This window comes from Myripristis murdjan, chromosome 22 (assembly GCF_902150065.1).
Source record: "Myripristis murdjan chromosome 22, fMyrMur1.1, whole genome shotgun sequence".
NCBI classification, from domain to species: domain Eukaryota; kingdom Metazoa; phylum Chordata; class Actinopteri; order Holocentriformes; family Holocentridae; genus Myripristis; species Myripristis murdjan.
The window spans coordinates 6,356,054-6,427,939 of NC_044001.1; the positions used below are offsets into that span (position 1 = coordinate 6,356,054).

A 71,886-nucleotide genomic window follows, 5' to 3' on the forward strand; every position below is an offset into this window, starting at 1 on the left:
GAGCCTTTGATTATTCAGACTGCTGGTGTGAAGTTCTTGCATTGTGATGTCTCGGTTAGGTAATCCCAAAACGTAGAGAGGTTGGACACAGCTGCTGTGTTACCAAGCCAGAGATAAGCAACAGGATGGATGGGGAGTATTGGGAAGCGGCAACAGGAAATGTAAAAGTAAGTAGACGGGATGGGAGGGAGTTGGAGTAAGGCACAGAGGCATCAAAGTAAGTTTTTCTGACAAATCTGACGTCCATCACAAAGTCAGTGACGATGAGATGCACGATAACACCAGGTGTGAATCGTGATCTGTGTCTGAGCTGGCACTCTTTAAAAGGATGCAAATCTCAAGTCACCCCAATCTATTCTATACTATACCATGCTATACTATACTATACAGGACGAAGTACCTCCATTTCCTTGGATGTCCATTTTTACCGGATCGAGAGAATTTTCCGCCTCCTATTCTGCTTCTGTCTGCCCTGTGAAATATATTTCTCCATGAAAAGGAAGGAGTGGTGCCAGCGAACGAGTGGATGGTGAAATATGGAGCTGCTGGAGGGCAATATTCAGCCACGCTAATGAAGAGCCCTGTACAGATCACTGGGAAGATTAACAACTCGCTTTTCCTGTTCAAATCCGGATGGACAACTTAAGAGACCAGTGAGAGAATCGGGGCGACAGGAGAGTCTGGTTTGGTCCCTCCTTTCGGTAATAATTGGGAAGCTTTTTTTTTTTTTTTCAGGCTTGGAGGGAGCCCGGGAGCACGTACACAGGGCACAAAAACAGAGCAAAAAGTTGCACCTTGTTGAAAAATGATGCTCCTCTCCTCTGACTGGCTTTGGGTCCTTTGGGTGTGATGGTGCCTTTTCTTTCTTAGGTCCTGTGATACCTGGAAAGATGCAAAGACACAGCCTGTTTGAATGTAACCGGTACGATTCTCCGTTTGCTGTTCATTGTCTCTATTTAATGTGTCTTGCATGGCTGTGTTTTACTAACCACAGTCAGGCACAGGTGCAGCGTTGCGTTCCTTGTTACGAGCTTAGTTACCCGTCTTGAACTTGAACTTTGCAGAGACACTCTAATCTCTGCACTTATCAGCTTCCAAACACCCACTAATCTGTTTTAAACACCTCGCAGTGCCGCCTCACAACAAAAGCGCCTCGCCGCACTCTTTCGAGCTCAGGATGCGACGTTCTGCTAGTTTCCGCGGCACCTCGGCACGTGAGCTTTTCACATTCAAAACACAGCCGTTGCTCTCATTATCCGTTTCGCACTTTTTCTGAAGCGCTTTGAGAGTGCGTTTTGTAGATGATGCATGCGTTGGGTTGGTTTTATGTGCGTGTGCATGTTTGTGCCTGGCCTATCTTCCTGTTGTTCATGTTGGTGAATGGTAATATGAATGAATAATTAATTTGGCTGTGAACCAGTTATAAATGAGAGGTTTGGGTTGTTTTTTTTTTTTGTTTTTTTTTTTGCCACGCTACAAATGTGCTTTGATGTTTTGCACCAAGGCTGACTAAGAGCAAAACTGAATAAAAATAGAAGAGAGCTCCGTTACAGCAGGTTCAATGTCTGCACTCCCTACAGAGGATTTTAGAGAAGGAGAGGATTTGAAGCTAATCCCACCAACAGAGTACAGTATGAATGAGGGCAATGCAATGATCCCTGCTGCATTAGGGAAAAGTTGCTCAATGACACTGCTGTCAGAGCTCTTGTACTGATCAAACTAGCAAATTGGTATTTAACACCAGCACTATTTAGGAGCCATAAGCCTGATATACAGATAGATAGGAACAAGCTTGCATTACAATGGGGCTACGACTTCTCCAAATCTCTCACGGAGGGCGCATATCCACCCTGAATCACAATAGATGACAACGCGCTTGAATGCCACGTTTCTCCGATGGCACCCGCGCAACGCTAATTCTGATTATGTCAAAAAGCAAGAGTGTTTATCATGCACCCCGCGAAACGTCTCTAAAACATCACACTTTCCTGATGTTATGAGAGAAAGCCTCATATCTCCAGTTTTTGGTGATTTTCATCTCCACTTTGCTCGGGGGATTACATGCTCTCTTTATGGGCTGAAAAGTCTATGATGTCTGAGCTTATGGAAATCTTTTAAAGCCCCCTTAGACCATAGGTGGAATGTAATTGCGTACATTCACTCAAGTACAGTACTTCGTGACAGTTTTAAGGTTCTGGCGCTTCGCTCGAGTATTACCTTTATACTTTTTTACCGCTCTGCATTCATCTGACGGCTGGAGTCGCCGGTTCCTTCGCAGAGGAAGCTTTTCGGCGCGGAGCATCAGACGTGCTGCGTTGTTCGAGTGTAAACAACGCCAACGGGATACGGAGCCGTTAGAGCTACAACATTAAAATACGTCTCACAGGTTAATGCATCAATAATTTACCTCTCTGAAAGGAGCCGTTCCTCACAATGACTACTTAATACTGAACTACACTACTACCTGAATGAAGACGTTTAATTGAATTTATCCCATGATTTCTGACTTAAGGAAAGGATTTGAGAACGGCTGCTGGATAAACTCAAAAATTCATGGCGGGCAAACTGGAAACAAGTTTTTTTTTCCCCTATTAGCTCCTAAGAAATTGATATTTTGCAGATGTAAAGTTGACAGTGGACATGTTAGAATAAAAATAATTTCCTCGTCTTCATTAATGACTTCAGTGACAGTATAAATGACGGCACCGTGACTGGATGGTGGCTGTGTGCAGAGCAACAGAGCGATTCAGACACGTCTTATTCTTTTCTCTCTCGCTTTTTTTTTCTTTTTGTTTCGCTTTTCTCCCCCCCGCTATTAACGTCAACGTCTATTATGACTTCTTATTTTTAGTACCCTTTAATCTTTTTTCTGTCTTTCCCTACTCTTTCTTCCCTTTTAATTGTTGCCAATATTAACACCTAATCTTGCTGTCGTAATGAAGAAAATTGAATTTACCCAATGTTCTGATCATTATGTCAAAATCCTGCTCGCCTCCTGCCTGTTACCTGTCACTGTGTCATTACCTACAGTGTTGCTTGACTGCTTATTGTCTGTCAATATATATGTAACAACTGTGCAGCAGAAATATGTATATGTGTAAAAGATTATGTACAGTAGTTATTGTTATTATTATTGTTGTTGTTGTTGTTATAGTTACACAAAATCTGTGTACCTTTTAAATTTATTTTATTTTTATTTATTTAATACCTGACAGGTTGGGCCTCCGAGTCAGTACATAGGAACAGGAACATAAATTTGAGTCTGTACCCCGACGTTCTTATATAGTGTGACACCGCCCCTATATCTTCTGTTTTCGCGCCCTTACCTTCCCTTTTATTGTTGATCTCTGTGGGAGAGGTAAGCGGCCTTGTAGTTGGGGAAAATTCATGTGTTTTGGCCTTTGCTGATTGCATTGCATCGTTTATGTGCCATTTAATTTGTAGGGGCGCAGTGTTTGGAGGAAGCTGACCGGGGGAATTTGTTTTTATGCTGTTTTGTCAGAATTAAATGGAGACTGCCTCCAGAGAAATCCTCGCCTGAGTCTCTTCTTCATACAACACAGAGTACTATCACAACCGGTTACATATATACTTATATAAAAAAAAAAAAAATGAAATAACAGAATGATCGATGGTAATACCTCTACTTTGCCGCATATTTTTGTCCGAACCTGAACCGAGCCTGAGATTTTGCTCGTCCCCCATCGCTCGGTTACATTTACCGCCTGGAACAGCCTACGTGTTGCCTTCAGTGTCGTCACGTAAACACCAGCTCTACACAGGAACAGTAGGTGCATCATTTTTCACTGATGGTCAAACCCGACCCAAACCCGAACATAATTTTCAAATATTTGCCTGAACCCGGCTCGATCAGGATCAGGTGTCCACACTCCACCGTCAACCGGCTGTAATCAAAAAAGCTGTTGTGCACAAGTTGCCTGTTATATCAGGAATATGCATGCAAATACAAATACAGCTTCACAAAACCAACCAAATGTGGTCACTTTAGACTTCTGTGCTTGGATTATGAGTTTAAAAATCAGGTTGGAGAATCAAGTCCGATTTTCCCTGCTGAATGAGCACGACCTAACTGTCCTTGAACGCGACGCCGAAGCCCCACCTGTTCGCTCCTTGACAGTCACTCTGGGTGAAAATGTCAGCTTAATGGTTTAATTGAAAGATACACTGGACTGTTGAACGTGACACCTTCTGTTTAAGAGTGTGCAGAGTCCAGAGTGAAGTGATGACCGGCCGCAGAGAGAGGCGAGGGAGATGACTGACGGGCGGACTCAATTATGATGAGGACTCTGTTACCGACCCGACATCGCCTCCTCCTCCTCCTCCTCAGCGCCGATCGTGCCCTTGACACCCATCACCTTGACTTGCTAGCACAGTCTCACCCTGACGATGCGTTCCCAGGCCAGGGGATCCTGGGAATAGATCTTATCCATCATCCTGCCCTCCTCCCATAAAAGCATTAGCCGCAAAACCACCACAACAAGGGGTGCAGCGGGAGAAAAGAGTGATTTACCACCCTTGATTCAAGGCTAACTAGTCCTCCGAGGCCAAGCGTGCTGCTCGGGGCATGTTCAAATCATCAAGAGTGAAAAATCCCTCACAAACTGTCGGTAAGGCAACAGCGGTACGGCGCAAAGAGAAGAAAGACAGGCGAGAGACGAGGGTAAAGACGCCGCTTTGAGCAACTATGTGCAAATACGGGGGGAAACGCACAGTCGACTTTAAAGCGCGCTCCTTTCAGTCACATTACTACTATGAATCCCTGGTGGGAAATTCTCTTTTCGTCCACAGGGAGGTCAGAGCAAAGGATCAGTCACCGAAAAGCCGCACAGCATCCGTCTGCGCGGTGTGAGTGCTGCTGATGAGCGCGGCTTTGATGAGACACACACATTTACTAACTGCAGAAACCGCGGTTGTTGCTGAATGCTCGCTGAACTGCTGCTGCACTTTTTCTCAGTTCCCCCCAAGAGGAATGTTTCGTTCTTTCTTTTTTTTTTTTTTTTAAATGCAGTTTTGCTATTTTCAGCTGTCAGAGGTCATGAGGAATGGTATGCTAACTAGCTGGCTGCGAGACATTAGTTTTCTTTGAAAATAGTCTAATTTGGGCCTGCTGCATAATATTTATGAAAGAAATTGTCTGCAGCCCTAATGTGCTGTTTAAGGAAGTCATAATAATTTAGACCTTTAAACTTTTGCAGATAAGAGCGCCTTGGCCAGACTGTACCCATAACTTTGCTGTGTTTTTTTAGGCACTTTTTAGAGCGGCGGTCCATGAGATTGTTGGTTTTGTGTATTCGGCTGACATCCTTGTGGCTTCGTGCTCACTGCCGTGGTGTTTTTCACGCTGCATGTCCCAAAGATCATTTGTAAATCAAACAGTGTGGATGATACTGAGAGTTTTGCTTCCTGCTCATTTTCTGCGTTCTTTTTGACAGTCATGGTGGCTATCACCGCTTATGCAAACTGCTTATTAGTGGTATATATATAAAAAAAAAGGAAAAAAAATTAAAAATGCTGTTGAAGCTCCCCATAAGAAAAACACTTCCTGTGTACACATTCAGGAAAGACTTAGCAGACAGTAAAAAAAAACAAACAGAAAATTTAAAAGCTTTCTCATGACAAAATTCCTGTCTGTATTTTTGCAGAAGCTCATACAGGAAGTGAAGTTGGTGATCTGGTTCATTCCCCACATGCATATTCACTCACCAACATACACTACAGCCATGTAGTCACATAAATAAAGCCAGGTCTGCACTAATTCAGAGAAATCTTCATTACTTATTTCTTCATTTGCCATTTTGTGCACATTAAAATATTATCATCCACCAAAAAAAATGAAGGTTTTCGAAAACACTCCCTAGTGTATTTGAGAAAGCTGGTTTCATGTTGTAATGTAGCAGAGAAAACGGGGAAAAAATTGGGCTTTTGTGAAGAATGATGTACATGCGTGATTGTCATTGTTCTCCTGGCCGGCACCAAAACATACAATATGGTGGGCAAAGTAGCACAAGAGTTGTTCTGCACATGCTCATGAAATAAATGTAAGCTTTTTCAGTGTTTTATGGTGGAAACTGTGAAAATGCTAATGTGGACGGGAAACAATTTGACACAAAAATGTCATTTCCACAAGTCCCGTATTCAAATTTTACCAGGCTGGAGAATTTGAAGATTGTGAAAGAGCTCGAGGCTGGCTTGAGAGCGATGGTTTGAATCACTAATGTGCTACAGTATATCAATTAACAACAACAAATTGGGAAAAAAAAAAAAATATATATATATATATATATATATATATATTAAAATCTCACAGGTTATTTTTTCTAAATATAATTACTGAGACATAATGCACGCACACACACACACACACAAAAGCTGGAAAAGCGCCGTGTTGCATGCAAAGTCGCTGGAGCTGGAGCTGGAGTTGGTGTAGAAATGTAACTTGCATGTATTCAAGCAGCGGGCCAGCTTGAGGCTGAGCTCCAGCGCTCTGAGGTCCATCCCAGTTTAAAAGGTAATTAGATCTCATTCTAACAGCAGTTTCAGAGGTGTGTTGAGATGGATTAGGGGTACTCTCGTCCATTAGAGGCCACAGAGATGTTTAAAATGATCTTTTAATAATGACGACTGTGTATAATTAAGGAGGCCGGGAGCTAATGGCTGAGGTGTTAACATGAATTTCCAAGCTGTATTTAAGTCCTAATAAGTATTTCAATCTTTCAACGCCCGAAACACAGCGCACGCCGGCTAATGCAGGTTGTTAATCCTTTGCGGACACATTTTCAAATGCGTAAACATCACTGTCAGCGAGCGGTGACTTACAATGCCGTGACCTTTAACCCCGTGATAAAGGCCTATATAAATAAGCGTAACTCGTCTTGCTGATGTCTTACTGTACGGTCAACAGAATCATGAGCGGCCAGGAGGAATGTCACACGTCACAGTTTTGGCATCTGGTGCAGTAAACAGTCCAGCTTTTGCACATCTGATGAAGTGCCCAGGAGGAGAAAAAGAGTAGAGGTAAACAAATACTAAAAAGAAAAAAGCACGCCGTCTGCTGAATTTCGCTGTTGGAGCATCTTTATCAGGAACAATGCTGCGGTGCTGAGACTTTCAGCAGGTTATTTCTTGATGTTGTTGCCATTCTTTCAGCATTTAGCCCACAAAAATCACTAAGAGTAATGGTATACTAACAATAACAGGGTTGGAGGCCCCATTCCCTGTGTAGCTCAGTGATATTATTACTAATGATAACAAAGAATATGGTGAAAAATAAATAGAGCGGAAGATTACTTTCATATTAATATTTTGGTTTTTGTATTCCTTCTTTTTCAACAGTAACAATAAAGTCAACTAATTTGGAATTAGCCTTAATTTTTGCAAAGGGCATGCCACTATCAGTGATAAAGTTTTATTTTATTCATCTTGGAGTTCCAATATCATGATATTTGACAACAGGCCAATGGAGCCACACCAAAACTTAGGGACTTTCTGTAAAAGCATCTGCTAAACATTTGCTAAATCATTATTTGGTTGGAGTCCAATGGCATATTATCAAAGTAAAATGTATGCTCTCCTGCTATGCTGAGGTGTTTTCCATAAAAGCATCCACTGAACATCAGATCCAGAACAGAAGAGTGCACTCAGCGGAGCGCAGGTCTCGGCCGGGTGTGTCATGTGGGTGGTGAACAGGAGCTGCAGGCCAGGCTGCGTGTCCGGTGTGTGTGTGTGTATTCAGATGCACACACACACACACACACACACACACTGCAATGAAGAGAAGACAATATACAGAGTACATTATGTTGTTGACGTTTAACTGAAGAAATGCAAGCCACATTGTCTTAGCAGCGATGTAAAATGTCCATTTAAAAGTGAAAATTCCAACAACATGGCACATAAGTTAACCCTATAAAGCCGCACGTGTCATATTTAAGACATGATTGTTTCTGCCTTGTACATCAACTGTACAGCATTTGTACAGCAAATTTTTACTGAAACATCGATAGGAAAAATTACTGAGTTGATGCAATGTGAAATTACTGAACATTTCATAAAGTTTTTGTTTCTAAAACCGTGTTGAAAATGGCTGTCTTAAATTTAACACAGCAGGTATATTGAGGTCATTTTCACCAAATTGGTCAAAATAATAAAAAGATAATACTAAATAATGGAAAAAGTGTTATTTTCTGTGTTTGGAAGGAAAGGTGTTCTTTTATATGTTTGGAATTACCAATGTGTTAAAGAATTTTTGTGTTTTATGATGTTTTTGTTTGTTTAAAAAAAAAAAAAATCAAGCACAATTGCCTGATGTGCCAAATATGACACAAATTCAAACTCATAGTTGGGAATTGATATTTGAATTTTTTTTTTTTTTTTTTTTTTTTTTTTGGCTGTTTAGTTGGACCAATAATGGCTGCAGTTTCAAAGAATTGGAATTTTCGGTCAATTATTTGATGGTTCAGGCTTTACAGTGTTAAGTTTCGAATCCCTGGCGAGAAAACACAACTGTGCCCATGTTTGAATCTATGGCAACACGACATGATTGGCTGCTCCTTGAGGAAAGAAATGGAAAAAAAAAAGATCCCAAGATAACAAACTGAGGCAGCCGTTGATCACTTGCGCCCCCCTCCAGCTGGTTTAGAGGAGTGAGGAGTTTGTGCAATTGTGTTATAAAACCAATTTCCAAAAGGTTTTCATCATCATACAGTCATGATTGTGCACAACAAATATTAGGCTGATAGACCCTGTAGTATGTGAGATTAGGTGCAGACAGATACACACACACTCAAATACACATGACTAAACACATGATACCCTCCAGGCTGTCGTTATTTGATTGGAGTCCAATAGCACGTTGTCAAAATAATAATAAAAAAATGATGCTCTACTGGTGCAATAAGGTTCTTGCAATAAAGGCTTCCACTAAACATAAGTTCTGAAAAGGCATCGTTTGATTGGAGTCCAGTGGCATGTTATCAAGAATCCTTTCGCTCCGGAGAGACTCCTGCAGAGCTGGGAATTCAGCTGGGGTTTGACAAGGCAATTTCATCAGTAAAACCTATGACAGGACAATTCCTTTGAAAGGGTTTCACACATTTTCCAGCTTTATTGTAGACTGGTAATATTTGAGCTCGTTGCCAACTTGTTGGCTTGCCAGCAGACAGGTGTCAGTGATTACAAGAGGGCTGCAATCTGGAGGCAATCCCAAATATCTGGATTAATAAGGCTTGATTAAAGCAGTCCTATAATCATATGGCCCGAGTGTTGTATCATTGCAGCTGCTCCAAAATACCCAGGTGTTTCCCAGCATATCTGATTCTATTTGATAAGTTATATGTTACTGGAGCAGTTACAGTACAGAGCACTTTGACTGAGGCCCACAAAAAGGCGGGATTTGCAATCTAACCCTGCCAATTTCACAACTATACCGACAAAGGCCGCCAAACGCCAGAGCCAGCCAGCCAGCCGCTGCTCAGTGCTACATATAATGATGCAGATAAATGGCGAGTTCAGAGAAACTCATGCCAAGCTTCATTTAAAAATCCAACAGTTTCAAGCTTATGGTGATATATTGTCAAAATAAACATCCCCCAAAAAAATGCCTCCAAAAATTGCAAATCAAAATTTGGCTTAGATGCTACCCACCAAACTGCATGTATTATTTATCTGTTTGTTTATTTATTTATTTTGTTTTGTTTTGTTTGGCTATTCCCACAGTGTTCCTCCACCGAAACATGCTGTTATGCCCGTGAGCATGAAATGAATGTTAAAGTAAAGATTTTATTGAAGAAATACATCCTGTTTGGTGGATTTCATACATTCATTCATACAATTTAGAAAAATACTCTCCCAGATAGCTAAAAAAAAAAAAAAAAAAAAGTGTGAAGTTATATTTTCCCAGATAAGTTAAAAAAAAAAAAAAAAACACACACACACACACAGCCTGGCTTGCTCCTGTGTTTTTCTGTGCAGGAATCTCTGCAGCAGCTCTGTCACGAGCCATTTACTTTTTTCACTCACAACCACTCAGCACCCGCTGCCGACTGTTACTTAGCATATATCATTATTATATTGCCATTGCACCGGTATGAAGGCTTTGTGTGAGTGTGCCTGTCTTCCTCGCAGGTATACCACACCAGCCCCCCCTCCTTCCCCCCCGTCCTCTTCATCCCTTCCTGCCTTCCTCCTCGTCACCATCGTCCCGGCTGCAGCAGCTGCTCCGTGGCCCCCTGCTGCTTCTGTTGTCACATCGTCTGCCGGTGTCTTTTCCTTTGCCTCATGACTTTTATTGTTTGTAATTTCCTCACTGGGTCGGCACCTATTGCACACCTGTCTGGCCATGAATTGGTAAATAGTGATATTAGGCTTTAAATAAGCCTGATCTTGAACTTGAAACCACCAACTTATTACTCACGTAAAATAAAAACTGAACATCGTGAGGCAAAGAAACAAGTCAAATCTCTGCAAAATGAAAGATACGTAAAAACATATCCTGTGCCAGCAAGAGTTATAATAGTGGCACTTTATGGTTCTCTCAGTGGGAAATTCCTTTGCTGAAATACCACAAGTGGTACATTACAGAGAGCAAAGAACAATCACGACTCCACTCACACTGGCAGAGCAGAATACACCAGAGACGCACGGAGACGTACAGTAAATAAGTCAGTGTCTGTGCTGCAGGGGAGCCTCTCTAACAGGATGCAAAAGCCTCATCACACTACAACTAAATGTGCCCCTGTTTCATGTTTTCAGACGGCACGCCATCCTTCCAGCGGGATTCACTGTCCCGATCTTGAAGTTGCAGTGTGTGTCGCGATGGAAAACTGGCACCAAATGATGACCGGCCCTCGTGCACAGATTTTGAGCTGTTAATGATGTTAAACCCGCCCAGTGTGGTTTCAGAAATTATTGAATGCTAAAAGTAATGTGTGCTTTGTGGAGATGTTATGAGACCGAGTGTTACTGATGACCGGCCATGTTGCTGCTGTCAACCCTTTTTCTCAGCCTGTGCAAAGTTTGTTGTTGAACTCCACTCTGGACTCCAGCACCTATTTAAAGCTATTTAAAGGACTTACAGTGATTTTGACTGTTTGACCCATTTACTACAATTTACCCACTTTTTATACCGCAACAAACCATAAGCATATAACCAAAATCCCTCAATTTTTTTCCTTGAAATAGTCGCCTTATTAATGAACGTTCATAAACCTTGGGGAGGAAAATGTCACCCTGGGGACTATTTTCCCTGGCGGAGGGAGCGCTTCACTTGCCTAACTTCTAGTCCTGAAAAAACAACAGTGCTGCTGCTTTTAGGAAAATCATGTGGACGACTTTATTACCGTGATGAGATGCTGGTGTTTGAAGTCTCTGAAGGTTCATTTTCATATCGTAGTGAATGAATGGAATCCAACGGCTGGATAAGAGCTAGGACTAAATGATATCACAGCTCTGAAATATGAGTGCCTCCTTTGAAGCAGTCATATTGAGTATACAGCCTATATTGTATAGATACTAAACATGCAAAATGACAGGAATGAAAGAAGCACCTCCCCTCCCATCCCTGAAAATTCACAATGGGGAATCAATGGAGCAGGTGAGAACAAAAACTGAGACAAGAGGTGATAAGCTGAGAGGGTGTGACAAGACACAACAATCCATGCCACATATGGTTAAAATAAGCGATTAGGCTGCAGGTACAGAGCCTGATGAAGTTTGTCCTACGCTGGCCTCCATAGTGCCATGGTGTTTTTGGAAGTTTTGGAGGGAGCGAGAGAGGAGTGGCTTTATGAAGATTTTACATAAATTCTTGCTGCTGCTCTTGATGTCATCCGGTCACATAAAATCACACAGCGAACATTTAATTTTTGTTGTGTTACAGCAACAGCTCTGCACATCGGTGCTCCCAAATACAAGCGAGAGGAAACTGACTGAAAAAGCCGGAAACCCCGTCGTGTGATGTCAAGTAAACTGCACAAAGCACGCTCCTGTTTTAGCAGCGATGGAAGCTGAAGCTAATGTCAGTGATTCCAGTTTTCTCCGGAGAGCCTGCTTGATGCTGTTAGTCGACAGTTTGGATGATTCATCAGTTCCTGAGGGTGTTTAAGCAGCTACACCTGACATCAGAATTTCATTTGGGCAAACAGGGTGAACCTACAGCATCTCAATTAAGGGATGGGAAGCTCCTGTCTTTGCAGCCGCTCTCTTATTCAGGCTGACAACTCTTCCTCATGAACTAGGCTCCGTCAAAATCCCTTTAATCATCAAGTACGTTACAGTAAATGTAGAGGAGTTTGCTGGTAGTTATTGTGCTGGAAGCTGGAGTGGTGAATTTTGAATCCAGTGCAGAAGTGGCAATAGAGACAACTTCTCACCAAAAATAAAATAATGCACAAAGATATATCTTACTTTGTCTCACTAAAGGTGCAATAGCACTGATTCTTGGGAATTTGGATAAAACAGGTTTTAATTTTGAAAAAAAAAAAAGTGCGTTAAATTACAAAATCTGAAGGTATATCATTATAGGTCTTGGCTGTTCAGCAATGTACCGGTGCAACCTCCTCATTTTGCTTTTTTTTTTTTCATAAAACAGGCGTTTTTCCAGTTATTAGGCTACTTTGTTTTTGTCAACACCATCACCGTAATGTTTTTTTTTATTTGAAAAACATATTTTTGTATTAAAAGAGACTATTACTTCAATAACTCAACAGCACCAAAGAAACATATTGTAAGCATATTCATTTAAAACCAATATAACTGCCTCTGACGGTGGTGACACTAATCTGACGGTGGTGACAGTCGCCTCATTAAAACATACATTTCCAAAATTTATACCACTCAAGTCAATGGCTTCTTGCTTAACAACTTTATTTAACTATTTGGTACAAAAAATAAGAATCCTGAGCACTGTTATAAGCATTTTTCAGACTTCAGTCATCACCGTCACACAGAAAACCTGACGGTGGTGACGTCTGACGGTGGAGACAAAAACCTGCTCTTTCACATGATAAGCATGAGTTGTTCACATTAGCCATCTTGTTGTCACCCTGTTGCTACCTACATCAGACCTCTTCTTAAAAAGTATACATTTATTCCATAATCTAATCTAATATTTTTTATACAAAAGTGATGATGTTGACATGTTATGGTTGTGACAGTAGCAGTGTCCAAAAATATGAAGAGATTTAAGAGAAAATAGAAAACTTCCAGGAGCCTGAGTGGTCTTGAAGCATGCAGTAGAGCTGAAGGTTTGAAAAGGGCTCCTCAGGAATGTAACTGACCTTGTCGTTTTTTTATTATTATTTTTTAAATAAATATCTGACGGTGGTGACGAATATGTGGGACACATTTTGAGCAACCACAAAATAGTAAATATTTTTCAAAACTCATCGTTTGTAGTTTTTAATACATATTATGATGTACTCTTTCATGTGGTAAATATATAATTCAGTGAAATTATTACTTTTTGTTGTTTTAATCAAGTTGAAACGATTATCTCCTATCTGAGGACAACTGGTTTTGTAGGCCATGGGCCAACATATAATCATTAAATTAATACAAATTAAAAAATAAACCTATAAAAGAACCTTACAAATGTGTAAAGGACCCCCTGATTATGCCCTTGATTCTTTTTATTCATTAAAATGTTGTAAATTTCCAACAGAAATAGCATTTTTCTTAGTGTGACATGATTTATCCAAATTCCCAAGAATCAGTGATAGACAGAATGTACACAGCAGATTATATGTAGCACTGTAACTATACATGCACCCTTCAGCCACTTCACTCTAGTAATGAATTTTGTAAGATGGAGCCCAGTAACACAATGCATCCACAAATCCTCAGCTGCACTGAAATCCCATGCAGCCCCTCCCTCCCTCCCTTCTGTCACACAGCGTACTGTCACTTCGCACGATGCCATTTTTCCGGCACCCCACGGGTGTCACCTTGCACTTGAATTAAAAAGCGACAACAGAAGAGCCTCATCGACTGCTGCGAGGCCCTCCTGTGACGGGGAGTCGTCTGTCTTGCCTTTTTGTTTTCAGGCGAGTGACAGAAGTGTGATCTCTGCAGGTACACCCTGCGCCGCAGACGTGCGCGCTCAATTCTAAATCGCTGCTCAAATTCCAGTATAAATGTTCGGTTAAACCTTCGCCACTTTGTGCATCTTGACACGCCGGGGTTTGAATCATGTCAGATCTCTCACACCGCCTTGCCTTTGTTGTCACAGTCTGGTCAATTGTGAGTGCATCTGACTACACAAGCCGCATGCATGCATCATCATCATCACGCTCCACCTGGGATGTTACGTCTCGACCTGCATCACCATGACAGGCAGAGGAGAAACCCAGCAGCTGAGAAACCTCCATTTCACGTGGAAGAGTGAGCGCTCTCAGCTCTCACTTTGGTGCTTTGTGCTCGGTCCCTCTGTGATAAACCTGCCGGGCTCGTCCTCTTTCCCAAGCAGGGTAAGTGAGATTTCAGGAGATTTCGGTGTTTAAATAACCGAGGTGCACTTGGCATACAAATAGAGCGTCCCCCGGAGTCACCGCCTAAGCACACGTGCAGGCACTGCTGTCCGTCACGCACAATCATCTCCATTGCGCGCATTCAAGTGCAAGCGGATCGCTATCTGTCCACCGAAGATGCATCGATGTGGCCGAGTTAATGAAATGTGGATAAATATTGTGGATATTATCCGGATGAGAGATGCATGTGGGCTGCACGCCTCACGTCAGATTTGCACCACATGCGGCTCAGATTTAAATTGGAGGAGACTGCATGCATCCTTTTTGCCCCTGACACTGATTAGGAAAACTTAGACGTCACGTGATGTTACAAACACACACACACACACACACACACACACATACACACTTCCAGCTGCAGTGTGAATGTAGCCTGTCTTTCTCCATCTATCGTCTCATATCGGTATAGAGAGGGAAGTAGTGAAGTAGATCGAGAGATAAGAAACCAATTGAAGATCAAGTCGCCAACCGTGACGGCAAAATCTGCCGAGATCAGCAAAACATGATATATTAACATCTCCCTCCAGAGGTGTCCTCTGTTCCTCCGCTCTGATGTAGCCGTAGCTGGAGAGAGAAGTGTTTCTATATAGATATAAAGATATATATCGCCGATCATGGCTTATTTTACAGTCTGTAAACTTAAATTGTGTTGGAATTCATTATCGGGCTCAGTGATTCTCGGTCTTTTGGGGTAATGTGAAAATAGTCGGTTGCGCGACAATTTCCGCGCTACCTTGCTTCGCGGCGTTCATCATATTGGGACCTGCAGCACCAGCGATGTGATGTAACACAGAGAGACACCTGAATAACAAACTAGACAAAAAAAAAAAAATACCCATCAACTCCCATTTATCTTTTTTTCGCTGACAGCAGAGTGATATATAAGATCACTTTGCGAGGGAGAAACCACACTCAGCACAGTGACAGTGAAGTCCTCAGCGGCTGGATCTCCGCGTACTGTGTAGAAACTTCCACATGTACTAATGCTCGCAAAACAGCGGCGGCGTGCACTGCAGCCGTAATGAAATGTGGCACTTCGGCGCATTAGAATACATTAGGGATAATGAATTCCCCCTCTCCCGTTTCCCCCTTCCGGCGAGGCCGGCCGATGTGAGGCGGCGGAGTGACAGGGCTCGCCGTTTCCTGCATTCATACATTTCATATTCACGCGGGGGAGAGGCACTGTCACGCCTCTGCCTCTCTGGCAAATGAAAAATATAAGGTTGATGACTACTCTTTCGTTTGTCTCCTCCCCCCCCACCTCGTGGCTTCCTCCCGCAGGTTGGAGATGTCTATCCGGGACCGGTGCATTTTTTCGTCGGCACCTGCTCATAATTATGCGTGTCACATATCCCCGCAAGATTACAGGTTTTCCGAGGCGAACGGCGAACGAGGCAGTGACACGGGAGCGAGAGACAGGCTAAAAAGAAACCCGAAGGTAACGGATCGCATTTTAAAGGGAGAAAGCCGCGAACGCCCGCCGCTCGCCGCTCCCCGCTCGGGCCGCACGCACGCCCGCGCGGAGTTTACAGTCTAATTGCTTCCTTTCCTCCCTCACACACACTGACAGAAAATCATCAATTAATCACAGCAGGTGAGCCGCAGAAGAGGTCTGCTCGTGTCCCGGCGTCAACCCTGCAAACGGAGAGGGCGACGGTTCGCCGTCTTGTCCTCTGCACGACCTTCCAAAGTGTGAAAAAAAAAAATGCCTAAAGTGATTTCCCGATGAGTTTGCTCGTGTCTGAAAAAGCCGTATACATGGGTGCATTGTGTACATTTGAGGATTCCTATGTTTTGTCTGTGTAGGTGTGTGTGTGTGTGTGTGTGTGTCTCCGAGACAAGGCCATCCATCTCCACACATTCCCATCTGCGAGGAACAGCCTTGTTTACTTATCCCCCGACCAGAGAGCAACAGCGGCAGCCATCCATAGGTAAGTAAGCAGCCGGCAGTCGGGACAAGCTGGGCGGAGCCGGGGGAGGAGAGGGATGAGGGGGGGGGGGGGGGGGGGGGGGGGGGGGGGCGTATTCTGTCTTCATCCAGAATAAATCATCCTTCGCGCCGACACCGAAGTCCCACACCTCACTCTCCCCTTGCACCGTCTCCTCGCCTTTTCAAAGCAATCCCTTTCCCCCTCCCTCTTTTCCCACATCCTTCCTGATGTTCTCACTTCTGTTTAATTTAGTCACTTTTCACTCATCTGCTGCGAGCCAAGACTAATAAAATCGACACTTTTACTCAAAGGTGCGCTACGCTGAAATGCCAAAGGTTGATCTAAGTGAGAACCTTTTACTTTTTAAAAAAAAAAAAAAAAAAAATGCAATAAGCGTATGATTAGAGTCAAGCAACGGTGAGAGCCATGTAGACCGGCCAATGAAATTTCATTCTTACACTGCAAAAAGTCCAAATCTTACCAAGATTATTTGTCTTATTTCTAGTCAAAATATCTCATTACACTTAAAATAAGACATGATCAGCTCAGAAATAACTTGTTTTTAGACAATTTTCACTTGTTTCAAGTGAAAATCTACTTGAAACAAGTGAAAATTAGCTTGAAACAAGAAACAAATTTTGCCAATGGAACAAGCAAATTTTTACCTGTGACACAAGTGAACAAGTAAAAATTTGCTTGTTCCATTGGCAAAATTTGTTTCTTGTTTCAAGTAAATTTTCACTTGAAACAGGTGAAAATTGTCTAAAAACAAGTAATTTCTGAGCTGATCATGTCTTATTTTAAGTGTAATGAGATATTTTGACTAGAAATAAGACATTTTGACTTGAAATAAGACAAATAATAAGATTTGGACTTTTTGCCGTGTATTCCACAGTTTTTGTCAGAAGAGTCCAAAAGGAACAGAACAGGGAGGCCACACATGCACATTCATTGTTTTTTTTCTAAGTTTTTTAGAAAAGTGCACAGATTTAAGAGGAAAATCTGTATGTCAACTACTAAGGGCAGCAGAAAACATCCCACAAAAGTATCTGCACTCCTAGAGGAACCGTTTGTGAAGCGTTCTGATCGTAAAGACAAGAGCGGCCTAAAATCTCGAGGAAGACAAAAAACACTGCTTAAACCCTTCAAACAGCTGGGTGTGTCCTGGTCAATTTAGATGACGCAGTGAAATACGAAATGAAAACATACAAGCGCAAGAAAGAATCCATTACCTGAAGTTTTTTCTCCAATAATGTCGCTTCGCATTGATTTCTCTCATCTCAAGATACCATTTTCCTCTGCTTTTGCGTCTGCTCTGACTGTCTTTGCTTGTGCGTCATGTTTCATCAAGCCTTGCAGTGTCTGTGTCCGAGAGACTCTAAATTAAGAAATTATCATTAATTTTTTGGACACTGTGAGCGTAGGTTTATTGTGAGTCGGGAATTTAAAAACCAGAGATCCACGTTCCCTTGAATGCAGCATTAAGCCGAGTTATCAAGCACCATTTGGGCTCATTTTTTGGACGGACAGTTTCAAGACGTATTTGACTCTCCAAGAACATTTATGATGCATTTAGACGTTTTTTCTGAGGCTGAAAATGACTTGCTCTGATCAAATGCTGCAGCCGAGTGCTTTAATCTATAGCGGTGAGGTTATGCTGTGTGCGGTTATAAACGATGGGTGGTAACATTTTAATATGGCCGAGGTTGAAAAATGCCAAACCCCGTCCTTTAATTTAGTCGTTTTTTTAGTCTTCGTCTCTTCTCGTGCTCGCTCTCCTCCCAGCGCCTCAGACATCTACACCTCTCCTTCCTCCGTCGCTGTCTAGTTATCTTCCCGAAGCCATCCCTTTTCCCTCCTTCACTCTTCCTCTCTTCCTGCATTCTCATCCCAATTTTTCTCCCCGTCGCACCTTTCCCACACTGTCTCTCCGATGTAGTCCACGCGTCTTTCAGAACTAAGCCTTCTCCCTCATTAGCGTCCTTCTCCTCCTTCTCATTCCTGACCCTCGTCTCCTTTTTTTTTTTTTTTTTCCCCTCTGCACGTTCCCTTTTCCCATCCTCCCTCTCTGTGACTGTTGGAGGACAAGAAACAGCCGGCATGGGGCCGATGGGGTGAAGCACCGCCGTGATGAATATTCATGCCGTCCCGCCAGCCGCTGTCCCCGGCCGCCATGCTGCACAGGCATGCAGCCCACAGATGCCACCATCTATTTGTCACGGGCGAGACGGGACCCACAACGAGACTTCATATGCCAAGGCAGAGCGGGAAGCGAGCGAGCCGGCCCCGCCCACTTGGACTTAACCATCCTAATACATCTGAGCCGCATCAGAGGGGTGTAAAGACGGCGAGACGGCGACACCCCTGTCTTCATCTGTTTTCCCTGCCGCCCATCACGGGGTACGTGCGTGACCCCGGGAGCAGCGGATTGAGATGCGCCGCGCGTTGAGAAAACATCCGAGATACGCCTGTCTTAACAGTGGTGTGAATCTGTAAACACTTTGACAAGAGGCTTTGCTTCAGCGCCGGGCCTGATGCTCTCGGAAGGCGGGCCCGGGCGGCGCGGAACAGGAACACCGCTAATGGATAGAAAGAGAGCGGGGTCAGCTGGGGGGAAAAGCACAGACATGATTGAGGTTCCTGCCCAATTAATTGGAGATCGTTTAAATGGTTGGCGGACTGAAGAGGTCATTATCCTGAAGAGCGCTGGAGAAGGCCCATTAGGGCTTTCTGTACAGCCGGACTCATGACTCCTCCACTTCGGTTTTATGTTTCTCCAATAAAAAGCCACATGGCTGCCTCTGCTCCGTAGAGGATACTTGCCTATTTGTTAAGTGGAAACATTTTACCTTCATTGAATCTGAAGGCCATGGGCAGCCATGCATGTGTCTGTGTGTGTGTGTGTGTGTGAAAGACAGAGCGCAAGAGACGACATCCATACGCACAAGCACACATACACTTCAAAATCCTGCATGTGGTAAATGCCACAGAGAAACTTTTTTCCCCTCAACCACAAAAGCCGAACGCACGACGCCGGAGAACAAATCAATGTTTTCCACAAACTGAGCACTGCACACAAAACAAATTCAAGAAATATTGACTTTCACATTAGTTCTCCAAAAGAGACAGCAAACTAAACAATGTGCAAACGTTTCCCAGAGCAGGCAGTGAAACATCAATTGTGGCATCGATATATATATATATATATATTTATATATATATATTTATATACACACTGCCGTATAGGGAGTCGGTGTATAAAGTCTTCATTGTGGACACAACGTGTGCTGGCATGCTCTGTTCATGCTCTGTTGCTCTGCATTGTTATGCCTCTCTGACCATTACCATGACGGTGTGTGCTGTCATAGTCATGACGTCCTGACAGCTAAGCACGATGTTGGACCTGACACAACCCACCGCCATGCCAACCCTCACCCCTCACCCCTCCACCCCCCAAGCCCTCAAGCCCTCCACCCCGTCCCATCCTTAACCTCTGAGTCAATAAAACCAGAAAGACCATGAATGCAGATAAAAACTAGATAAACACTTTTAGATATCAAACCCGTGTGTGTGCATGTGTGCACGTGTGTGTGTGTGTGTGTGTGTGAATAATTGGTCTCTCCACCTCTCCTGAAAGAGGGCTTCAATTCCTGGAGAGCGTGCAGTGGAGGGTTAACCCACCTCAATTGATTTTACCCACCTTTTTATTTGTGAGAGAGCCGATCTCATCTTAAGAAGCAACATTCAGGTAAAGTGCTGGTTAACTCATTATTGATGAGCATTCAATTTTAATGGATGGAGTTACACTGCAAAAGCAATTTGCTCTCATATTCAGTCTTAAAACGTCTTCTTTTTTTTTTTTTTTTTTGTATTTTATTATGTTCATTTTTTTAAACAAGTGCCAGTGGGATGAGATAGTCCCATTTGTTTCCAAAGCAGTTTCTCTTATTTATGAAAATTTTCTGGGAATAAGTATAAATATAGTTAAACAAGGTGGAATGAGGCAGATCAGCCCACTAGGATTAGGAAAATGACACTTCACATGTTGATTAGCACTGGAGACAAGTGGGATTATCTCATCCCTCTGGCATTTTTTTTTCCACTTGTTTTTCATAAAAAAAAATATTTTAACACAGAATAAGAGACTATATGATTTTTCAAGATGCAGTTTATTTGCAAAGTTACACAAATGTGTGTCGTCCCAACCAAAAGATAAATGCTGAAAATGTCAAATTCTAGCAGCGGTCTTAAGAGGTAATCTTCCGTTCTGTCACTCAAAGGCGGCACAAAAATGAAGTCCTTTCGAGATCCTAAAAAGTGCTATCATTACTGCATAATTGCTCATTTGTACCTGTGCTTGTTTGCCAGGTGGTGATCACCATCAGAGAGTTCATAGTTTGCCCACCTTTTTATTTCTAACTGCAGCACTGGTGGTAAAGCCCCGGCAGAGACATTGCCATATGACCTAATTATCTCTCATTAGTGGCCTCGGTAATTACCGGGCCTTTTACAGCTCCATCTCCTCTGTCTCACCTAGGAGAGTTTTTCAATTAGGCCTGCCTCACAGCTCTGCCTGCCTCGCTTTCACAGCTAAGCCATACTGTCACCCGTGTAGCCATGCATGGCCAAGCGGACGGCATGGAAAGCTCCCGCATTAGAAAGAAGTGCTTCTCTACGGGGGTTTTTATTCCATCCATATCATTCGCCCATCAATTGGATATGACGCCGAGACAGCCTGAAGAGGTATCTTCTTCTAGTGGGGAAAAAAAACACTGAATGCTTGAGCATGGAGCAGATCATGAAAAACATACACACACACACACACACACACACAAAAAACAAACTATATATGTACTGAGGCACGTCTTCCATGTCTTAAACTGTGCTTGATATGCAAAATCTCAGACAGGATTTGAATGACAGAGCATGCCCCTACAACAACCGGTTTGTGAAACATGACTCGAAGCGGGGGGAAAAAAAATATAAAAAATACACCGAAGCAGTGGCCCCTGCATTATTCAGGTCAAGACACACTCAGATTCACGTTTATGTTCATGTGTCTTAAGGAGGAAGGAGCAGAGGAGGGAGCAGAGTGGCTGGAGGAGAGGAGGCTCCATGTTGTCGAGGAGGGGGCCGCGCAAATCACTCCACGCTCCCCTCCCCTCCACCTTATCATTTATCTCTCACTCCAAACCCCGGTGACAAATCACTCACCCTAATTAACGGGCCAGCGAGAAACACCAATCAATACTCTGGAGGGATAATTAACCCCTTATGTTCTCGATCCTCTCTGCAGAGGTGAAATTGAAATTGATTGCGATTACCTTTTGTTGGCTAATTGTGGCCCTCAGTCAGGTGAAGGAGGGTCGACTAATGGCATGCGCGCCTGTTATCGGGTGTCGGTGGGAGCGACGCCGGCCTGGTGAAGTGCAGCACTCCGCCGCAGAATGCTTTAAAGTGACACCTGCCAATTGACAGATGCTTTTATTTTTAAAGCCACACAAGACAAATTCGTACTCTGGCTGCTCCAAATGGCTGCTAGAGGTAGCTGTTTGAAAAATATATATATATATACACACATACACACACGTACCACAGCCAGATCCATGCTTGCATTTTGATTGGCTGAGAGGCATTGTGATGAGTGCCAATATCTCCTGGTAATGGCACTCCAACTGCATTTCTGCGCGTGTAGCATCACTCCCCGCTGTTTATACCTTCGATACCTGCGACTCAGCTGATACGAAGCACAAACAGTCTGCCAAACCGACTGCAGCAGCCACAAAGTACAACAAGCCCATAAAATTAGAAGGCTTTCAAAAAAATATGACTCTTGATTTAGTGTTGGGGAAAAACTTGAAGAACTTCTGGCCATACCCAAGTGCAACACGCCTGCAAGTTTCAGCCTCTAGAGGGCAGTGCAGCACAAGTTGTCTGGCGTTTGTGATTTAAAAATTGCAGTTTAACGAGGTCACCAATGAGGATCCGGCTTTATAAAAGTTGCAGACCTCTTGGACTCCCCACGAGCTTCTGTTGCACGATGCCACTTAGCTACAAAGCCAACATCTACACTGTGCAGCTATTTTTCTTTGCCGAATCATTTTCTCAGCAGCTAATCACAAAAAAACAAAAACAAAACAAAAAAAAAAAACGCCAGTAATGAATAAATAATGAAACTGGGGTGTAATCGCAGCAACACAGCTGAGATCGTGCTATGCCGTGCGATATCGGCGCTGATGTGCTGATCTACAGCTGACAATATCGCACGGCACAGCACAGCACAGCACTCCCTCTCTGTGTTATTTAATTATCTTCAGTCCTCATAAAACTTATAACATGTCAGTGAACTGCACACAGCACGCTCATGTTTACCCACCCAGCTGATCTGTGATCACTTTATATCGAAGGATGCTAAAAGAGAGACGAGAGAGGCAAAAGATCTGACAGTTTGTGATTTGCTCCTGTGTTTTGATTATTTTCTGTGGATGGAGATGAGCAGATACATGACTGGAATTTAACATGAGCTGGCAGGGAAAATCTATTGGGTCTCAATTAGGATGGGTAAGGCTTCTTCTTCTTCTTCTTTTTTTTTTTTTTTTTATACAAAACCTTGGTCTGTGCTGCTTTATTTACCAAAAATGTCTACATTTTAATCTGGGCTATCCCAGTGGGAATCTAACCCCTAACCCCTGGCAGTGTTAATATCACGCTCCACCAGCAGAGCTGTACAAGACCAAATGAGGGCTAACCAAAGCAAATGAAAGATGAGGCTTAAATTACTGCCCTACATTATCGAGCTGTAACAGCTACATATATTTGCATCATAGTTCCTATCAGAGAATCATGTCCCTTTCTGGAGGGGGTTGGATTTTTTTTGTTCCATTAATTCCTTCTTTTCCAGTCATGTTTTCCGACAATGAACGCTAATCACTACAGATTTCACAACATATAATCGATAAATATCCTAAGATGGTGTACAAGGGTCACTGTAGGGCAAGACAAAAAAATTACAGGGCCGGAAAGAAGAAAAAAAAATGAGAAAAGAACTTTCAAGATTAAAAAAGCATTTTTTTTCTCGTAAATTTGTTTTTTCTCGTAGATTTACCACTTTACCCTCGGAAATTCTGAGTTTTCTTCCTCTGAATATTACCCCTCATCCCCTGGCTCCTTCATTTTCTTTTTTCTCTCTAAAGGGACCCTTGTGCGCCATCATAACATCCCTCCATTTTCCAATTTGCATTATTACAGTGATGCAACACTGGTGTGAAGGAGGTTTGAAGTCTCTGAAAGTTCATTTTCATGTCACGGTGGAAAGAACGGAATCCAGTGGCCGGATAAAAAAAAAAATAGGAAAAGTGATACGGGAGTTGTTTGGGAAAAGATGAGCAGAAACGTGATGTTTATGTGTTAGACACGGAAAAATCACTCGTACGGTCCTTCAAACCAATCAGCCCATAACCACAGAAACATATTTAAGCAATGGGAGCTCTCATGGTTACATTCTCAGCATATCATTTGCATAACCGGCTTTTCTCTCTGAGTTAGTTAGCAAACTGAAATGTCTGATCTTGAGGCAGGTACAGCTTTGAAAGCCGCTGTGATAAACTATGACAGCTGGAGAGCTTTGGACAGAAATGTCTCTCACTGGCAGCTCGCAGATTAAAGAGTAATTAGCTATTGCACACTGCTGTTCAGAGCTGGCCGGTGAAAGGTGAGTCGGGGTTGATGAATGTGGATGCTCTCCCCTTATTAGCACAAATTATTAACACTTCGCCTTTGTTAGGAGAACGGTTTAACTGGCCATCAACCCGGGGGCCAACCTGGTGAGAACGGCCTCTACTGAGGGACGGCCCCCGAGGCGTCACGACTAAAATGCTTTCCGTGGTCCTCAAAAGTGCATTTTTTAATATTTGATGTGTTTATTTCACACCGTTGTGGTTTGTAAACAAGGTTCGCTTGAAATCTGAAAAACTGCAAACAAGGAAGACTTTCTCCAAAAATTTAACACAGCAGCTGTTGTGCTGACTCTAACTGGAAGAGGCAAGACGACGAGGAGCCGCTGCTGACTGAAACAAAAACTCGCCTCCCGAAACAGATTTCGAACACAAATTATCTGGCGAGAGTCGACAGGCAGTTGCGCTAAACTGGGTACAGCATCTAAAACCAAAGATTACAGTTTGGGATCAGACTGATAACCGACTGAGAGAGATTGAGTTGTGGATTAGCAGAAACAGACTTGGTTGTCACACTTGAGATTAATGGTGATGCGACAGAAAAGCAGAGGGGGCCCTTCTGTGCATGGGGCCCTAAATTTGTAGCTACACCCCTGTATCACCCCCACCCTCCAATCAATCAACCAATTACACATTTAAATCCAGTCAGCTACTTCATTATATCTATTTTTTACTCTAATAAAATAGCTTTGATTAACAAATTGTGATTAGACAGACACTTTTTTGAGCTGGTAGCGGACTGGGACGATGAAGACTAGAAGCTGATTCAGTAAATTCACACGATTTGAGTCAAGTGATGCATACATTTTGTTATTTTAGAGCTGTTTTTGGCATAGGTTTATTTTAGAAATAGTTGAATGTAAAAAACAGATGCACAGGCTAGATAAGCCAAGGGATTAAAATCACTTCCCCCTCTTAAATAACCTTGTTTATAGAGTGCATTTACATTTTGAGTAAAACAATACGGTTCTGATCAGTCAGGAATAAGCATGGTTTTAAATATTAATGGAGACTGTGTGGACTAAAACGCACAAGAGGCCTAATTCGCCTTTACAATAATTCACTATATGTTTACAATCAGGCAAAAATGATTAAAATATGCAATAATTAAGATCAGTGGGCAAAAACTTCCTCCCAAGGGGGATGACGAAGCTGGCTACTCCGTACCCTTGTGGCAAGCCGGTACAATAAGGTAATAAAAACGTTAAATGCTGTATGTCGGCTTTACAAAGTGTTGCCCGTTGCTCTGAGGAGGATTCCTATCGCACATGAGGCTTGGACAGAGTTTTAATCCTCTTAAACGTATGCAGTCATTGGGCAGCATGAGACATGACAGCTGTCATCCAACATATCAGAGGCTCTCGCTGTGAAAGGTAATGGCCAGTCAGGAGAGGATTGGACAAGCTTGCTTTCAGAGTGGATTCAACCTGCCCAAACTGACACGGCCGACACCGGGGGCCTGTCCTGAGTGACTGCAGCTTAGTGGGAGATGACATGACAAGCGCACACTGCTTTCTGCTGCACTCCCTCGCTGCCGCAAGTGACCCACTTTCCCCCTAATTGCAATTCCCTCTTTATAGCTGCAGTGCTGTGTACAAAGAAAATACCTTGAGAAAGGAGGATTCGGTGTGCAAGTAGACTGCGACAGCCGAGGAACAATGCAAGGGAAGTGCGTCTTCCTCCTGCAGGTTGCGGTTTCTCCATTAGCTTGAAAACATCATAATACACACGCTGCTGTATGGTATGTTACCAGTGCAACCTCTCTCGCTCCAGCATTTCAATCAGGTGGAGTTATTTCTTACGACACGCCTGTGGAAGAGTTAAGCAAAGGCCAAATGTGTCATGTTCTGTTTTCCCAAGGAGCCATAATGAACGGCGGTGCAAAAAAATATTGCCACGTCTGCTCAGCTGAATCCGAATTTTGGAATTATCATATTAAAACAGCGCACTCCAATTTTTATAGACTTCCCCCCATTGCGTGATCTGTGTTGTCGCGGGGGTAGTCGTGATGGAAGCATCGGTGAGTGGACGCAGGAGAGGCGATATTACTCATGCAGGAAGGGAGAGGATCACATGCAAAAGGGCCTCCTGGACACGCTGTCATTGACACAACAGAGCGCGCCGCACACGTCCTCCTGGGCCCTAGCTGCAGAACTGGGTCTATCAACCAATTATGACAGGCTGCCTGGTGGAGAGAAAACCTCACGTACTTCCTGTTTTCCTGCTGGGCCCCAGTGGCGGGGGATTCTCCACAAATGAATAATGCATCCTCTCCATTTAATTTGGAAAGCAGCCATAATGAGGCACTTTTGCACAGCACTTCCCGACTCTGGGCTCTCGCGTGCCACGAGCGCCGTGTGGCTGAATTAGACGACGTTTAAGGGCGAGATGCCGAAGACTTAATGGGCTGTGGTAAACTGGAAAAGCTGGAGACATACATAAAATTCATATTTTAACGGTGGTGCAAATTGACTGATTTTATTATCCAAATTAAATCAGAGTGGCAGCGGCCTGAAGAACAGAGAAATGAGCCTGTGCCGGAAGACTGCCGGTCTGAAGCTAAGCACTGATGGGGAAAACCTACATGGTGCAAGTAGATGAATAATTCTCCTCCCTCCCGAAATGGCGACAAAGTGCCATTGGGCAACAAAATTGAACACCCTTTCTCAGCAGCCGACAGTAAAACACTGTGGTACTGTTGATAAGTTCTCACTCAGTGTGCGCCCCTTTTTCCCAAGCTGCTGCTGTAAATGAAAACATATTTTAGTCAATTTCCCTGATCAAAAGGGTGATCCATTTTTTTTTTATGTTTGGTTTGTTTTTGTTTTTATGGGTTTTCTTCTTTTTGGCATATTTTACCTTCATTCCAGTTTAAAGTGGAAACGGACAGGATGAGAGGACGGATGGCGTGCAGTAAAAGTCCCAGGATGTCATGTTCATATGACGCACGCCTCATCCCTTTGGACCAGCAGGATGCCACGAAATGTATATGTGTTGCATTTAAATATCAATTAATCATTACCACATTCATTTTGAGACATTACTATTAATACCACAGTATCCATGGGGGGGATTTGTACTTTCCAGTGCAAACAGAGCTCGAAAATTCCTGTATTTCTTGCAACAAGTGAAAAATCAGTGGAAAAATCAGGACCAACATGTTTAGTCTACAGTTTCACCCTGAAACTGGCACTTTGGGAAGATGAAAAGAGCAGAACAAGGAGGTGGAGTGATGACCTACCACAGATCTCACTCCTGGCCTAGGTTAAATGGAGGGACATAGAACCATGGCCATATAGCAATATTTTCATTTATTCATTTATTTACTTGTTTCAATGGAAAATCAAACTTTTTGGCCTCCTGTCTGCATGAACAAAGTGTCTGTGGTCCTTATGTTTCACACCATTTTCCTCTTGTACAGCTTAGTCACACTGACGTTCCTGCTGCCTCTTTGCTCTTTTGTAGTGTGTCATTATTGGGACATTTTTAACCATAATTGTACTTGTAACTCTGCAGTCCCCTCTTAATCTGGATGCGCTGCCGTGTACAGCTGTGAATACTCTTCTGTGTCTTTGTCTCAGGCTCATATAGCAGAGACTTGTGCATTTTTGCATTCTCATGGGTACAGACAGTTTTGAAAATGCTCCAGTGTAAACAGATTTTTTTTTTTCTCTAAAAACTGCGAAATCAAGTTGCACTTTTAAAAATATCTGTATCCGTGCAGACGGGCCAGAGTCTAAATGTTCTTTTGCTATAAATGGGTCAGCAACTCTCTCGTACATTTGCTGAGGAGGAAGTAACATTTTGCAGCTTGTACTCAGAGCGAGACTCTGGTCAAAGAGGTCAACAATTAGGGAGAAGAAAGAGATAATGAGCTGGATTTATATCCGGTAATAGGCCTGGTGATATTATCACATTTGCTCAGAGTTGCTGAGATTATAGGAATGATGCATCTCAGCAGAGGCGGGTGATCCAGCTTCCTAGTATATAATTAAGATCTGAATATTTTATGTGTTGTTTGGTTTTAATTTTCAAAAACACAAAATTGTGCAATCCGTCCTGTGTGGCACAATACCTGTTAAGAAATCCAAAAGTTTGTGGTTAAAGATGGCGCTGTGTGAGCGGTAGCCTGTCGCAGTGTGTGTGAGAGGGCCCATGCATGTTATCCGCCTCTCTATCTTCGCTTTAAATAATGGTTTTAAGGAAAAATAAGATTGCCATCAGTGCAGAGGCAGATGGCATCCTGTTTGCCGTATAATCCCCTCTGAGTCGCTATCGGAGCATCAGGAGCATGTGGCCTTTTTCAGTCTAGACTAGTTTATCACTTAGCTTATTCACAGATCAACAAATCAATTTGTGGGGAAAAACAAAAAAGAGCCAAAAAGGCAGAAAACTGGAGATATGAAAGACCTTGTTTTCTGTTTTTTCATAAAGTTGTTATTTATTCGACTGTTTCCCCACAGACAGCACTGCACTGCCTTTCACTGATAATAAGCCCGACCGCAAACCTGCAGAGGAATCGCTCTGCAGAGAGAGCTTAATTAAGCCATAATTGACTTATATTTTCAATTAATTGGGTTGTTTGAAGTGGCGTGATAGTCGTCAGATTGACAAGCTATACCTTAAGATGCCAAGTGCCTGGCGCGTATTGGTTGAAATGTGAAAAAGATTGTCATTTTTCAACGGTGACAAAAAAAAAAGAGAAATAAATGGCTTGAAATTGGAAATCTAACGCGATTTGAGATGCTAAGAGAGAACATCTCTCTTCTGATGCCTCAGACTGGATGAGTCTGGGAGGGGAAGGGAGCTGCGTGTGTGTGTGTGTGTGTGTGTGTGTGTGTGTGTGTGTGTGTGTGTGTGTGTGTGTGTGTGTGTGTGTGTGTGTGTGTGTGCGTGCATGCATGTGTGAGACAGAGAGAGAGAGAAAGGCTTTGGGTTTGAGAGAAACCCAGGTAATTGGTGCTCACAGCATTATGGCAAAGCACCAACATCAGAAATTATCATTACTACATTCAAGCCATTAATTCAAGCTTAGCGGGTCAACACCCACATGTTTCAAACAAACATAATCTCTCTCCTGCATGATCTGAAGAATGCTGAAATACACAGATCACACAGATCTGTTGTGGCACTGTGAGTGGCATTTAGCTGTTATTGCTGCCTTCAATAAGGGGAGAGTTCCTCTTCCTCCTCTCCAACAGAAACTCCACTTAGCTTCGCCTGTGTGAGGAATGTTTGAAATTCAAGGCCAGCGCGCATGAAAGGGAATAGAAATGATGCCTAATGTATATGAATGGGAGCCGTGGCGTTCAGGTATTTCACACTGCATGCCCTGACAGAGGATAAAGTGAATAAGTCGTCAACTCACATTGAAATTCATATTGTATCCTTGGCTAGAGCCGAGCCCATTTTCTCCACCGTGCTCTCGCTATGAGCCATACAATAGTCGGAGAGACATCTAATGAGGCAGGAGAAAAATATTTAACAGGAAAATCCGTAAAGTCGAGAGCCGGCGTATTCAATGGCCAGTGTCTAAATTCAATGAGAAAATCTTTTGTTGAACCTCCGGGGGGGTTGGCGGTGGAACAAAAAGCAGGTAAAGGAGAGATTGAGCGAGTGACTCAGATGGGTTGTGACAATGTCAGCTTGGGTCCACTCAGCTTACGCAGTGAGGATCATGAGTGAAAATAAGGGCTGCTGGAGAGAAGGAAGGCAGGGGGAAAGGTTTATAACACACACACACAGAACGTTAGGTGGCAGACAAATCGTTAGACGAGGCGGTTTATGGCCCGGAGGTTGCTCGTTCTCCAATCACGGCTGGGAAAATCCGACCGGGACAAGTGAGGACGACACCGAGGTTGCAGGTGCTGGGAACGACGCTCGGCTGGATGTTGCCCCCTCGACTCGACAACCATTTTCAAACTGACACTGTCCTGGAAACACTATAGCTCAGGACAGTCCTATGGAAAAATCTGCTCCGGCAATATTCCTGCTCAGGACATGGTGAAATTCGTGGGAATGTTTCTTTGGCGTGAACCAATCACAGCATCTGAGTATCTTTTTTGGTGCACTTGTACTTTTTGGAGTATTTTTTTGAAGGCCAGTGTTTTTGCTTGTGCTTCAGTCCATTTTGTCCTTCACTACATTTGAAATCAGGTCCATTACAGAGAACAAATGATCATTGGAAGATTGTGGAGCCTTTCACAATAAAAGCTCAGTCAGCAAAGATAAGAAGAGAAATGCACATTTTGTCGTTTCCAAATTGCCAAAATAAGGTGCTCTATGAAAATTTGCAGCTGGTAAATGGGTGGAATAAGTGTGGGGAAAAAAGGCGATGAGGACAATGTAGACTCAGCCATCATATTATGTGCTTATTCCACATTTATCAGTTGAGTCTACATTGTCCTCAATTCAATCAACCCTCGGCAGTTTTGCGTAATGCACCTTTAAAAGAATGCAGTTTGCAGCACGCTCTCTCCTCCTTTTCTGGAAAAAAAAATCCCAGCTAACACAGTTACTGTTTGGAAAAAGTAACTCAGTCACTTTCACTCCCTTTTTCATTTTACTTATGTAGATTTTTACAGCAGAATTTCGACTTAAGTGAAACATCAGCAGAGCTCGTCCTCGCGTCGTCGGGCGTTCCTGCCCCAAGCAAAAGCCTCACGAGATGAAACAGCTGTTAAATGTTAGTGCACAACAAACGTCAAAGCTTTTAGTCATCAATCGAGTCGCTACTTGACTTGATTTTTAGTGTTATGCTTGTTAACTTTGGCTAATGGAAAATGAGATGGTGAAGACTTTATCTCCAAGGTTACAGACTTGTATTTGCATTTGTATGTGAAGACTTTACTTTCCCCTTTTGCCTACGATCACGGTCCAACATCGCAGCTGCACCAAACCCATTTTACGATACACAACCTTGTCACTCAAATTCAGCTAAAGGACGGCTGCATATCTCGGCCTTATTGAGAGGGCACTTTGGGTTTGGACAGCACTGTTGAGCTCGATTTGTGGCTTTTGGTGAGGTGGCCTCTGAAGATGATTGCACAAGCTTTTCTTTTACCTTTTCTTATAAAATCTGCAAGTTTGACGGTGAAAATGTCTGGAAAATGGTAAGATTTGCACAGACTATGGCTTGTGTGAATGACAAAATGTTCCTGAAATTTATTGTGTGTGCGTGCATAAGATTCCCTTGCATTTCCAGAAACGTAGATCCTTTAATGTGCCGGGATGTGTGTTTGAAAGTGGCTGATGGCTACGACAGGTTTTTCACTTTGGCCCACTTGCAGCTCTGCCTCCTGCCGGGTGACCTGCCGTCCTACAGAGAGTAAGATGATGTGGAACGGGATACAAATTAAGTTTGTTTTGCTGCTATTCTTGGAACTTTATGGACTCGCATTACCATTCACCCTCCTTACCGCAGCTGTTCTCCATCCGGTGCCGTCGAAGCCTAAAAGTCATCCCAATAACCACAGTGGCCGATTTCCCAGATTAACACACCTTCAGTCAGATTAACCAGTGATATTCGATGCTTTAGACTCCTCTCTTCATCTTAACCTTAATCCCAGCTCTAACCTATAACCCTGAAGTGGCCTCTTTTCAAAGCAGGCTACAGGCTAGCCGTGTGACTGCATCACGCAATGAGAAAATTTGCACATGAAAGTCACACATGCCTGCGTAAAAACTTCTACACAGCCATTTCACTTTTTCTTAGTTGACTTTCTCTTTTTTGCTAATCCGCTGTTTATGATGTGGAGATCGGTGACAAGTTTGTATTGATAACCCTGTGTACAAAACAAACTGAATTTCGAACCGAACTCTCGCAGGCATAGAGGCAAAACATGCAGCACACACAGACCTAGAGAAAACTGCTTCGAAATCCTGTGTATTTCATCTGCACTTGACACGAGCGCGGGGCAGCCTTCAAACAGCTGTTTGCAAGCAAAGATGGAGCTCCTGTGCCTGCGTGTCACTAATTAGATGCAATTACAGACGGGCTGCACACACATGAAAACAATCTCTGCAAACTGTTTGTTTGATGTCTCGCTGCTCATTTAAAACAGTTTCAAAGCAACAACTATCCTGATTTCTTAGTTTTGCTGAGTTTCTGCTGTGCTGTCGCCATTTATCTTCTCTGGGGCGCAGACTTGAAACACTCACGATGCCCGGATCCAGACTGCCCCCTAGTGGCAGCACTGGCCACTCCAATCTGACACTACATTGGGTTGTGAGTGTGTGATTCATCATGGAAGTGAGTGTAACTGGGAACACTGGGTGCTTGAGCGCTCTGTGTCCACGTTAACTGAGAGGTTTTATTCCAAGATGACAAATCCACAAAGCAGTTTCTTCCCGGAGTTAATAAGTGCTGATTTTTTTTTTGTCGTTGGCAATGATTTGGAGCTGTCAGGTGTTGACAGGAGAGCTGTTTGTCCACTCAGAGAGCTGATACGGCGGTGAGGCGGCTGTTCAAACTCAAGTGTTAAATTAAATGTGACGGGTGCGGACTTATATAAAGACTGGCACCGCGCTGATTTTTACACTCTCCGAGGTAAATTAAAACTGATGCTTTTTGCTGTCGACTCATGCAAAAATGACTCCGCTGCTAAGTGAGCTGAATAATAAACTAGGAAAATAGTGTACTTATTCACAAAAAAAAAAAAAAAATGCAGATGGCGTGCACTTTTGATGTATAATACACCTGGAGAGCTGGTGGCATACCTACCTCTTTGGCAGTGTTGCACAAAAGCCTTGCCTTGCCACACCACCACCAGCTTTATCTTCATGCAAACTTCGGTTTTTCAAAGTCGGAAAAAAAAAAAGTTGTCTGTGCAAAACTCTAAGCAGTCTAAACACAAGTTGGTGAGAGTTTGTTATCCTCCACAACGTCCTTCACTCCACCCAAGGCGGGTGTGGTACAGAGGAACAATAGTGCCATCCCCTGGGCTTCAAGTGATGTTCACCTCGTGCTGATTCTGATGTGTCTTCCACTACAGATGTGTTACGCTTAAAAAAATATATATAGTTTTGTTGACTATTTTGCATTTTGAGGTGGAGTTTCCTGTTTTTTTTTTCCCCACCACTAGACAGGCACAAACTGTAAATCCTTGTTTTATCATTCTAAACTGGTACAATCCCCAAGGTTTCAGTGTTAGAAATGTGGTTTATCCTCGATTTCATGGGGCAGGAGTGTCAAGGAACACAATAAAAATAAACATTCATACGTATATGCATATTTGATTTGAATTTGGTAATATATACAGTATGTAGTCCATATGTGCAGGTATAAATGTATGTATGTTTTTCTTTATTTTTGTTTATCTGTTGTTACTTATTATCTGTATATACTGTTTATAGTGTAAATTATGCTTCATATCTTGCTATCCACTTTGCTGCTGTAATACGTGAAATTTCCCCACCGTGGGACTAATAAAGGAATATCTTATCTTATTTTATCTTATCTTGTTTTGTTTATCTGGTTACTCACTATGCAATGCTGTTTGTCATGTTTAGTGTCTTATAAGCCCATGCGGGTTGGGCACCTTGAGTGCACGACACTTAAATAAAAATTCAATTCAATTCAATTCAATATAGCATGCATGCCTTGGATAATGCTTGAATTTATTTATTTATTTTTTTAAATTTTTGATAGAAAAAGAAAGGAGAAGATTAAAGTTTCTAGGATCAAAATCACTTTTCAACAATCACCTCTCGGGCTTGGATTGGATGTGGAAGCTATAAGAGTGTGTCGTGAGAGCGGGAGGAGCAGGAGCGGCTGGCGTCACGGGGAGCCGCAGTCGGAGGTACAACACATACAGGAATACGATTTGTTTTTTTTGTTGTTGTTGTTGTTGTTGTGTCTGGATGTTGCTGTTGTTGTTGTCACCGTGGCCCGTTTTGTTCTTGCCGCTGCGTGCTCTGTGTTCGTCTCGTCTGTGTGTGTGTGTGTGTGTGTGTGTGTGCATCCTGTAGCGTGGCTTTACCATCTTTTCATCTCTCGTTTTTTGTTTTTTTTTTTTCCCTCCATATCTGTCAAGAACCATGACATTTCTGTCCAAAAGTGACTCCAGTCGTTTCTTATTTTACTTGACTCCTGCAGCTTGTTATTCTGATATGATGCAAACTTAACCGCTCATGTGTCAAAGCCAAAATTCTGTATTTTTTTTTTTTTGCCCCCTGCCATTCCTTCTATTTATGCACTGCGGAGAGTTATTAAAAGGCACAGTTAAGGCAGTAATGTACACTACACTTCATTCATACTCCAAGAATACCGGAGATGCCTTGGCAGCCGCTAAGAGAGATCCAAAAAAAGAGATTTAATAGGACTTTTTAGACACTCGACCAAAAAAAAGAGTCAAGCCTGCTTTCCCAAGGTCAGACTCCATATTAATCTTTCAAGCACCACGGTGAATTTGATAAATAGCGATATTTTATGCTGAGATAAAGGGTTTTGCTGGCCTCTTCAACTGCACACATTCATCTATCAAATTCCACTTTCTGCAGTCCGTTTTGACGAAGTGGATGTGAGCCGGGGCGTCCCACGCGTGCCGGCAAGCTCAAACCGCCGGCTGAGATGTTTACCACACACACACACACACACACACACACAGAACTTGAAACGGCAGCTGCCAGGAGTGCATTCTTCTTCTGCAATCAGAGAAATGTCAGCAAAGGTTACCCACAGTCACCCGGTTGGCTCGGCTTGTTTGGAGCAGAAAGGTTGGTGCCGGCTGAACCTTTCGGCACCAATTACGCCTCGGGGCTACGATGATCCGCCTTAAAATCGGACATCGGGCGGCAGCTCGGCGATGCGGCCGCTCTCGGCGCACACACACAGAGGTTTTAAAAGAGGGAACTCCAACGTGGCGGCTATCTTACAGCGGGAGTCACTTGGCCATGTAGGCTGCCACTTCCTTTTCCAGGCTCTGGGCGAAGCGGTGGTTGAGGAAGAGGAGCTGCCCGTGAGGAAGCAGGCGGCTGAGCAGAACATCGATGCGGTCGCTCCTCAGTAGCACCTGGATGGCAAATGTGGTTAATGAGGACCGAGTGGAGTGAGGTTTATTTTATTTTTTTTTTTTTATGATCACTGTTAATTAAAACTAGAGCAGCAATAAAATCTGTATGAGCGCAATCTTATTTCATCACCGCCGCCTTGTGTTTTATCGCCGGCTCTGTAATGTGTAATGAGTTGCTGCTGTTGGGCGTTTTGACTGACACTCCTGCACTCCCCACACAAGTCAATAAAGTTTGACTGAACTGGCTCCTATATAATGAGGTGGGCTATCCCTGTCCTCTTTTTTGTCTCCGATTCAATCCGAGTCATTAGGGCTGACTATCTGCCAATAATGAGCCCTGATCCAAAATTTGTCACTAAATTAGTTCGCCATTAAACAGCCGCGCACTGTGAGCCGTCACTGTGATCATCCTAGAAATCAGAAAAACTAAATCAAACATGCAACAGCTGCAATACGAGTTGCAAATTATTTTAACTACCGCTCTTTAAACTTTTATAAATGGTGTGCAAACAGTTAGCAGATGCTTTCTTATGCACTATAACAAAAAAAGGTAAGCACAAATTACAACTCTGATGTCTATAAACAGTGAATTCACTTTTTGTGGAGTTACACTCCAAAACTGTGACTTCACTTTTAAAACTCTTTTTTTTTTTTTTTTTTGGTGCAAATGTTAATAATAGCCTTGTGTAGTAGTGTGCTTACCACTACCGTGTGTGCATTAGGAAGCATTTGTTAACACTTTCAACACTATTTATTTATAAAGGCGGTAAGAATGAAATGATGTTGCAGCCGACAGTGTGGCTCCGTTACTTCCATCTTTACTTTCTTGTCGTTGTCACCAAGTTCAAAAACTGGAGTATAAAAATAAATCTCTTTTCATTACACTAACACTGAGAGCAGCTCTGCGTCTGCTCGCCCTGGAAATATTTGCATTTGGCTTTCTACCGCCTGCAATTTAACATTTATTCCACGGTAATGGCACAAGTCGCTTCCTTCCACAGTCGAGGTGTCACTGCCATAAGTGCACTGCTCTACATGGAGCAAAGGGGAAGAAAGTAAGTAAGTGCATGAGGATTTGATTGGTCGATCCATCAACCTTCGCCTGTTCAGCTCATTATGAATCCCACTTCTGTTGTGGACAAGGTATGACCGCGTGGTTTACGTTTGCCAGTGTCCTGTCATTTTTCTCTCTTTCTGCTTTTCTTTTTTCGCCCTGATGAGGTCTGATTGTATTGTGACTCTGTTCCCACCCCCCCATTCTACCTACCAACTTCATGATTTGTATGGTTTTACACTTGTATTGTTGTCACTTTATTGCACAAATAAATAAAAATGAATAAAGGGCAAATAGGCAGTGGGCACAACAGAAGTCCTGTCCAATCCCAGCGCTTGTGGGCGCGTCTTGCCCAGAACTGTTTGATAATGAAGTGCTCATCAATGATGCAGCCTTTAAGCAGTGCAGATGCTTCACTAAACAGTTTTATTTGACTATATTATTATATAAAAACACATTTTGTCAGACTAATTCACAAAATGGGGCTGGAGCAGAGAGGCGTGTCCCATCTCAGCTAATTAAGACACTTCAGATTCACTTTATTTGCCAAATCAAATTCTGGTATCAGGTGTGGACACTTCTCTGGTCACAGAAAGTGCTGAATCAAAATGTTAGAGAGAAATCCGAAAATGGTTTCTTTTGGTATAAAGCAGCAAAGACCGGCCAAGTTGATAAACATGTGTGTGTCTAACAGGATTACTGAGTACTGAAACTGAATTTTTTCAAACCGGTGCCTCTCGCTGCCTTTAGGAGCTGCACAGTGAGGCTTTAATAGTCAGGTGCTAATAAAACCGAATTAGTATTTATTTAATGAGAAAAAAGCAAACTATCATTTTAAATTTGTGAAATTCAAGTTAAATTTTTCACACTTTTCTTTGGCCGTGGTGGTACCGTCGCTCACCTCGCTCCCGGGCCCCAGCATGTGCAGGTGCTCCAGGCAGTGGCGGGTCAGGTTGCGCAGGGTCCCCTCGGCCAGCAGAAGGTTTTCGTGCGGCTCACACACCAGCGTGAAGCCCAGGCTCTGGACGCCCAGCCACAGCACGCTCATCTCCCCGGGGAAGGGCTCTCCGGCTCGGAGCCGCAGGACGCCGCTGTCGGCCTCCTGCAGGGCCACCACCTCCTCGCCCGGGACCGTCTCCACCAGCACCCTCCCTGAGGCGTCCCGGGACAGGGCAACCGCACTCCGGACCTGCCTGAGGAATAAAAGGTGAACGCTGAGCTGAATCGACACATGCTGGGACTTTTATGCCATTTTCAGGTGTTTTTTCCAGATGTTTTCCAAGTTATTATTTCTTATCAGGTGCTTTTTTATGCCTTTGAATGCCCTTTTTTTTTATACTAAATGTACTACACAAATAAATTTGCTGGCCAGGGACCATCTGTAGGTGAACTTGAAGAGATGAAGAGTGAAGCATTATTTCACACTGAAAACCAGAGTCCAGAGGTCAGCCTTCCTGCCCCCGTCCTGCTTTTGATCATTAAAGGTGACACATGAAAAAAAAAAAAAAAAAATCATTATCATATTAATTGCGACATTAGTCAAATTACTGTAAACAAACAAGGCCACTGCTGAAATTGTTTTCTTTCGTTTTTTTTTTTTTAATTCGGTGCCATCAGGTTGGATTTCACAGGAAATCTGCTGGATTGCTTAAAAGCACAATAGGAAGTGGAAGGTGTTGTTGAGATGCAGATGGGAGTTAAAAGCTTTCGCAGTTTCCGGAAATAGCAGGTAGTGCAATGAACTAAACGCCGAGGGGAAGCTCGCTTCTTCACAGCGTGTTTATCCTCACCAGGAGGCGAGGACTGAGCAAACACACATCCTTTTTAGCACGGGAAGCAAGGGGGTTTATGGGAAATGCGGTCGCAATTTTCAAAGACGGCAGCAGGAGTTTTTTTCTCACTGCATTATCTTTGCATTTTTTTTTTTGAGTTCCTCCCTTTCCACTGCATGTTTAATGGTGGGACAAACGTGTAACAGCACACCCAGAATACTGTTGACATTTCTGAGTATACTGCATTTTCAAACTTTTAGAATGTGATTTCACAATATGTGCAAAATGGTTTGAGTAGTTTTATTTATTTAAGTGTAAACGGCAATGTGTTGAACTCCCTTTTGCACTGCATAATTAGATCCACAATGCACACTGCCTTTTTAATTAGGTTTGGATAATATGCACATCTCTGCTGATTGGGTAACACCTCTGACACACCCACCACATAAGAGAAAGCAGACCTCAGCACCTGTTGCACGCCGTTTCCAGGAAACATGACACTCAAGTCAGAAACTGTTGCAAAACGTGCACGTCGAGCGGGCCCCCGGGCTCATCCCGCTTCACTGCTACAGTGCCACCTAGTGCACACGTTCATAAAGACAACCACCTCCGTGTTAAATCCATGCATGACACTTATGCAGACTGTCACTCAGCCTATAGAGGACAGCAGCATGTTCTCATTGGTTTACACTAATCACACCAAGGTGTCACAATCAATTTCAAAAAGCGACACATGGCACCTTTAATGGCGCTTGAGCACAACCGCCCCCTGATGGTCTAAGGACAATTTCTGTTGGTGCATCCCAACAACACCTGATGGTTTATTCATATTTTATGTCACGTTGTGCATTTCATTAATCTCCTAGCAGACATAATTCATTATGCAGGATGTAAAGTCACACTTTCATCCACTATAGCCTGCAGTAATAGATTCTGTAAGTCAAACAGATAAAATAAATAAATAAATAAATAAATAAATAAATAAAATTGGGTTAACAGCCTGACAAAGTGGCTGCTAGGGAAACGCCATCCAGCACCATCTGGTTGCTGGTGATTTCACAGCCTGCCAGTCATAACAGCGTGTCAGACACCGGCCACATCACCGCTGACACCGGCCCCGTTAATGATGCTGCTCATTGTCCTCCGGTAACGGCGGGTCAGGCTCCGCGGCGGTGTTGTCAGGTTATTAGTGCGGCTCACTCGCTCACCTCGCCACCGCTAGCAGCTTCTCCGTGTGCAGGAGGCGCCGCTCGTCCGGCCGGAGCTCCAGGCCCTCGCCGGCTCCAAACACCCGGGAGTACAGCACCCGGCTCTCGGCGGCGCTCAGGGCGCTCACCGGGCAGACCGTGTGGATCAGGAAGCTGTGGACCATGTTTCCTCCGCGACGTTTGGGCGACACGGAGCTTCTTTAATGCACTTTGATGCACCACTAGAAGCGATGATGAGTGTCCATATGAGTGTGTTGTCCGCGGATACTTCCGTGTTTGTCATGTGACCGCCCCCCCATCCGCTGTTGTTGTTGTTTTATTGTTAAACCAGTAGATGGCGCTCGTGTGATTAAAGTGTTTCTGTTCTCCATTATGTATTGTAAACTGTGAATATGTAACATCCTAACAAACTCTCTCTCTCTCTCTCTCTCTCTCTCTCTCTCTCTCTCTCTCCATTCAATTCAATTCAATTCAATTCAATTCAATGGGGCTTTATCAGCACAGGAAACAGATGTGTACATTACCAAAGCAAGTGTGAAATAAAAATAACAGAAAAAGTGCACATAAACAGGAGACTTGTGATTTTTGCTGTATCTACAGTCTATATAAAAATAGATGAATACATATTTATTATGTACTTATACTTTTTTTTTTTTTTTATTTAACTTTTATTTAACCTTTATTTAAGCAGGAGAGGCCCATTGAGAGAAAAAAAAAAACTCTTTTACAAGAGCGTCCTGGACAAGACAGCCAGCAGCGTTGCAGATATTAAAAAAAAAAAAAAAAAAAACATATTACAGGTTACATTAAAAAAACAGGAAATAGATGACAGAATAATAAAAATCAAATGTATTCATCAGGCATCATCACAAGACATCGACAGCACAGATCATATAAAATCACAGTGAATCAGTCAAAACATCTGCAGCCAGATCACATAAAATCAAATAGAAAATTATAGACTTTCAATTAAAATAAATGATATAAATACAAATACATGAGACCTAAATGAACACTGCAATCTTCTTTTCTTCTATTTCCTTCAAATGAGTGTATTTAAAGATCTGTGTGTGTCTGTACAGTCAGTGTGTCTGTGTGCAGCGGTCAGTGTAAACGGTCAGTGCGGGACACACACAGTCACACTGACAGTCCATTAGACGCTGCTCTCCAGTCACAGCAGCTCAGGAGTCTCGCCCCTGTGTTTGCACATTTCTGTATGTCACCCAGCAGATATGGGTGTTTTTTTGTCAACAGCATGTTTTTAATGTCTATTCGGGCGGCTGTAATCTGTGGGTACAAGGATTTCTGTACTTTTTGGGTCAGCCACAGTAATCAGGTATTCTCCGTTTTAAGGCCCTCTGGTTTTTAACTGATTCTTTCCAATGTGTCAGACAGTGTTTTCTTTTTGTTTTTCTTATCATTTGGTTGAGTCTGATAGGGTTTCTCTCCAAGGCCCCTCTGCAGGTGCAGGCTTTGTCATAGCGTGGGTCAGGGTCACTGTCCTTTAGGGGGTTATACAAGTTAAATGCTCTCTTTTAAGCTTTTATTAGTAGTGGGTATCGTCCTAACTCCGCTCTGCATGCGTTATTTGGAGTTTTCCATCGGATGCAGAGAATTACTCTGCAGATTTCTGCATGCAGAGGCTCGATTTGATGTTTGCCTTATTTTGTAAAATCTCAGTTGGCGTGTGGACCCCAGGTGTGGCAGCCATAAAGGGAAATAGGTTCAATAACAGTGTCCAGTATTTTAAGTCAGATTTGAATTGGGATGTCCAGCTTCCTTGCCCTCCTTGTTTTGTCTCTCAGGTCGCTCACAGTTTCTATTTGTGGTTTTGGAGGCTGGGTCTTTTTTTTTTAGAATATCTTTTTTTTTTTTTTTTTGGCTTGGTTAGATTCACTGCCAAGGTCCAGGTTTGGGAGAACTGGTGCAGAAGATCAAGGTGCTGTTGCAGCTTTGGTTGGAGACTGGAGCAAACCGTCTCTGCAGACACCCCAGCTTTGGGGAAAGATCTTTTTTTTCTCCCAGTCTTGACAGAGCAGTCGTTGTTTCTGTACACTGAGTTAATGATATCACAGGTTTTGCCCCCATCACCTCTTTCTAACAGTTCATACAGCAGACCATCATGTCATATTGACTGAAAGGCTTTTTTGAAATCAACACAGCAGGAGAATAATTTTTTTTAAGATAGCAAATAATTAGAAGATAGAGGGGAGGTGATGTGTCCAGTGGTCTTTAATATACACTGTACTGACTTATACTAATTTTATTAAACAGTGGATGGGACTTAATTTCTGCAATGCTGATGCTTTGAAAATATTAGGCTTTCTTTTAACCAGCCATGCCAACGGAGCTCACTGAACTGGATCAAATCAAATTAAATCCAATGGAATCACAGCAAATTAAATCAAATCGAGCCGAGCTGAATCGGGAGAATGAGACCGGTTCAAGCGACATTCATGCAATTAAACTTAACCAGATAATTAAGGTAAAAAAAAAAAAAAAGCCTGGTCTATTACATGAAGCTACAACATGGCAAAGTAAAAACTGAGGAAAGCCTCTGACTGTGTTGACTCAGTGAACATGGAAACATTATGCATGCATTATGCAAATATCACACCTGGATTCCCAAAAAGTAAATCATTACATGAGGTGGACTCTGAACTTCACCTCCTTCATCTCCAAAACACGATATTTTACAACAACCCTTTTGCCCAAAGATGATCAAATATATGTGGAATTTGCAAACAAAAGTTGTGACAAAATAATTATTGCAATATCAGCTGATCTGAAAACAGCTTGTGGCGGCCTTAAGCAGCAGAAACCGAGGCATCTGTCACTTTTGCTTGGCATCTCAGTCACAGTGCATGAATCCATGTTCATAGTCTGTTTTTGCCAATTTGTGTGTTTTGCTTAAGCAACAGTCCTCTCTGTGCTCTGCCAGTAAAAAAAAAAAAAAAAAAAAAAAAAGTGTTTCACAGTGCTAATGAAGCTTCTTTGACCTGAGCTGCATTGAAACTGAATCGAGAGAGACAGATTGTGTGTTTTCTGTTTTTGTTTTCTGTTGAGTTTTACTTACAAGCTTTGGCAAAATTGGTTTGTTGCACAGGCTGTTACTCACACAAAAAAGCACGAGTAAATGAAAAATGAAGTGAGCTGAAACAGAGACAAAGAGTGAGAGAGACAGTGAGGCTGAAAGAAAGAGAGAGAGAGAGAGAGAGAGAGAGAGGACAAGTGAGAGGCACAATGTGAGTCTTGAGAGTGGTGGAGGGAGAGAAAAGGGGTCAATGAGAGAGAGAGAGAGCCTGCAGAGAGAGAGAGAGAGAGAGAGAGAGAGAGAGAGAGAGAGAGAGAGAGAGAGAGAGAGAGAGGCTGACTGGAGTGTGTCAGCTCTCAAACAAACAGAGACAGCTGTAATCCAGCAGCTGCTGCTGGTCACGCTTTTTAACAGCGAGAGGCCCTGCTCCCTCTCTCTCTCGCTCCCTCCCTCCCTCCCTCTCTCTCTCTGAAGAAGAAGAACCAGTTACACAGAGGAGAGAAAGAAAACATTCACCCTGCTTTGTTAACATTCATCCCAGCAGCCCGTTAACCTCGCAGCGCTCCACCCGGCACAGGCCCGCTGACACCAGCAAGCACAAAACCCAAACTCCAAGGATGCAATGTTTTGACGGCAGTTTTCGAATTTCCTCCTTTTTTTTTTTTTTTTTTCAAAACCTCGAACTCCGCATGTCCCGTTCAGCTGGAGAGGAAGTTGGAGGAGCAGGCGTCAAGAAACACAAACCACCAGATGTTTGCAACAGCTAATGATTACGTAACTTTTCCATTCAAAACGTGTGGATGTGAAGGATCATTGCAAAAACTATGCATGTAATGATCAGCCAAGATGAGTTTGTAAATGTGAAAGCAGTGAGGAAGCAGGGTTATTGCATTGGCTTTACATGAACTCATTAACCAGAATTATGCTGTCAATCTGAAACTTAAGTGTGAAAGTGAAGCAAAGATTATAGCAGGTGAATATGAATTATCACTGCAACAGCTGTAAGCAAAGTTTATCCAAATTCATTTTACATTATTCACAGCAAAAAACAAACAAAAACTCATGCAGTTTCATTTTCAGTATTACTTTTTTTTTTTTTTTTTTTTTTTTTTTTACTTCAAAAGGTTTTAAAAAAAGTACCAGTTGGATGAGATAATCCCACTGCAATGTTTATCAACTTGTTTCCAGAATTTTCTTGAATCAAGTGTCATTTTTCTTGCTCCTAGTGGGCCAATCTGCCTTATTCTGCTTTGCTTCAACATATTTATGCTGAATTCTTGGAAACAAGTCTCATTATCTCATCCCAAAGTTTTCCTCACTTTTTTTTTTCTTAAAGAAAACACGATGTTATCACCGAATATGAGACTAAAGGACTTGTTCCACTGTGAAAACTTAGATTTTGAATTCAAAAGGTGTGACCACAAAGGATGTGCAACCACCCCGTGTAATGAATACCACAAGAGAAGCTCAGGCAGTTTCGTTGTTGTCGGCCTGTGAGTCACAGTTCCTTTGCAGAAACAAGCCAGCTGAGTAAGAACAACAGGATGTGGGTGAAGGGAAGGGCGATCAGCCAATCGCATGGGCCAATGACAGTGAAGATTGGGTGTTTGAAATGAAGCAAAGTGAAGAAAATGGGTGAGGACAAAAATATCATTTGCGTGCTCTGCAGTCTTAGCAGGGAGAGGGGCAAAGTTCATCGATTTTTGGTAAAGGATGTGGATGATGACACACCGAAAACATGCAGAAGAAAAGTCCCATCCTTTTGGTGCATTACATTTACATTTTAACCATTTACTTACTGTTTTTATCTGAAGCTTTTAAAAAAAAAGAGGGTGCAGCAGTAAAATGAGCTTCAAATCCTCGATCACCAGCGTCTACCCAGCCAAGCAGAAGTCATGCAAATGCAGTTCAGCCTCTGTCGCCTTGCAAAACTCAAAAATTCCCACCCTAACCCTCAAAGCCACAATGTCATGCCTGTTTCTCCACCCGCGCTGGCTTGTTAAACGCCGTCTTTAACACGAGGCAACAACCTGGGATTTGTCAGTTTACTGTCAGAGTCAACGGGTCAAGCAGCAAACAGGGCAGTGGAGCTGACACCCAGGCTGCAGCTCGGTGCGAGGCTGCCTTTGATCAGGCCTCCGCCCCGCCGCTGCCCGCAGCACCCCGGGGTGGGGCGTCGAACAGGAAGGAGCAGCACCGAGCTGGGGTGAGGAGGGCCATTTGCATAGAAAAGGTCGTTTTTGCAGGGTGTTGGTGTTGTTGGTTTGATATTCCATCTCAGCACCCAAAATGTAGCCCGAAAAGAGGTAAATCAACATCACTAACACTACAGTTCCTGGGCACCAAATCAAAACTGCAATCAGTAATGTAACTCCAGGAATTACCCAGAATCACAGATGTATGCAGATTGTGTTGCCATGTCTGAGCTATAACTCAAAGACTTTATTCATATAGCATTTGTCATAAAAATACATGTAACACAAAGTGCTTCACACAATAAAACAATAAAACACAACTCCCCCTCACACACAAACACACACACCTCTTTCAAAAAAAAAAAAAAACAAACAAAAAAAAAACACACACACAATAAAACACAATAAACAAACACAATAAAAACAGGAAGTGAGGAAATGCTGTCAGAAATCTCAGCAATTTGCAGAGACCAAAGACCTTTAAGAAGTAGATAAAGTTCAGGGTAGCGAGAAAAAAAAGAGAAAATGAATAAACAACTAAACAAAACATCCAAAAAGTAAATGAATGGTTAAGAGGGCAAGATAAAACAATAAAATACCAAAAGAGAGAAGTGAGAAGAGAAGAGAAGAAATTGAAGAAATAGAGTAAAATCTGAAAGTAAAAGGTTGGGTAATCAAAAGAAATCAATCCAGAAAATAAAGGGATGGACTAAAAGACCATCAGATGGGTTTGTTTCTTGATCTCATCATCATCATCATCATCATCATCATGGTCAAATTCATATCTCACATGGGTCCATGATCAGAGTAGATTCTTTTATTTTAAGTGACAAACCTGTGATCTCTAAGCATCATCCACTTCGGCTGAGTTGAGACGAAGACGATGATGCAAAGGCAACATTTTAAGGAATACAAATATTTCCAGTTATAGCCAATAATTGGTGCCAGTGGTGACTTTTCTGTAATTGAATCATAATCCCAGATACTTTTTGGAGTCCACCTCTGTTTTGACTGTCTTTTGTATAATCGCTTTTTTTTCCTTGTTTTTTTTTTTTTTTTTTTTCCTGCTGTAACTGAATTACTGGATTAACATTCAAACCATGTGACAATCAACTGATGCAGCCACTTATTTTCTAGTAAACATGTTTGTATATGTCGTATATATTCTCTCAAGGAGCTGGGGAATGTATTGAATCAAGTTCAACTGAGTCATGTTCTGGTCTGATCATTTTCTCCTGGCAGATTTGCATGGTGGCCTCAGGTTTTCACTTGGCTGGATTGGTAGGAAAACTATGATTTAGATTTTTTTTTCCCTCCAGGACACACTAAAAGTCTCATCTGCATTTTAAACCAACTGTCGGAGGGAAAGGAAGCTCATCTTGAAAGGCTCTGGAAGTGTCTCACAACTTGAAGGTGTGAGGCCCCCCAAAACCTCAGCAGCCGTCTTGCTCAAACAAAGGCTGCAACATCATACGAATGGCGCTGCCCCGTTGACAAGTACATGTAAGAACCACAAATTAAAAAGAAAAAGCAGCTGAAAAAAACCTCAGCAGCTGAAGCAAGAGCTTTGTCTCCTGACAAGGCTCGCAAACTTTTAACTACATATGGAAATTTGTCAAAATACCACAGCTTCTCTTCCTTTATGCAGCGGAAAACTACCCAAATCTAATCACAAAGTGTGTTATGTACGTTGACTAAAGTGATACTTGTTTCAGCTAGAAACAGTTGGCCATAAATAGTCTTTAGACCTCAAAAGGTGGAATGCAAACAAAAGCTTGCCCACAAGGCTGTTGGGAAACTCTGCAGGATTTCAAACTTTGGTTGTGCGCCAGGAGGAGGGACTTCTATAACCTCGTATACGCTCCGTCACGTGTTCGCTGCACGTGGCTCTCCCGTTGTTTTTTTTCCCTCCAACATACTGCTGACCTCCTGTCAGGACAAGTCAGGGAAAACGGCTGGCTCCCATGCGTTGCATTCCCCTGCAGGGCTGGTCCCCTCTGCAGAAAGGAATGTGTGTGTGTGTGTGTGTGTGTGGGCACGTGCTACAGCAGAAAAGCCAGTCCCAGGCTGGCTGGAGCGGGAGGATTTGAAAAACAGGAAGAGCTCTGTGTATAACACGACAGGCGGGGAACTTGTGTCCTTGCAGTGCAGAACAGAAAACCAGAGAAGAAAAAAAATAAATGTGCTTTTCATCAAGGCCAAAGGTGGCAAACGTTTAGACTGGAGCCTGAACATTTGAAGACGAGTCCAGACCATAAAACAGTGAAAAATCTGATTTACAAGTTGGAAAAAAGAAACAGTGACACCATTACACTTGCATCAGCTCTTTATTTCAGCAGCTCCCCCATGAGCCTGCACCAAAATTCAAGACACCCCACTCATTAACTGAAAATTACTCTGCAAAAGGACATTTTTCCTCTTAAAAAAAAAAAAAAGTAAAAAAATAACAAAACAAAAGAGGGACTCAAAGCAAAACAAGGCATTTTCTTAAAAATGAAAAACCCTTCTCACACTTGCTGACCTGCAGCATTTGGAAAAAAAAATCTCACTGCAAAGTTAACAGGTAGTTTGCTTTGGTATCTTCTGGTATAAAAATAATAATTAAAAAAAAAAAAAAAAAGACAAAGTCAAATTGCAACTGACCAGGCAGGAAAAAAAAAAAAAGCGCTGTATCACTCTTATACATTTTATAAATGGTCTTTAAAAATATCCAATTTTAAACTTTCACTTGCATCTTGGGGAAATGTAGTGGCAGGGACAGGCAAACTATTCACACTCATATCAAACCAACTTTTAACAAGGGGTTAACACAATTCATATAAAACTCAAAATAAAAAAATAAAATAAAAAAAAAAGCACCTCACCATTTCACGGTATTAACTTAAGTGCTTAAATAAGGTGGGACTCAAATACAAAAGAAAAGAAAAAAAAAAACGTCCAGTGAGGAGACTGAAAGACAAACTTGGCAGTGTGGTTTTGTGGTTAGACTGTAATATTGCGATCTGGCAGTGACCTGTGCTGTATCAACAACATGAAACATTAAATGTATAACAGCAAGTATGCCCAAGTGGTTTCAAAAACTGTCACATTTTCTGAAGTCAAGTGTTTCACCACCACCAACGTGCCATTCCCTCGTATTTGCATAAATATTGAACTTTGCTATAGTTGCATGAAACTTGGGGACTTGGTGAAACCTCCAACTCTTGGCACAATCCCACAGATAATCCCTCAGGCTCCGTGAGGCAGGTGGACTCGACGCTGTGTGTGTCGGGGGCGGGGGGGAGGCCGAAATGTTCAGTGGGAGGCGGCGGCGCTCATAGGTTCTTCAGGCGGCTGTACAGGTCTCTCTTGCTGCGCTCGCCGGCCCAGGTGCGACTCTTGAGGCGACACTTCCTCAGGTCCTCCTTGAAGTCCTCGTGGTGCATGGGCCGGTAGGACTGGGGGTCACACTGAGCCTTTGGGAGAGAAGAGCAAGACGGGTTCAAACTGCTGAAGAAACAGCTATGGGTTTTATTGAAAAAAAAAGACAGCCAACAAAAATTGGCGAGACTGATCAATACCTTACAAAATGCTTCATAGGAATTAAAAAAAATCGAAACAAATGACCATGAAAATAGGCAACTTAAGTCCTTGTTTGACCAAATGCTAAATTTTTAAACAGATTGGTCGGTTGCAGCATCTCCTTGTTTGAGATAGATCCAAAATGTCTAAAATGAATAAATGTATTATTCACTTGAACAGAGAAAAATAGTTACATAAAAATCTGCATTGTCTATTTGCATAAGTAGTTGTGCTGTGATGTTGTGCTGTGACACCAGACTGCAGGTTTTACTACTTTGCTTTTTGTGGCCGACAGCTGGCGTGCAATCCAAACGCTCACCTGGAAATGAGGGAAGAATTCCTTGTACCCTCCCTTGAGGATGTAGAGTTCGGGGTAGTGGAGTTTGGGATAGTCGTTCATGGCGCGGTCTCGCTCCCTGACGAAGCGGCACATGCGAGGGCCGCGCTCCGAGGAGAACTCGCAGTGGAAGATGATGAGGATGCGTTTGTCCGGGGAGGACGGGGTGATGGGGGTTTTGAGGAGAAAGTCCTCCGCCTGCCCCTCCTCATGCAGGTTCAGAGCTCCCTGAGATCACAGCACACGAAACCCGTCATTTAAAATACACAGCATATCAACATGCAGCCACCAAGTGAGGATATTTACACATCAGTGTCATAAAAACAAGCATTTTCAATCAGATACACACCTTGATGTGTCCTCCCTCAAACTCGTAGGGGTAGCGACAGTCGATTACGATGATGCGTTCGACCATGTGATTGAACTGGCCGTTGAGAGCGGCCACCATCTGAAAACCACAAATGGGACACATGAGTCACATTTCTAAATAACAGAAACAATGCAATTAATTATGTATTTGATTGAATAAGAAACAGACAAATTCAGCAGAACAGCCTTTACTCACAATCTCTGAGGTAATGTATTTGAGGTCCTGGTGTTTACCCTCCACGGTGGGTAGTACGAAAGGCTAAACATAAAACAAAGAAGTTACATTAGGAGCGTAACTCATGACACAAGCATTAAGACAGGAACCTCGGCTAAAAATTGGATTCTCTTAACCCCCTCTCACCTTTGTGAAATCTCCTATCAGGTCCTTGGCACCTTCCTCACAGTCCAGCAGCTTCTCGATGTCTGTCTGACAGAAGGACTTGGACCTCTGGACCAGGGAGCAGGCCTGGGAGAAGAGAGGAAAAGAGTTGAGAAACAGGGGCAAACGCCGAGAAAACAGGAAGCACTTAAGACTGATTCTTAGTCAAAAGGGCAGAGCCGGTGTTAATTTGAGAAAAACAAACTTTGTTCTTTCATCTAATCTCAACACTCTGTCTGGACACAAAGGGCCATAAAGTGACAGCTGACACAATGTCAGCCATCAGTCCACTAGTTTAGACTGTAGCCTCAAGTTGTTGACTGGACCTAAATTCTCTCAAAGTCTTGTCTACCTTTGATCCCACTTGAAAAACCACTTAACCTGCACAAGTCAAGTAGTAAACTTGCTAAAAATGTAGTTCAAGCTGCCAACTTGAACACAACCAGTACCAGTACTATGTTCCAAATACACATATGGATAATTAACTGATTAGCATTAAATGATCTCTGAATACAGTGTCACAAGGGGCTTAACTTATTCTTATCAGATCAAATGGAGTCAAGTAGAAATACTGTTGTTAAATGAAGCCACAGGTATTACATCAAACAGTCTTAATTTTGATAAATTCCAGAAATTTATCACAACGATCTCATTTGTTACAGTAAGGTATCACAAGTAATTTGTGTGCTAGATAAATATTTGAAATGCTCCTTCAAATTCACTGGTCAGTGACTTATGCTGCTGATTTTCACTGCCAACTGACCATCCGCGGGGATTCGGCGTCTTGCTCCAGGGTGCTGACTTGTGTTCCTGCCAGGCTGCGCCGCCTCTTCACCCTGACAGGAGTGTTTTCGTCTCTGGGGCAGTCGGGGCGCTTCACCGGGTGGCGGGACACTGGACTGGGCATGGAGGGGGAGCGAAACAGGCCGCGCGGCCGACAGCGGATCACAGGCTAGTGAAAGGGAAACACAAATTCTCTTGGTCACTTCATCTACATTTTCAGCCTCTAGTGGGCATTTTTAACCCACAAATAAAGATGCATGTGAATTAAGCACCAACATGCAGTTTAACAAGAAATAAACAGCTTAATGTTTAAAGGTCCGTCAGGATAAAGACTTGAATATGACTTTTGTCTTTCCTTTGAGGGGCAAAGCTAAATTTTAGCATCATCTCACAAAAAGAGGTAAAGAAAAAAGACTCAAGGAGAAATCAGACGATGCAACTCTGAGTGAAATTTGTGGCACCTCTCATACACTTCCACTGATGTGTGTGTGAATGCTGAATCCAAAAAAAACTGTAGTTTACAAAGCCAATGTGCATCTTTCATGGGAATATGTCACTAAGTTTAGATGCTTTTGTTTTGTGTGGACCAGCAAACAGCCAATGACTTGGTCTGTTATGAAGCCATTATTTGTTTTGCTCAGATTACATTAGCCAGCAATTAAGTCTGAGTACGTGCAAAGACTCAAGGCACACTGTACAAAACTGAGGTTGTGTTTCAAAAGCTACAGACCAGCATGACAAGAGGCCCTTATTGATTTACCTGCCAAACACATTTTTCCAGCATTTGGTGCTTTGTGGATGCCAGTTCTGGACTGTGTACAAGTCTAAATGAACTTTTTGGATACTATCCTTCAAATGCCACTTTCATCAGCACAACAAAGAGGCCTGCAGGTTTCCACAGTGCTACCTTTTTAATGCTGTGTATTCAAAATTAAAAAAAAAAAAAAAAAAAACACACTAGCCACACACTGCAAGGGGCTCAGCTTGGAAAAGTAGGAATGCACGGCTAAAATTATTGTAGGTGCCCATAAACAGAACCTTCTCGTCTTGTTGCTTGGGACAAACTTCCACCACAGAGCCGCTGTTTAGCAGGCAAACTTACAGAGTCGTCTTCTTTACTGCTGGACACCAGTGGGGCATTGAGCAAGCTGTCCATTCCTACGGGCATCCCAGAGTTGTTCTGTGGATGGAAATGAGGTGTTGACAGAAAACTGTTCAGACAAAGTATTTTGAACGTGAAGCAGATTTTTGTAACAATTTTCCCCACTGCAGAGACATAATTCAGGTTATCTCAGAATGTTCTGGATGCAATTCCCCATTCTTCCCCATTTTTTTCTTTATCTGAATTGTTTGACAGTCCCTGATGAGGGATACTTCCACAATTCCTCACCTCAAGGTTGTCGTCCAGTACGTCCAGGAAGCCGTCATCATCGTCGTCAGTCAGGGAGCAGGTGAGTGAGGAACGTCTGAGGAACATGGGGCTGTTGTCACAAAATTCAAGCCGCTGGGCAGGAGGAGGGGAAAGCTGAACAAGAAAAAAAAAGAGAACAGATAAACAAGAGGATTGGACTCCAACCAAACACACTGTGGGACTGCATCACAACCTTGTGTACCAAGAGAAAAAGTGACTCACGGGGTTAAAAATTTTTTTTTTAGGCTATTCAGATACACCCTGAAAACAAAGAGGGGCTGATGTAAATCAATGCCACAAATCCCTTAGGTCTCTGCTGGCTGTAAGCACTGCACAAAAACCTCTATACTGAAACTCAACAGTGTAATATACTTAGAGTGAGGTCAGGCTGTTCTCAGTACTTTGTCTGTCAGTATCTACCATTGTTCATTTCTGCATCAATGCCACTGATAAAATTCTTGTGCATGTATTTTTGGTGAAAAGTGATTTTATCCTGAGTAAAAAGGCAGGGGTTCACATACCATGAGGGCTGGTGCCGAGTTGGGTCGGCGGGCGAAGGTGTCCTTTGACTCGCCGCTGGTGAAGGAGCGCATGCGGCACCGCGACACTGGCACGGTTGGTTTCTTGAATTCAAAGACCTCCTGCAGATAAAAATCAATACATGTGAATCAAAGTTCACTTAGCTGAGGCATGTCAACGTTTGAATTTCTCTAGACAACATAGGAAAACAGGACACTCATCTGCCCTCCATCATAACACAAGAACACTAATTTGTTGCCGGGCATAATTTTGTATTTGCAGCGACTCATCATCTGTACCCACCATTAAATTAGGGACAGGAAGACCTAAGCATCCTGTAGGATTCTTAATCTCCTTTTGAACATAAGATACAGGTCGCCACTGGATTTTAATATTAGCACTGCACATGAAAGCTACAGTCAGAAAAATGGGGACTCATGTTAAGACAAATGATGCCCTTGCCATGGCAACGCATCTGCTTCCTGAATATTATCCATTGCACCAATTAGTTAGTTGCTTAACAACAGTATTAAAATGATTCTACAGCAGCTATTTCTCATTCAAGAATGTAGATTCAAATGAAAATGTGAGTTCAGCTAATTCCAATTCTAAGAAAGTCACTTTTTTTCCCTTCAGTGACTGACTGATGAACACAAACAAGTTGCACGACTGACCTCTGGCATGTTCTCTTTGTTGTCACATTCGGAGGTGGAGGCAGTCATTTGGGAAGGTCGTCGGCCAAATATACCGTAGCGCTCAGAGTCTGTTTCCTGTCTCTTCAGTGCCGGGCTGAAACCCAGGAGCTGGGGCTGGGAAGAGACAGGCAGCTCGTTAAGGGAGGCTCAACACAAACAGTATGGTGCCGGGTTTACACAGGAAGATGTCTGGAACCGATTCAACATCAAAACTGCCCTTGACAAAAAAACAGTTCAAATTTATGATGTTATTTTGATGTAACTAAACCATTTTTTTATAATCTCAGTTGCACAAATCCCATGTGCCTCCTGTGTTTCATTTTTATTTCAAAATTTTATCTCCGTCTGCCCTGACCATCAACCAATAACATTTAAAAATAACCTGTACACGGAATATATTGCTGTAAAAAAATGAGACAAATCAACTTACTGGTAATGAGTTGATCCTTCGAATTGGCATCTTACTGTAATTGAAGGAGGGGAAAGGGAGGTCAGCACAGCACAATCAATAGGCAGACACGCTCATTTAGTTTGAGGAGTGAAACACTCCCTTGAGAGCAATACTGTTCAAACAGGGAGGGGTGATAACAAACCATCAGTTAATGATTATTAGGTTACTGACTGCAAAGCATGCCGATAGCAACCTACCTGTTGACCACTCTGCTGGACTGCTGAATGGCCTTTTCAAATCTGTAAAAGAGAAAACAGTCATCAGTAAACATCTGAAAAGAGAATTCACCGTACAACATATAGAAATCTTTCCAATAAACCCTGATGAGCAGAAGTGGCCAGGCCAGCGTTACCAGTCAGAGTGCATGGATGGCACGTCGCGCCCATAAACTAACCAAGACAAAGAACCAGGAGCTCTATACAGAGTCTGAGATGAATAGTCGGGCAGGAGGAAGTTGGATGAACACATAAAAGGAAAGAGGTGGTCTTTGGACTGAAGCAATGCCCACCTGTATGCTAAACAAGTAAGGAGAGGAGTTCAGTGTGCAGCTCAGGGGGGAAGGGAGGGCAGGAGTGGGATGCAGAGATCAGCTAATCTACCATATGCCTGCTGGAACCAACGCCGCCAAAACCCTTTTCTGCAAGAGCCCTTTGTTTGCCAGGGGGGAGTGTGTCTCATTCAATGGAAAGCGGCGGAAGGGGGGGTTTAAGAGTAACGGGGCACCCCCGTTTCAATAGCTCTGACATAGAAAAAACTCCAGCCCCCCACTTTTCCCCAGTGCATAGGAAGAGTGTGCCAAAAACCAGAGGGGGTGGGCTATCATTAAACCCGAGTGTGGGGCATCTCCTCCCCCAGCATGACAAACTCCTAGCAACCCAACAGCTGTAAGGTGGGTGAATGAGGTCTTGCAAAGGAACTCAGACATCAGATGTTGGCAGATGTCTGCAGAGACATTTGCCCAACTGAAAAGTAAAATGGCCACCCAGGATTAGGCAGCTGTTGATGGGCAATCCTGCTGGTCAAGATAACAATGCTGAATACAGCTGCTTGCCTTAAGTTTCATTTTGACCAGCAAACAGTCTTCTAGTAAAAGAGGAACTTGTTCTTGCTGTAATAAAGCAAGATATCTGAGCAGCGGCTGAATCAATTAAATCAATCATTATCTTCGGCATGTACATTGTATTTTAACCGTGTAGCCCTTCAGATAAAGGCTTTTCTCACCCATTTGAGTGCCTGTACCCAGATTTGTGCCACTTTTTACTCATTTGTGATCATAAGTTTGCTCTTTTCTCCAGCAGTTAGTTACACAAGAAGCTTTCCCACTACCCCTTCTTTTCCCCCTTTTAATGTGCTGATCTTGGAAACTACCTTTCCCTTGTTAAGATGCAGTATTTTATGTCATGTGTTAATGAAACCATGACAAGGACAACATGACCATTAAACAGCCAGTCAAAAATTAATCAGCCACATAACACTATTCCATAAAATCCAGCACGCCTAGTGACAATAAGAAAGTTAAGCTGGTATACCTCATTTGCTAATCTGATTAAAGAAAATGAGTGGAGCAGTTATCTTAAGGCCAACGGTAGAGGCATTAATCCCATAACCCAGCAGATGAGAATGGTGCTTGGCTCAGCTGAACCCAAGCGTTGGGTGGGGGTGGCTGGGTGGGGGGCTCGAAGAGGGGCACCGCTTGCAATCTGATTGATTGGAACAGACAAGAGGAGGACAGCGCAAACTTACGTGTCTTCTATATCGTCGGCATCCATGGGGCTGGGGGGGTCCATGCCGAGGCCTGAAGGAAGAAAACATTTTAACCACAGATCAATACTTCCACCAGGTGGCACAGCACAGGATGACAGTGGCTGGCAAAAGTGCACACTCTTCTATTTTAATAGGGGAATATACTGTAATTTAAATTAATTTGTCTTAGAAAGTAATTACAGGGGAGTGTTCTGGTGCAGCCACAGGGTATAGAAAGCAGAATACCCTGGTAAAACACATGGCCACATCTAAATAAGGTGGACCCAAGTATGAAAAAGAGTACAATAGGGTTAAGCTTGGGGTTGCAGGCAGATAGTGGGGCCCACAACTCCCTAATGAATCAATTTGCAAAGACAACAGGAGGGGGGGGGCTCACCAGCATCAGATGAGGCGTCAGAAGCAAAGGAGGGGATCTTCACAAGGGGCACATTCTTTTTCCTTTTGGGGGTATCACATTGGCTGTGGAGGAGGGGGTTGGAAAGGATGAGCACACAAATGAAGACGTGAACACTAAACCGCAGTTGGAGGAAATTAACCAGGATTTCTCCATAGCTTAGGAACAACAGCAGCTGCGGAGGAATTAATACAAGACTGAGAATATTACCCTCCGAGTCCGGCGAGGTTGTTCATGTTAAGAGCCAAATTGGTGACAGGGGAGAGCACAGTCGCGGGTCCGGGGGAGTAAAGAGTCCTGATGCAATGCGAGGTCTTGGCACCCAGCTCGGGCAGCGACAGCGAGGCGAGCCCGGGGATCCCGTCGGGCCTGCTCTTCAGGTGGCCGCTCATGGGGCTGGTGAAGCCAAAAACCTTATCGGATTCCATTTTTTTGTTTTTTAAAAAAAAAAATCTCCCAATTTATAAAACAAACACTGCAGATGGAACTGCACAGTGGCGGGTTTTAGTTGAGTGTTAGGTCCGGAGGCTGCAAACTTTCTGGTCCAAACTGGGAAGCTAACCCGGAAGCTATCCAGTTAGCCGGCGACAAAAAGCTTTAGGGATACATTTCCAGAATAAATACGATGCGAAACACCGGCGGGAAGTTAGTCGGTGATTCCGTGTGCACGAAAACCTGAAGTCAGTCTTGCTCACTCGGCTACAGCCGCATAGTTGTTGTTTGTGTCAGAGAGCTGCGGCACAGCGTTCTCCTCCTCTGACAGCCCCTGGTTTCTGAGAAAAAGGCAAAGCAGCAGCTCGTATTTATGTTCAAAATAGAAGCTCAGGAGCGGCAATCTTGTAGCCAATCAGCGAGGTTGTTACATCCGGCCGGCCAATCAGAGCGCGCTGCGCCGGCCTTCTTTTGTCCTCTCACCGGATGGAGGAGGATGGAGGAGGACGTGACACAATCCTTTAAAATTTTCATTTTTTTTTTTTTTAATATATCTCAGCTATCTTTGTTCTCAGGACCCTAAACCCTGGGCTGTATCTTTATGACTGAAAAAAAAAAAAAAACAACATATATTTAACTGAACATATAGACACATTCGTTTTCATTTTGTTTAAAATAAAAAAAAAAAAAAAATACCCCATTATCTTTTTTAAAACAGGGACATGTTGAGTCATGTGCTGTGGAAAGCAACACAGATTATTTGCATAATTTTCCTAGTAGTTTACTCATTAGTGGATGCATATGTGCTCAGGGACAGGAAAAAAAAAAACAGAGAGAGATTTCCTTTAGAAGTTATGACATAAGTTGAGACAAAATATTTAACTTAAAATCATGTGGGTTGAGTAGTGTAATGTTTCGTCATCTCACGCTCTGTGTTATCTTTGCAGACCCTGGTACAGCACATTGCCTGTGGCTGTCACGGCAACTGAACCCCCTGTTTGCCTCCCCCACAGTGACTCAGACAAAAAGTTGAGTTTTCACCTCTGTAACAGGGTGAAATGAGGAGAGCTGCTGAAAAACAAGCCTTCCCATCTGTCTCTATCTCACACACACACACACTCACACACACCACTCCACTCTCTCTCTACCCCTCTCTGTCTCTCTGAATTTATGTTAAATTTATGAATGTCCTGGAAGCTGTGGAATGCAGTATGTATGTAGGGAGACTGCGGTCTAACTGAACTGCATACTAAAACCCTCGCTGTGCTTGGTACCTCTGCTAGCTCAGTAGTTTTTTTTTTTTTTTTTTTTTTGAATATTCAGTTTTGCTCTTGCTTCTTGCGTGCATGCATGTATGCGTGTGTGGTTAGTGTGTGCGTGGGCGTAGTTGAGTTTTTGATGTGTTTTCTGCTCTGTTTTTTCCTCTGTCTTGTTCCATTTCAGATCATCACAAGCCAGAATATCTCTTTTTAACTCTGTGTCCTCCCAGGCAATAAATTCCCAACTCAATTGAGATGGAGTGGAAACACGATGGCTCACATGTCAGCATTTCTTTTTTTTTTTTTTTTTTTCTGAAGGAGGGAAACGAAACAATAGAAAAGTGCCTCCTCGTGACACTGACGCATCCATAAGAGGCATGTAGCATGGTTAAACGAAGAAGTGGTACAGTGGGAAATCAATTTCACAACACTGGGTAAATAAACATAATGGCTTTAAACTGTAAGACTCCTCTTGAGTGCTGGTGTTGAGATGCTGAGCTGTTTAAAAAAATCATACTAATGTGATTTGGCTCTATTTGGTTTCCTTCTTGCAGCTATAAAGTTGGACTATAAAATCTGGAGAATCTAAAATGATGATCTTAAGGTTCGACACTGGATGAGTCAGGCCTCAGTCTCTGGCAGCAAACTCCATTTCACCACTTTGAGTCAAACCTACTTTCTCGACAAACCCGAAGCAACACTCATATTTGTGAAGTCAACATTTCTTACCAACATACCGCCGCCTGCACATAACTCGTTCAACCAGACCGCGGAGGCCGTCCAACTGACAAAACCAGACCGCTGTTTCCACAGACTTCAGGATGAGCGCCGTGGCTGGAGTTTGTGTTTGTGACTCTCGAGTTTTCCCTCAAGCTACGGAGGAATTTGTTTGAAATGCTTCCAGGTTTTCTCTGTGTGCCATTATCCATGCGCAGACCTGCCTACATCTATATCATTTGCAAGCCAGGCTTAAATTTGCATTGTTAACATTTCAGGCAACACCCACTTTAGCATAAGGATGGTGTTTTCCCCATATTCTCTCTACAGGAATTCCACTTTTCTTTCTTTATTATTTTTTTTTTTTTCAAATTCATGGGTTGCAATGATGTTTGGTAGGAATGCAGCCATTTTGTACCTGAACTGAAAACCATGTGGCACATTTATAGTGAAACACATTTTTGCTGCACCCAAGTTCTTGCTCAGTAAGATTTCATAATGTCGACCATTCAACACTCCTTTTTATTAATAATTCTAGGCCTAATAACTGGCTTATCCACGAACTGATTGCAAAGGCTTTTCTTGCTACACTTGACAAACAAAGACTCATTCAGCTTTTTTAGTTGAACCATTAGCAGATGCTACAATTTAAAGTAAATTCTGGGATTTTTGAAGCCAAATTGTCCTACAAACAAAACCACAGCCTGAAAACTGAATATACAAATCAAACCGTGAAAATGGTGGACCTTTATAGGCCCGAATGTTTAGATTGTGAAATAGCCACTTTTCACCGGACTAGTCTTTTTGTTCAGTAAAGTATCCGTTTGGGAGGCATCACGAATGCAAATGAGCTTTAATGAACTTCCCTGTTGAAGCAGAAGCTGGGGCCCGGGACTCATGGCTCCCCACCCAACATCTGAAAAGAGGAGACAAAAGGGGCAGAGAGACGATGTGTTGTCCTGAATAAAACCTCCCCACACCTTCTGTTCCCACCAAACCTGCAGCCCCCTCACTCCTTTTCACACAGGCTCTCACACACACACATGCATGCATGCACACACACTCACACACACACAGAAATAAGGGAACAGGACTCAAAATAATTCCCCCAAGTATGAACTGTAATTCTGTTTTTTGCAATCAGTCAAATATCATTCATGTATCCAGCGAAAAAATGATTTCAACAGGTGAAGTCAGATCACTCCAATTGTGTTGTTTCTTCACAGGTGGCCAGAATGAATTTTAAAATTGCACCGATCATTTTAAAATATTTAGGTCTGGCCCTAGACTATAGCACACACATACTAATACTTTATTAACCAGGTTGGCTTTTGCCTCAGATTTTCACGTTGGGATCCTTTTCTATGTCAAAGTCTAGGCTTTCAAAGCTTTGGAACAAATTGCCAGAGGAATTAACAAAATCAATATCACATTTTAAATCAAGACTTGAGTTTCTGTGCAGAGCCTTTAACCTATTATTATTTTACTCTGCACTATTGCAGCTCTCATCTCCTAGTTCCTTGTTTTTGCCTGTTTTATCTTATCCTTATCCTGATTTCTGTTTCATTTTGATCACTAAGCACTTTGTAATCTGCACTATCAAGATGCTGTACAAATAAAGTGCTTATGTTATTGTTATGATCAACGGCACTTATCTATCACACCCAGCCGCTAGAAGGCAGGGCCAATCGGGTGAGTCACTCGCGCTCAAACAGGCAGTAAATGGCTGCCTGCAGGCTCTTTGTTGTGCTGTACAGTGACCTGTAATTGGGACGCTCATAAATAATTCTGCCCCCCAATGTGCGCAGAGCTCAGCAACTTATCACACTGAATGAGAGGCAGCTGAGAGGAAGAGGCCAGGGCTGGATGTGTGTGTTTTTTTTTTTTTTAAAGCCCTCACACAGTTCTCGTTTGCAGCTGTGGTTAAGGGGAGGGAGGGATGCACGCACAGCACAGCCTCACTCTTAAGAGTAAAGCTACTTTCTCAAGGTGGCCTCAGCGCTCATATTTACTGCAGGAGGGACGAGGCCATTGCATTTTCCCATCTGGATTTTTGTTTCTGTGGCAGCGAGTCCAAGGTTTCTACATGTTGACCTTCCATGTTTAGGCTTCTCCCACCAAAAACACGAGACTCTGTTCCACAACACTGTGTTTCATGCATACAGCAAATCAATGGTATCATGTAAAATTCAAGTAAGCGCTGAGTATCACAGGGTTAGGGTGTCTTTTTGTATTGCGTTTGCCTATAACTGATTCTGATATCCAATGTGTTTAAAATGCCCCATTTTTACACCATAAATGACACAGATTCTGAGACATCATTTGAACCATAACAGGAAACTAAAACCCTGTACTGAAAGACTGACTACTGAAATTATTGTGAGGTTAGCAGCTCCTCAAGGCTCATTACTGCACCAGTTCAATTGTAGAGGAAACTCTAGGATGTATCGAGCTTTTAGAAGAAGAATTAATGAAAAAAAATGTTGCAAACTGTTGTTAAATAAAAAGATTAAAGACAGTAAAATGGAATTGCTGCTATTACAGACAGAGAAACCTTCATCTCACTAACTGGGATGCCACTGACTGATATCTGACTTTTCATTATAGACCATTATCAGCCCAATATACTGGCAAACTGATCCATAACTCTGAGTTTAATGGCAGCCCAAAGCTAAGCTCTCCTCATACAACGGAGAGCAATTCAGGGGCGACTGATGGGACACTTACTTTTGTATTTGCATCCGTCTTATCTGGAAATGTCGCAGCACCATTAACATTAACATTGACACTAGTTCAAACAGTTCATTAGCACAGAGCTCAGCCGACGGGAGCCAGCGAGTCCAGAGCAGACAGGCTGTCACGTGGACTGAGGAGACACAATTCAAACACAACGTGATGACACCGTACTTATTAGCATCGCGGGCTGCGCCCAAGAAAAATGTCTGAGGACTTCATTCCCACAGGGCCGTGTAATGATGTGTAATGATATGTCTGGTGTGCGGCGTGACAAGCGCTGAGAGACATTTTTTGGCCCGTGTCCTGCTTTAAGAGGACAAGGATCTTTTCATCTGTGGCCTTTACAGTGGGTAATTTATTCTGTAATTCACCAGTTAGTTCCACAAATCGCTGCTAAATATCACCACAGAAAAGAAAGAAAGAAAGAAAGAAAGAAAGAAAGACAGTCTTGCCTGCCACAGTCATATTTGCTTTAGCATGGCTTGTCTGTATTTTTCAACAAATGGCTCAACATTTCTCACCCATTATAACCCAATGTAAGGCTTTTCCTCTATTAACACAATTAAAGCATAAACATATACTCTGCTGTTTCAAACAAATCTCAAAACTGGACCTTAACAGTAGTGTTCAGCCCTCATGAACAGCTTCACATCGTAGGTCTTCTTTCTGTGCATTTTGGATAATTTAATTATATGTGTTGGGGATTTTCACTTTACTTTGCTTAAAAATGGGAGAATTGATGGGTGAAAGAATTTTGTTTAATGCTCCAGAGTCAGGCGTCATGCCCATTTAAACCGGGCGAGTACATACCTCTGCATGTGTTTGGACTTTGACTTTTTTTTTGCATGAAAAGTAAAACAGTTTGAGACAATTCAATTGCAATAGCAGCAAAGACATTTCCTCTAAAAACGTGGCTCAGATGCAGAGTTTGCTCGAGTATGAGCCCAGTCCTCATTTACATTGATTAATTCCATTGGAGTTGCATGGTAATTTTGTTGGTGTGTGTGCCGCATCAAAAAAAAAAAAAAAAAAAAAAGGGTGTGCATGACGTGCCTGTTGATACTGATGTTTTCATCAGATTTCTGGTCTCCCTCCAGCAGACTTTCCAGTGAGGAGAGAATTTGCAGAATAGAGTAGTCAACAAATGTGTGTGCAGATGTGTTGCCAAAACATTGTGTTTTGGCAACACATCTGCCGCAGCACCAAGCCAACTACACAATGCTCTTCAGTAACAGCTCGACTGTGCTTCCACAAACACAGCGGATAAACATGCGGCGCGAGCTTCTGAGGCAGAAACAAGCCGTGTAATTCAGCCTGCCATTAGTTATGAGGCTGCACGGCGGATGGAAGTGTGTCACGGCCCTCCTCAGCCTCACGTAACCTGATGAGCTCCAAGACTTGGCTGACTAAATACTTTCTCAACATAATTTTACACTGACTGTGGAAAATATTGAGGACATATTGAGTTGCAGCTCATTTTTGCACAATCCACATCTCCTCCTCTAACTCATCTTCTTTGCCAACATCGTCTCCTTTGTTATTTGATTAGATTTAATATGGGAAAACAATATGTGTAGAGAATATGAAATGAAGCTTGAATGTACGCTCGGAGCAAATCAGTGCAAACTCTCCATGAGCACGTGTATATGCACTTCTGTTTCATGTCATTGTATGGGTGGTTATAGGTCAACACAGCACTCCTCCTCAGGAAGAGGTAAACATCTGCTCCTGTAGGAAGCCCAGCCAGCAGATGGACAACAACACAGAGAAAAGGCTTGAGCCTCTGGCCAGGAATTCTGGAGGGAAAGAGAGACAAAAGACGAGGAGGAGACGAAGACGGGAGGCTCAGGGGGGTTTAGATAAAGGAAGGAGGAGGTTTAAAGGCAGCAGGACAAAGTCAACAGGTCCTGGCAAAGCACCAGCACACAGAGGGTTGTGGGCTCCTATAGTGCATTTTAATAAGAATATGATGAGGGAAAGGCAGAAAACCAAACTGAACAGGAGAAAGAGGCAGATCAAGATTCAGAAGGACCAAAAAAAAAAAAAAAAAAAAAAAAAAGGAATGACACCAAATGATCAATAACAGGCCATTAACAACACAGAGCAAACGGATCACAATTGATTTTACTGGCAAAGTACTTTTGCACATACAAGAAAAATGTCATGTTTGGGTTGTTCACCAACATTAAACATGACGCAGCACAAAATTACAAGTTCTAACGAGAAAAAATCAAGACAAGGTAGGCAAGAAGATAAGATGGAACTTCATTGATCCATGTGGGCAATAAAAATAAAAGCAGTAAAATAGATTATGGTGTTATATAACTAACTGTATCCTTTTTATTATTACGTACAGAGAGAACGTGCAGAAATATGCAAACATGCTCAGAGGAACAGCACAGCAAAAAGATTTTAAAAAAGGTAAGTTTAGGAAATATAGCTTTGCAAAGCACAGTATCTACATGCTCGAGAGAATTTTACTCTCCAAAACACTAGATACTGTGCACAGTGTTATAATGATTATAATTTATCCATTCAGTACACAAATCACAGCCTCTAAACCGCTCCTGTGTTTTCAGTGAAGGTCTCAAGATAATTCAAAGTTATACACCCCCCTATAAATCTCACCTTTGGTCTCTTCTATTATGTATAATATTCTGAGTACCCAGCAGGTCTGTGTTTGGCGGCCTGGTGGAGGTGTGTGTGTGTGCATGTGTGTGTGTGTGTGTGTGTGTGTGTGTGGAGTCCTTGCTTCATTATGTGTGTGAATACATTAGACAGTTAAAACTTTCCATGCGCTCGGTGTGTTGGGTGCAGCCTGTGTGCAGGGAGAAGTGTGTGTATGTGTATGTGTGTGTGTGTGTGTGTGTGTGTGTGTGTGTGTGTACCAGGTTTAAATCTGTTTAAACAGTCATGCTGTGGGGACTTGCCTTCCTTATGGGGATAAAAAGCAAGTCCCCTTGGTGAAAATGGTTAATTTTAGGGTGAAGCAAACCTTAGGGTAAGGTTAAGGTTAATGTAAGGGTTAGAGTTACGCAGGTAGTGGTTAAGGTCAAGGTTAGGAAATTAATGTAAGTTAATGTAAAGTCCTCTGAAGTGATGGAAACATGACAGAGCGTGTGTGTTTGTGTGGCGGTGTGACTTTTTACAGTTTTACAGTATGCTGAGTCACTTGTAGCCCTCACTCCTCTAACATCCAACTCAAGGTTTTCTGTAGTGTGTATAGACTGATTTAGAGGAGTTGTACCCGTCCATGTTTGGAGAGTGATGAATCATCAGCCGCAATTATTTCTGTCTCAAAAATAATGTGTGTGTGCTGCAGACTTGCTCTGCTCCTGGTTGAAAAAACTGAATTCTGCCTTTAGAGGCTTTTCACCGAGAAATTTGACTCCCATGTGTCATATTCTGACCCATGTGTGTGTCTGTCAGGTCTCAGTTCATCAGTGTCTGGCTGCTTTTCACCCTGACCAATAATTCTCCTCATTAGCTGTCATTTTTTTCTTGTCAATAATTATCTTTTGTTTCATATGGATCAACTGAGGGAAAAACTAGGTTCACAGTTTGATTCAGAAAACAGAAACCTGTCCCGAGAGTCTTCTGTTTGGATGCACACACCACGACTGCAAATGTGAGTGATGGCTGTGTGTATGTGTGTGTGTGTGTGTGTGTGTGTGTGTGTGTGTGTGTGTGTGTGTGTGTGTGTTTGACTTGCAACCTAAATATTGCATGAACAAACAGTTGGCAGCAGTTGGGCTGTCCATCTGTCAGTGGCAGTGGCGGGCCCCATTTCAAAAGGATCAGACATGCCGTTATTAATCATTGATAAGGGCGGCGATTAAAAGTTAATAAGTTCAACAAGTATCATAGGTAAGCTGATTAAATGTTGATGTGCTTCAGAATATTTTGCCGCGGGTGTCATCGACCTCCAAGCGGATGAATTCTTTATCAATGCTGAATTAATTGGGCGAAATGTCCCGTCTGGTTGTTTCTCCGTCCTCTTCAACAGCTTTTACAGCATAATCAGACAACAGTAGTAGTTTCTTCAAATATGGTGATTTTAATAGAGAATTGTTTAAACTTGTAACAAGCTCTTAATTGGAACCACTGGGACACTGGAGGCTGGGAGTTAATGATCAAAAAGCCAATAATCTCTACAAAAAAAAAAAATTCTACTAATGGAAAAAGTTCCTGCAGCAGTCTGAGGTGTCCAAGTGAAAAATAATAACATCAGACTAAAATGTCACAAATGATTAAGAAGATTAAGACTCTATTTTAAGTAAAAGTAGCCTTGCAGCAGCATAGCAAAGCATAACATCAGGAATGTGTGAAGTGTTGGGGGGAAGAAAAATCAGTTTTACGTCTTTTTCAAGCTTGCAAATTAATTTTTCAGGTGCAAAAAGGTGATTAATTTGCAAAACTCCTTTACCAGGGGGGCAAATAAAGTTTTCAAATGACTTGATAAAATATTAGAGTTAAATAAGGAACCCATAAAGAAAGTCAAACCCTTTTTTTGTGCTTTGGGGGCAGTTTAACAGAATAGGAGAGCTTTTCCTCATTTCATTTCATGGATTTCACTGAATGAATACCAAAACTCCAAAAATCTGCATCATAAATCATACATAGCTGGGTTTTTTTGTCCATCGGGGGCTCCAGTAAATGTGCACATCTCCGTTTATCACACTGCTGTTTCAAAATAACAATATCCCTCTTCATCTGAGAGTCTCGTGACTTGTTGTATTATCAGCTGATGTGTTCGGAGTGACCCTCTGACTGGTCACTTGATTTCCACTCGTCTCCACTTAACCTGAATATCTGCCCCAGCGGGCTCCTGTCCTGTTGGAAATCCTCTCTCCATCTGGGAAAGTTGCTGATCTTTCCACCCAAATTACTCTCAGCTTCCCCATAATCCAAATAATGTTTGCCATATTTTTTTTTTTTTTTTTTTTTTTATCACAGCCTGCTTCAAACTGAGAGAAAATGAAGGAAAAAGAACTGAGCAAAATGGATTGCAGTCTGTGTTCTCCAAATCAAATCAATACTTACTCTATATTTTAAAGATTTATTCAATGATAATTTATATATATTATTTTGATAGAATCCACAAGAGAGCAGAGCAGCTGCCAGATCATTTACTTATAATATAGCGCCACTTGCTGGACATTTGTGGGACTGCGTTTTGGATGCACCCAGAGAAAGGACTACAAGAAAGATTGGACTACAAAGATGGACGAGAGGGGGAAATGGATCAAGTGCCGCCTTTCAAAGCTGATGATGATGTTTCAGAAATCATTAAAAAGGAACAACACTGCCAGATCATTAAGTCACTGTGCTTTGGTGCCCTGAATATAACTGTAATGCGCTAAATGAAATAAAAAGATGTTATTATGAATGAAATAAAAAGATGTTACTATTATTATTGTTCACTATTATTGTCATAATCAATATCATCATCATTATTATTGTTATTATTATTATTATTATTATTATTATTATTATTATCTATGATTCAGATGAGATGGTGGGAAAAAAGAAGTATCTCAGGAACATCCCTCTAGAAATCATTAAAGTTTTGCACAATGAAGAAGCATACCAAATTTCATCTTGAGAGAATTTAAGACAGCTGTAATTTAAAGTAGTGTGCTATAGCGACGTCTAGTGTCCAAAGAAAATAGTTGCCATAACATTGACTGCATTAGCCAAGTTGTATGCCTGTTTAATTAAACCTTTAACAAGTTTTCAATCTGTGGTGAACAAAAGATTACTTAAAATAATAATAATAATAATAATATTAATAATAATAATAATAATAATAATAAAGATGAAAAACACTGAAATAGCTGGTCTGATGCTGGTTTCTCCCTGCAGAGCTGAACCTACCCCCTAAACATTAGACGTCGGATAGATGTGCAGATCATGTCTATATTGTGTCCGTCGGTCCAAGATCAATTCTGGACAACTATACGACGTGCAAACTAGGTCCACTATTTGGATGTCCAACCAGGGGCGCTGTATATGGGGGAAAAGTTAGGACAATTCCACGGGCCCTTGCCTGACAGGGGCCCCAAAAAATAGGTAAAAACTAATATAAAATTATGAAACCATCATCAAGTAAATATATATATATATATATATATATATATATATATATATTTTTTTTTTTTTTTTTTTTTTTTTCATGGGGCCCAAAATTCCCGGTGGCGCCCCTGTGTCCAACCATGACCCAACTTGGACATCAATATTACGTTCAAGATTTGAACTCTGGACTGGTTAATTTTTTTTGGCCGTCATGTGGACGTCTAAGAGAGGTGCAGGAAATTTACATGATTAACATATGTAATATTTTTTTATTCACAAATATCAACATTGTTGTTATCAACATGATTAATGCATATGAATACAGATTATTTGTGATTAAACATGATTTATTATGAGTTATTTGTTTATTGAGGACAGGTTTTTTAATTAATTAATTAATTAATTTTTAAAAATATATTTATTTATTTATTTGGAAATGCACGTGGAGGACGTCAGGAGGCAGCCTGAAGCATTCGCTTGGTTCACATCAACCTCTACAGCAATTCATTTCAAATGTGTGTGTGCCTGTCTGCTCAAGCCATTTTCATAAAGGTAAGTTGTTAAGGACACCCAAAACTTCAATGCCAATGTCGACATACTTAATTCATTTGATTATATTTTCACTGTATTTTGCTCTGTTGCTCAAGAGCAACAGAGTCACTTCGCTAGCAATTTAGCTAATCGCGATTAGCATTAGCATTTAGCTAATCGCGATTAGCGATTAGCAGCTTTTACCAATGTGCTCGCAAATATTTAAGATAAAACCCAGATGTAGCACAATGTTTTTAAATTGCTGTTAAATGCCTTAAATAATCCATAAAGTGGGGGGAAATAGCTGTAAAAACCAAATTGGTTTAGGCAAGCTACCAAAATGTTTTACTGAAAGGTATGCTAGCTGCCGTCTTTACAGTTTTAGTTGTGTGCAGCTTGCATTGTGTATCAACTAGTATAAAGGGTTCATGACATGTGTAATGTTATTCCTACGTATATCATTCACATTAATTTATAAATGTAATTTATTTTTCTTTAGTCTCTTCACTAACGGCTTGATGGCAAATTTTAATATGAAGGGGAAGGGGAAAAAGGGCAGAAAGCCTTTGGAAAAAACAAAGGTTTATAGAGTTATACAAGGTAAGCCCATATTTCATGTTGACCAATCTGTAAATAATGACTTTGGACAAAACATTTCCTTCCCTGTTGACATTTAAAAAACAATGCCAGTTGTCTACCGTGGCTATCTTAACATTTGCTGAGATGGTTTTGTATTATTCCAGTATTGATAGTGGATGCACAGGCAACATGTAGTCAACACTGGACGTTCAGTAGACGTCGAAAAAAGACGTCGTCTGGTGTTACAGTCTGCACCTTCAGGAGACCAAAATTGGACGTCCAAAAATAACGCATTAAAGACGTCACTTGGACGTCTCTTTGCGCGGTGGGTAAATGCTGATTTGAGATGTGCTGATATCTGGCAAGCTATGCTGGTCTGTAGTTTGTCAGTCAACCAACAGAGAGGTCTTAAATGGGCAGGGCGTATGGATGAAAGACGACTGCATGAACTGGGAAATGTTTTTGGAATAAATTTTACTGGTTTTGACAATTGGTAAGTCCTAGCTATCCATGTTTGTCCCTGGAGAGAAAAATACCCCAACATATTTATCTAAAAAGATATAAAACACCAAAAACAAAATGTAAAACCTAAATTGACACTGTATGTTTATTTAAATATCTCACTGGTTAATTTCAAAGGTGTAATGATGAACTTTAAAATCAGTGAAGATACCTTGTAAAGCATCACACAAAACCTAACAAACAATACAGCAGCAAACACACAGCTCTTACTGGGTACTTAGTCACACTTTTAAATAACCAAAATTTCATTTCAAATCATTTTCATTGACCTCTTGAACTCTGATTTTCCCTTAAGTAGTTTCAAAATTAGAAAAAAAAAAACCAAAAAACCAAAAAAACATTTTCCACATGCAGATATTCAGATTCAGGTATATTGTGACGCCATATTAAATTATTACAGCATACATTTTATTCAGGTGCAAAATATACATTACAAACATAATTTACAAAATTGAAAATAAATAAAAATATTCTGAGTAAAAACAAACACATTCAAAGTGCTTTAATAAATAAGTTACACACTCTTTTGGTTGCAGTGCTTCATTGAAGCTACATCACACTTGAAATATTCAAACCTAAGATGTCATTGTTTTGTGGCTGCACCATAACATCAAATAGAAAATATCTAGATACCTTGTGCATTATTTTTTACACATTTCCCTGCAGTTCAACAGCATATATTTGGTATCTTTGGAATCCCTAGAAGTTAAAATAAAGTTGTGTGGGGTTGAACATGGCAGCATGCATTTTGAGCTGTGATGCATTTACTGGACTTGGTCAGAACCTGCTGACTTTTGAATAGTACAGTCTGTCTTCACAGTTCGATAAACGATTATACTTTGATATTCATCTCTTCTAAGAAACACTTAGACTCTACAGAGGAAGTTATCAGATGGAGAATATAAGCTATAGAATGAGAGCCTGGGGAAACGAGGCTGAGCATCATGGTGAAAGTGAAGCAGTTTTATTGAACAACAAATAAAACAATAATCAAAACAGGAAACAGCAAAGTCACAGCTACCAGTGACCTCAGGTAACTTGTTATATTTGCTTGTAATGGCCACCGTTGTCTCAGACGACCAGCGCCAAGTCCCTCCCTCCAGTTACATATTTTCAATGTACGGGGACCCTTTGAGACCCACCGTGAGGAAATAGAGCTCCAATAAATAAAATAAATAAATAAACAGGACAGGCTTGTGAATGAGTCACCAAAAGTGGTGTAAATAAATAAATCAAAAGCACTAAATCAACGTCCTGTGCATGTGCTGTTTTAACAAATGTACACTCTATACACACCCCCAGGGAGCAAGTACTGCCAGACGCCAAGTACTGCTCCCTCAAGCCAAGGCGCCAGACGCTACCGAGGCTTGCCGACCTTGCAAGACGCTAAGGCCTAAACGGAGGGATGGAAGAGCTTCTCAAATCAGTCTGCCAGACGCAAGACTGACTGAGAGGAAAGAAAGAAATCAACCAGCCCCGGTTGCCAGACGCAAACCAGGGCTTGCCGACCTTGCAAGACGCAAAGGAAGGCCAAAAAGGAGGGATGGAGAGGCTACTCAAACCAGTCTGCCAGACGCAAGACTGCTTGACAAGAAATAAATAAAGAAAGAAAGAAAGAAAGAAAGAAAGAAACAGGGCGATGGTGTGGCCCGAGAGGACGGAGTTACGTCCTCCTGTGGCGGAACAGGCCACGGAGCCAGGAGAAGAACTTCTTCTTCTTGCTCATCTTCTCTTTGTGCTCTGTTCCAGCCTCCTGTCAAAAAATAAAGAAGTCAGATCTCATTTTACACTTGATAAAACTTCCATCTCTTAAGCCTAACTGTAAAGTCTACAGCTGACTCTGATCATGTTGTCATGTACTGTAAACTATGAGCTTGAGGAAAAATCCCGCTTCAGCCCATCTATGTGTTCATTAATACATACACAGACTTTGAAATATGTTGCTGTACAATTTCTGTGAACAGCTCCTTATCCTCTCAGTTTGAATGTTAATTTGAAGGGCAGCTCACCTCCTTCATGTAGAGGAACTCCTCCCTGCTCTCCCTGCGCTCCCGGAGCAGACGCAGCTCCAGCAGGGTTGGCTCTGGCTCTGCCTCACTGTCTGGCCTTTTGAGGGGGATGTTCACACTAAATGGAGTGTCATCGCCACTCTTCGTGCCCTCAGCGAACCTCACAGAGGGTTTGAGGTGGTTGATCACCTCTGTGGCGATGACGCTGCAGGCGAAGAGGGCGACCTGGGCGTCCTCCATCAGCCCCTCTCTGCTCAGCCAGACATGTGGCAGAGCCTTGTTTAGTTTGGTCTTCAGAGGCCAGCACAGCTCCTGGCTCAGCTTGACCTGTTTGCAAGCAACATTTGTGAGTCATTAACAAACCCTCCCTTTATTCTCTTATGTTGTTCCTGTGTTTGTTGAATACACATTCTCAGGTAAATTCGATATATGCAAAGCCAGATAAAAGCAGAACCTACCTCCTGCTCCGGGTCAGTGAGACTCTGAAGTCTTTGGATGAAGACTCTATTTTTCTGATATTTTCTTGCCTCCTGCTGCAGCAAGTGGTGAATGTGGAGCACCAGTTCAGTTTCAAAGGCCGTGTTTTTTAGGTGCTGCTGGCGGTTCAGGGTCTCATCCCGGCCTTTGAACAGCTCCACCAGGACGGCTCTGATGGTCGACTGCTGCACCTCGGCTGCAGAGTCGCCAGTGAGCGGCTGCACAGGAGACATATGTGATGACAGGAGACCAGAGAAGAGGAGTCTCCCCTCAGGGCTGAGGACGAACGCCTGGTCTCCAGTTCCCTGCTCGGTCCTGACGGTCTGAACTTCAGCAGCAGTCTCCTCAAAGATGTTAGTGCTGGGAAACTGCTGCTTGAAGGCAGACAGGCTGCAGGTGATGGCCAGAGGGTTTTCCAACAGGCAGTTGTTGGCTCCTGTCTTCACCTCCTCATAGTCATCGCCCACAAAGAGTCTGCCCTCCACCCACACTACATCCCTGTTGCAGAGACGGGGCGTGGTGACATGGCGGCGGTGCTCCAGAATGTCCTGGTCTGTGATCCTGGCCAGGGCCTTCTGAAACACCTTGCTCCGCCGGATCCAGGTCCCACAGCCCTCAAAGATTTCTTCCCTGATGGAGTCGGGGAGAGGCTGAGAGAAGAGTCTGCACTCCATCTCATCCTCCTCTCTGGGGGCTAAAACCACAAAAGAAGAGTTTATTGATGAGTGAAGCAGCATCATTTTGGAGGGCAATGTTATCATAAAGAAACATGGAACCTGCAAAATCCTTTGTTATGAGAGATTAAGAAAATCATCGTCAAAGTGTCTGTATTACTTTTGAGCCACTTTAGTCAGTTAATCCAAGTTTTAGATTAGCTAAACGTCAAACTTAAATCTCTGTGAAGCCTGATCATTCAGGGCGAAAAGTAGTAGGCAACAGAATGACACATTTTTGCAATTTGATGACATATTCACAATCAAGCTCAATAATTTCCATTGATCCAAGCATGAATCTGGTTCTAAATGGAGAATGTCTCCTGCATTAAATGCATGGAATTGTGGGATTCACAACAACAAATGACCACAGTTTCTTCCTTTTGATCACCTTGGCTGGGGGCAGGGCCTCCTGCCGGGTCAGTCTGGCTGAGCGACTGATAGATGGTCAGGACGGCCTCAATAACGTCCCGAGGGATGGAGCAGAGGAGAGCGGGGTCTCTCCTGGAGAAACGCTTCCTCAGCTACAACAGATGAGACATTTGTGTTAGACACAGTGGAGGTCAGCAGCCCGGCTGGATCAACTGGAGGGGTTCAACTCCCGCTGAGCAAATGTTTCGGCTCACAGTAACGTGAGACCACAACACCCACATGTTGCTATGTGACTGGCTCTGATGTGCAGTTGTACCTG

The 71,886-nt window shown here is 42.5% G+C and overlaps 2 protein-coding genes and 1 long non-coding RNA gene across 4 annotated transcripts in view; all 3 read right to left on the reverse strand.

Annotated features, from left to right (window-relative positions):
• LOC115354636 (uncharacterized) overlaps positions 1–884 on the reverse strand; it is a 5,198-nt gene extending 4,314 nt beyond the window's left edge. The window contains exon 1 of the long non-coding RNA XR_003927786.1: positions 795–884. This is a non-coding gene — a long non-coding RNA (uncharacterized LOC115354636). The remainder of the gene's footprint in view (positions 1–794) is intronic.
• Positions 885–20,675: 19,791 nt separating this feature from the next.
• Positions 20,676–39,543, reverse strand: ap5s1 (adaptor related protein complex 5 subunit sigma 1). 2 transcript variants are annotated; one of them, XM_030045021.1, is made up of 4 exons: positions 39,254–39,543; positions 37,175–37,466; positions 35,083–35,219; positions 20,676–21,227 (listed from the first exon to the last, which is right to left on the reverse strand). In XM_030045021.1, exons 1-3 carry the CDS (start codon positions 39,415–39,417, stop codon positions 35,091–35,093), a joined length of 585 nt encoding a protein of 194 aa, XP_029900881.1. In that variant the 5' UTR covers positions 39,418–39,543; the 3' UTR covers positions 20,676–21,227; positions 35,083–35,090. The 2 variants fall into 2 exon arrangements, with proteins under 2 accessions (XP_029900881.1, XP_029900880.1); XM_030045020.1 differs by lacking the exon at positions 20,676–21,227 and having other exon boundaries at positions 34,241–35,219.
• A 7,247-nt stretch (positions 39,544–46,790) lies between these two features.
• Positions 46,791–55,908, reverse strand: cdc25b (cell division cycle 25B). Its single transcript, XM_030045270.1, has 15 exons — positions 55,356–55,908; positions 55,128–55,210; positions 54,731–54,782; positions 53,185–53,226; positions 52,967–53,000; positions 52,516–52,650; positions 51,844–51,963; positions 51,302–51,436; positions 51,014–51,091; positions 49,892–50,080; positions 49,111–49,215; positions 48,946–49,008; positions 48,730–48,828; positions 48,363–48,608; positions 46,791–47,937 (listed from the first exon to the last, which is right to left on the reverse strand). The coding sequence occupies exons 1-15, from the start codon at positions 55,571–55,573 to the stop codon at positions 47,797–47,799; spliced, it is 1,740 nt and encodes a 579-aa protein (XP_029901130.1). The 5' UTR covers positions 55,574–55,908; the 3' UTR covers positions 46,791–47,796.
• Between the last annotated feature and the right edge of the window lie 15,978 nt (positions 55,909–71,886).

Coding starts and splice junctions, on each gene's coding strand:
- ap5s1 (XM_030045021.1), bottom strand. CDS start 39,417: ATGGTCCACAGCTTCCTGATCCACACGGTCTGCCCGGTGAGCGCCCTG. Junction 37,467..39,253: donor AAGCTGCTAGCGGTGGCGAG/GTGAGCGAGTGA, acceptor TTTATTCCTCAG/GCAGGTCCGGAGTGCGGTTG. Junction 35,220..37,174: donor TGCTGGGGCCCGGGAGCGAG/GTGAGCGACGGT, acceptor TTTGCCATCCAG/GTGCTACTGAGGAGCGACCG.
- cdc25b (XM_030045270.1), bottom strand. CDS start 55,573: ATGGAATCCGATAAGGTTTTTGGCTTCACCAGCCCCATGAGCGGCCAC. Junction 49,216..49,891: donor ACGCCGAATCCCCGCGGATG/GTCAGTTGGCAG, acceptor CTCTTCTCCCAG/GCCTGCTCCCTGGTCCAGAG. Junction 48,829..48,945: donor AATACATTACCTCAGAGATT/GTGAGTAAAGGC, acceptor TGTGGTTTTCAG/ATGGTGGCCGCTCTCAACGG.